A 72,089-nucleotide genomic window follows, 5' to 3' on the forward strand; every position below is an offset into this window, starting at 1 on the left:
GAGGGGAGGAGCATCTGCTCATGCATCACTTGGGGACCCCCCCCTTCGCGTGGCGGGGGCAATAAGTAGTCCACTCGTGTGGCCACTCCCTAATCCAAATAAATGAGGGAGTGGGGTCTCGCTTTTTACCGTCTCTGACTGTAGATATCCTTATTTCTCTACAGTGAAAAGACTACAATAGCCACAAAGCTGTTGACAACTAAGGCAATCCATGACTGCAGTGTTTAACATAGTAGACAACCTATTTCCTGTAGTCTCAAAATTAATTTATTAATAACATGCATTAAATCATATGACATATGTTGACTCACCCACATAATTATACCTGGATTCACATGTATCAACTCTGAAACATGGTTTTATTAGTTTGGGCTAATGGCTATACTAATGTGGCGTCTACCTGAGGACATGACACTTGGTAATATCCTGCAATTCACATCTCCCATTTATAGTGAACAAAAATATAAACGCAACATGCAACAATTTCAACAATTTAACTGAGTTACAGTTCATATAAGGAAATCAGTCGATTGAAATAAATTCATTAGGCCCTAGCCTATAGATATCACATGACTGGCCAGGGGTCGAGCCATGGTTGGGCCTGGGAGGGTATAGGCCCAATCACTTGGCAGCCAGACCCACCCACTGGGAGTCAGGCCCAGACAATCAGAATGAGTTTTCCCCACAAAAGGGCTTTATTACAGACAGAAATACTCCTCAGCACCCAACCCTACGATGATCCCGCAGGTGGTGAAGCCAGATGTGGATTTCCTGGGCTGGCGTGGTTACATGTGGTCTGTGGTTGTGAGGCCAGTTGGTCATACGTTTCTAAAACAACGTTGGAGGCAATTTATGGTAGAGAAATGAACATTTATTTCCTGGCAATAGCTGCAGTCAGCATGCCAATTGCAATCTCCCTCAAAACTTGAGACATCTATGGCATTGTGTGGTGAATGGTAAAAGTCTTACTGCAATGATTGACACCGGCAGTTCCCTGTCATTGATCAGAAAAGGTAATGTACCTGTTAATGACATTGATTATGGTCATCAGACACTGATCCAATGTGTCCATGGTGACCAGTCACAGCAGCCCACAGCTGAACTCACAGTTGAGATTCAGGGTCAGAAATACCTCCTCAAAGTTGGGGTAATGGAGAAGCTACCTTTTGAGATGATTTTGGGGAGGGATGTGCCTGTACTCTCTGATCTGTTGGGAAGTGTGGGGGGTCAGCTATATGGGCAGTCAGTTTGCCAGTCTGATGTTCAGATGGCATGTTCAGTTGTCACTCGTGCCCAGGCCAAAGCTGGTTTACAACCTCTGCCTGACTTGTGTGATAGTCTGTGCGAGGGGGAACCAAAGGGCCCAGAAAGTCACGCCGCCAGCGGCGTCTTGAGAAGTATGTGGGAACCCCTGTACCTGTTGCTGATGTGTCTGGGTTAGAGGTGCAATGGGATGTTCCACAAAATTTTGCTACACTGCAGAAGTCTGACGCAACCTTGAAATGTTTGTTTGACAAGGCCTTAGCTGGGGACAGTCAATCTTCATGTGGGGGGATTTACACAGTAGATAACCACATACTCTACCTTGGGTCAGAGGCAGATAGCAGGAAGTTGGTGGTGCCATCTACCTGTAGACCACTTGTTCTCAACCTTGCACATACAGTTCCATGGGCAGGCCATCTAGGGCAACATAAGACCTATCTTAGGCTAGGCTCCCTGCTTCTTTTGGCCCTCCATGTATACTGATGTACAAAAATACTGCAAATCATGCTCCATGTGCCAGAAAACCAGTGCTGTCCGTAGGTCTGAACGGGCTCCTCTATGTTCACTGCCAGTTATCTCTACCCCATTCAAGAGAATTGCAATGGACATTGTTGGACCCTTGGAGAAGAGTAGTGCAGGTTACAAGTATATATTGGTGATCTGTGACTATGCCACCCGGTTCCCAGAAGCCTTCCCACTCCGTTCCATAACCACTCCAAAAATAATCAGTGCTCTTGTTCAGCTCTTCTCTCGTGTAGGAATCCCAGATGAAATCCTGACGGACCAAGGGACAAACTTCACCTCGCGACTGATGGTTCAACTCCACCGACAGCTGGGCATTAAAGGCTTGAGGACTACTCCCTACCATCCCCAAACGGATGGGCTCGTAGAGAGATTCAATCAAACGCTCAAGAACGTGCTGAGGAAGTTTGTGGCTGACACTGGTAAAGACTGGGATAAGTGGTTACCCTTTCTGCTTTTTGCTTACAGGGAGGTGCCTCAGGCATCGAAAGGGTTCTCGCCATTCGAACTCCTCTATGGATGGCCAGTGCAAGGACCACTGGACCTGCTGAAGAAGTGCTGGGAAGGTTCCCCAGTAGCTACCTCAGGACAGGGGATTGTCCAGTATGTCCTCCAGATGCGAGACAGGTTGCAACGGTACCGAGAGGAAGCTAGAGCAAACCTTCAGCAAGCCCAGAAGGCCCAGAAGAGAGGCTATGACCAGCACGTCGCCACAGAGAGTTTGAGCCAGGACAGAAAGTCCTGCTCCTCCTTCCTCGTTTACCAGCAAGCTCCTTGCGCAATGGCAAGGACCGTACCTAATCGGGAGGAAGATGGGCCCAGTGACCTACGAGGTGCTGCACCCGGACAAGGGTAAGAAGAAGCAAACCTACCTTGTGAACCTTCTCAAGGCCTGGGAGGAGAAAGGGGAACTCTCCAAAGGAAAGTCCTTTCTGGTCCGCAGAGTAGAAGAGGATGAGTCGGATGGGATCACAGAGGCATGGAAAGAACAAGCAGAAGTCATACTGGCTCACCTGGAAGAAGACAAGCAAGATGAGCTGAAGCAGCTGTTTGGCAAGTATCCGGACCTCTTCAGTCAGAGACCAGGAAGAACCAAAGTCCTAGAACACGTCATTCGTTTGAAACCTGGCCAGAACCCTGTCCGCAAGCATCCTTACCGTGTGCCTGAGAGGCTGGTGGTAGCCCTCAAGGAAGAGGTCCACACCATGATGGATGTTGTCGAGCCATCTTCAAGTGAATGGAGCAGCCCTATTGTCATTGTCCCAAAGAAGGATGGCTCTTTGCGCGTCTGCATGGACTTAGGTAAGGTGAATGCCATCTCCCAGTTTGATGCCTATCCCATGCCCCGCATTGACGAATTACTGGAGAGAATAGGTAGAGCTCATTACATCACCACATTGGATCTCTGCAAAGGGTACTGGCAGGTGCCCCTAGATGAACAATCCAAGGCCTACACTGCATTCCGGGTATGCTGGAAAAGGACCCGAGCTAAGGGAATTGGGTTGGCTTTATAGTGCATGTCCCAAATGGATCATAAATGCATATAGGCATATTGAAAGATATTGTAAGTAGTGATGTAATGTATTAAATGTTATGTTGGGATATTGTTTAAAACTGTGTTGCAATGTATATCCTTTAGTATGTTTAGTTCATGGAAAATGTAGGTTTCTATTGTTAATTGATTAATTAATTAGGGTTAATTGTTCTGAGGGGAGGGGCTAGCCCTAAAAAGGAGCCTCTCCTCCAGTGTCTAGTGGAACAGCCACTGCATATTTTAGAGTGGCCTTTTATTGTCCCCAGCACAAGGTGAATCTGCGTAATGATCATGCTGTTTAATCAGCTTCTTGATATCCCACACCTGTCAGGTAGATGGATTGTCTTGGCAAAGGAGAAATGTTCACTAACAGGGATGTAAACACATTTGTGAGGTGCAGCACCCCTGCTAAATCAAAATGAACGAAATACAAAATCAAAAGCCTTTATTACTCCCGTATGAGTGGACAATTAAAAAAAAAAACATTTTTATCTCGGCAAGTCAGTTAAGAACAAATTCTTATTTACAATGACGGCAGTGGGTTAACTGCCTTGTTCAGGGCAGAATGACAGATTTTCACCTTGTCAGCTCGGGATTTGATCTAGCAGCCTTTCAGTACTGGCTCAATGCTGTAACCACTAGGCTTCCTCAGATCAAATTTTCTTGAACACTGGGACACTTTTTGGCTATGAACGCAGCGTGAAACGTCAGTTCTCCCATTCGTTGTTGTGTCATCTCGTCTTAGACAAAATTGAAATTAGCCATAGAGATAGATAGAGGACTCATCTTTATATCTATGCTATTATAGTGTTTGTGACATCATGGGCAGTGCCAGTGAGGCTACAACCCATAGGAATCCCCATCCAATTGTCTACTTTAAAATGGCGGAAGCCGTCAATGGCAATATCCATGCTATAATGGCTTAAATGCATGATGAGTCCTCTATCTAACTCTATGACTAATTTCAATTTTGTCTGTGACCGATTCAGTCAGGAAATACATTTTGCTTGGCCAGAATAATTTATATATATTATATTATAAATTCAGGATAATCAACTTTCCGTCTGTTCTTCGAAAACATTTTCTAAGAGACTCAATCTATTTTACATCGCTCTTATGATATCAAATTGATATCAAAGACAATTTTAGGCTACTTTGGATATTGTCAAATATGATTAATTAAAACAAATGCCTATTAGCCTAATAATTTTCACAATTGTGTGTTTATTGGCTCTAATTAGCATTAGGAATTTGCACAAATATTTCATGAATTCAAGCATTAGCCTATAATTAGTCCTGGTTGTGTAGGTGATTATAGGGAAATGTGCCATTTTTATTGCAATAAGGCTGGTAGCCTAAATGATCATCTTAAATTAAATCAATCACATCAAATATATTTCTAAAGCCTTTTTACATCAGCAGATGTCACAAAGTGCTGTACAGAAACTCGGCCTAAAACACCAAACAACAAGCAATGCAGATGTAGAAGCATGCGGTGAAAACCCTTTGCAAAGTGAGCCGACACTGCAAAAGGCAGTCAAGCCACCGTTTCCTCCTGTATTTTGGTTGCACAACACTTTACGGCAGTGGTCACCAACAGATTTTGAGTCAAGATAACTTTTGCATAAAAACAAACAAACAGAGATCTACAGCTCAGATTTGTTTTAAACGTTGGGCCTACTTTACATTTTTAACATTAATCTAATAAATAGAGTCCGTAGGAATGAGGTTTGTGCAGCAGGCCCAATACATTATCACAGCATATTGGCTATATACCTGGCCTGACAATATTGTTCTTCTGAGACCACATCGTATTTCACAACTCAAGCTTTGATAACATAATAGATCAGTCGATGTAGCACTTGCGAGGCACAGGTGAGCATAAATTGAACAAATTAGCTTTTTTATTTTACTGGACTGGTGGTACCTGCATTTTATGAACATGCTTTCAAGACAACTGGGAAGTCGGGGGAAAAACGAGGTAAAATGATGACGTCAGTGATCTTCAGGTCAGAAAGTCGGAGCTCTAGAAAGATGCCAGAGTTTCCGACCTGGAATTCTGAGTTGGATGAACGTTCAAAATATTTTCCCAGTCGGATCTAGTTTTTTCCCGAGTTCCCAGGTCTGAACGCTCTGAATTCGGAAGTCAGAGATTTAATCTTAGTGGAGGGAGGGAAATAGCAACAGAGGGTCTGTGCCTAGTAAGTGGCAATAAAGGAGATTAGGGACTTTACATTTAAGTCATTACATTTAAGTCATTTAGCAGACGCTCTTATCCAGAGCGACTTACAAATTGGTGAATTCACCTTCTGACATCCAGTGGAACAGCCACTTTACAATAGTGCATCTAAATCATTTAAGGGGGGTGAGAAGGATTACTTATCCTATCCTAGGTATTCCTTGAAGAGGTGGGGTTTCAGGTGTCTCCGGAAGGTGGTGATTGACTCTGCTGTCCTGGCGTTGTGAGGGAGTTTGTTCCACCATTGGGGGGCCAGAGCAGCGAACAGTTTTGACTGGGCTGAGCGGGAACTGTACTTCCTCAGTGGTAGGGAGGCGAGCAGGCCAGAGGTGGATGAACGCAGTGCCCTTGTTTGGGTGTAGGGCCTGATCAGAGCCTGGAGGTACTGCGGTGCCGTTCCCCTCACAGCTCCGTAGGCAAGCACCATGGTCTTGTAGCGGATGCGAGCTTCAACTGGAAGCCAGTGGAGAGAGCGGAGGAGCGGGGTGACGTGAGAGAACTTGGGAAGGTTGAACACCAGACGGGCTGCGGCGTTCTGGATGAGTTGTAGGGGTTTAATGGCACAGGCAGGGAGCCCAGCCAACAGCGAGTTGCAGTAATCCAGACGGGAGATGACAAGTGCCTGGATTAGGACCTGCGCCGCTTCCTGTGTGAGGAAGGTCGTACTCTGCGGATGTTGTAGAGCATGAACCTACAGGAACGGGCCACCGCCTTGATGTTAGTTGAGAACGACAGGGTGTTGTCCAGGATCACGCCAAGGTTCTTAGCGCTCTGGGAGGAGGACACAATGGAGTTGTCAACCGTGATGGCGAGATCATGGAACGGGCAGTCCTTCCCCCGGGAGGAAGAGCAGCTCCGTCTTGCCGAGTTTCAGCTTGAGGTGGTGATCCGTCATCCACACTGATATGTCTGCCAGACATGCAGAGATGATTCGCCACCTGGTCATCAGAAGGGGGAAAGGAGAAGATTAATTGTGTGTCGTCTGCATAGCAATGATAGGAGAGACCATGAGGTTATGACAGAGCCAAGTGACTTGGTGTATAGCGAGAATAGGAGAGGGCCTAGAACAGAGCCCTGGGGGACACCAGTGGTGAGAGCGCGTGGTGAGGAGACAGATTCTCGCCACGCCACCTGGTAGGAGCGACCTGTCAGGTAGGACGCAATCCAAGCGTGGCCGCGCCGGAGATGCCCAACTCGGAGAGGGTGGAGAGGAGGATCTGATGATGCCCAACTCGGAGAGGGTGGAGAGGAGGATCTGATGATGCCCAACTCGGAGAGGGTGGAGAGGAGGATCTGATGGTTCACAGTATCGAAGGCAGCCGATAGGTCTAGAAGGATGAGAGCAGAGGAGAGAGAGTTAGCTTTAGCAGTGCGGAGCGCTCCGTGATACAGAGAAGAGCAGTCTCAGTTGAATGACTAGTCTTGAAACCTGACTGATTTGGATCAAGAAGGTCATTCTGAGAGAGATAGCGGGAGAGCTGGCCAAGGACGGCACGTTCAAGAGTTTTGGAGAGAAAAGAAAGAAGGGATACTGGTCTGTAGTTGTTGACATCGGAGGGATCGAGTGTAGGTTTTTTTCAGAAGGGGTGCAACTCTCGCTCTCTTGAAGACGGAAGGGACGTAGCCAGCGGTCAGGGATGAGTTGATGAGCGAGGTGAGGTAAGGGAGAAGGTCTCCGGAAATGGTCTGGAGAAGAGAGGAGGGGATAGGGTCAAGCGGGCAGGTTGTTGGGCGGCCGGCCGTCACAAGAAGCGAGATTTCATCTGGAGAGAGAGGGGGAGAAAGAGGTCAGAGCACAGGGTAGGGCAGTGTGAGCAGGACCAGCGGTGTCGTTTGACTTAGCAAATGAGGATCGGATGTCGTCGACCTTCTTTTCAAAAAAAATGGTTGACGAAGTCATCTGCAGAGAGGGAGGAGGGGGGGGGAGGAGGATTCAGGAGGGAGGAGAAGGTGGCAAAGAGCTTCCTAGGGTTAGAGGCAGATGTTGGAATTTAGAGTGGTAGAAAGTGGCTTTAGCAGCAGAGACAGAGGAGGAAAATGTAGAGAGGAGGAGTGAAAGGATGCCAGGTCCGCAGGGGAGGCGAGTTTTCTTCCATTTCCGCTCGGGCTGCCCGGAGCCCTGTTCTGTGAGCTCGCAATGAGTTGTCGAGCCACGGAGCGGGAGGGGAGGACCGAGCCGGCCTGGAGGATAGGGGACATAGAGAGTCAAAGGATGCAGAAAGGGAAGAGAGGAGGGTTGAGGAGGCAGAATCAGGAGATAGGTTGGAGAAGGTTTGAGCAGAGGGAAGAGATGATAGGATGGAAGAGGAGAGAGTAGCGGGGGAGAGAGAGCGAAGTTTGGGACGGCGCGATACCATCCGAGTGTGGGAAGTGTTGGATGAGAGCGAGAGGGAAAAGGATACAAGGTAGTGGTCGGAGACTTGGAGGGGAGTTGCAATGAGGTTAGTGGAAGAACAGCATCTAGTAAAGATGAGGTCGAGCGTATTGCCTGCCTTGTGAGTAGGGGGGAAGGTGAGAGGGTGAGGTCAAAAGAGGAGAGGAGTGGAAAGAAGGAGGCAGAGAGGAATGAGTCAAAGGTAGACGTGGGGAGGTTAAAGTCGCCCAGGACTGTGAGAGGTGAGCCGTCCTCAGGAAAGGAGCTTATCAAGGCATCAAGCTCATTGATGAACTCTCCGAGGGAACCTGGAGGGCGATAAATGATAAGGATGTTAAGCTTGAAAGGGCTGGTAACTGTGACAGCATGGAATTCAAAGGAGGCGATAGACAGATGGGTAAGGGGAGAATGAGAATGACCACTTGGGGAGAGATGAGGATCCCGGTGCCACCCACCCCGCTGACCAGAAGCTCTCGGGGTGTGCGAGAACACGTGGGCGGACGAAGAGAGAGCAGTAGGAGTAGCAGTGTTATCTGTGGTGATCCATGTTTCCGTCAGTGCCAAGAAGTCGAGGGACTGGAGGGAGGCATAGGCTGAGATGAACTCTGCCTTGTTGGCCGCAGATCGGCAGTTCCAGAGGCTACCGGAGACCTGAACCCACGTGGGTCGTGCGCGCTGGGACCACCAGATGGACAGGTGGCCGCGGCCACGCGGTGTGGAGCGTTTGTATGGTCTGTGCAGAGAGGAGAGAACAGGGATAGATAGACACATAGTTGACAGGCTACAGAAGAGGCTACGCTAATGCAAAGGAGATTGGAATGACAAGTGGACTACACGTCTCGAATGTTCAGAAAGTTAAGCTTACGTAGCAAGAATCTTATTGACTAAAATGATTGAAATGATACAGTACTGCTGGAGTAGGCTAGCTGGCAGTGGCTGCGTTGTTGACTTTGTAGGCTAGCTGGCAGTGGCTGCGTTGTTGACACTACACTAATCAAGTCGTTCCGTTGAGTGAATAGTTTCTACAGTGCTGCTATTCGGGGCTAGCTGGCTAGCTAGCAGTGTTGATTACGCACGTTACGTTACGTTAAAAGAACGACAATAGCTGGCTAGCTAACCTAGAAAATCGCTCTAGACTACACAATTGTCTATGATACAAAGACGGCTATGTAGCTAGCTAGCTACGATCAAACAAATCAAACCGTTGTACTGTAATGAAGTGAAATGAAAATGTGATACTACCTGTGGAGCGAAGCGGAATGTAGACCGGGTTGTTGAAGTTCTATTCGGTAGACGTTGGCTAGCTGTTGGCTAGCTAGCTAGCAGTATCTCCTACGTTAAGGACGACAAATAGCTGGCTAGCTAACCTCGGTAAATTAAGATAATCACTCTAAGTCTACACACTCTAAACTACACAATTATCTTGGATACGAAGACAGCAAAGACAACTATGTAGCTAGGTAACACTACACTAATCAAGTCGTTCAGTTGAGTGTAATAGTTTCTACAGTGCTGGTAGACGGTGGACATTAGCTAGCTGCTGGGCAGATAGCAGTGTAGACTACGTTAGGACGACGAAATACGATAATTACGCAATTATCTTTGATACATAGATGGCTATGTAGCTAGCTAAGGAGAGATTGCTAAGATTAGACAAATCAAACCGTTGTACTATAATGAAATGTAATGAAAAGTTCTACTACCTGCGGACCGGAAGTGTAGATGCGACCACTCGCTCCAACCCGGAACCGGAAGCTGATGTTTTCACACTCATGTTTTCCTCACTTCATTCAGCGTCATCATTACACTTCTGCTCTGACATCATAGCAAACTATATCAATGGTGGAGTGTGTTTGCTCTTAAAATAAACAAAATCATAGAAAATTGACATGCTCCTTAAAACCATGGCAACAACACATTGAAGTATACTTCTTCATACCTACTGCCACTACAACAGTGGAAGACAGTGACTGGTAGTAAAACTACTACAGACTCCCTCAACACAAATTCAGACTGACCTCCAGGCATTGACTTGAAAATTACCTGACTACGTCAGACTCATTCTGAACAAGTTGTAATCTGCCAGGATACTTGGTTTCCGTCCCTTTACATGTGCTTGCGTAAGCATAAACTCATAGGCACAACGGAACATAGGATTTATGCTAGGATCACTTAAGTGTCCGAGCAAAATATCAGCCTTAGTAAAGTTGAACATTTATTTTGAGGCCTTTAACTCTACAGTTACTCACCAGTTTTCTTCTCAGAAGTCCATAGGTCATCCCTGTAGACTGCCCAAAACTAGTGCCTTACAGCTGTAGACTCATCATATAGTTATCAACTTAGGATAGTACCCTAAGCAACACCCCGCAAATTAGAAAAGCTCTAGATATGACATTAGACAATTCCATGATAGGGTCATTTTGCCAAGACCATGGACGTAGATAGAATACAGTCCAATTATATGATTAAGGGGGCGTAACTATATTTTGTTTTGTTTATATTTTCGTTCATTTTGTTTCATTTTCTTCAGCACGTAGAAAGTGAAGTGATAGAGCCATAAACAACTTCCCCATACAACCATCAGTTAGTGCCACAACGCCGCTCATTTGGGAGGAAATGCAATGATATATTTCATGAGTGTGTAAAAGTTGCAGTCTGGACGACCAGACGACAGGACTGCAACGGCGATCCTTAACCGGACATCCGCTGCCGAGCCATGGAGCGGACGTCATTCGCAGAAATCCTACCCGGGTCGACCGCCAGTTGGGGACCACATCGATGGTCCACAACCAGGACAACCCACGGTCATTTTTATGTTGGTTTGCAACATGCAGGTTAATCTCAAGATTGAATCCAACATGGGGACTGTCATGACGTTGGCCTGTGGGGTAGGTTTATGACAGTCATAAATACCTCTTCCCCTTGTTCCTTTCTCTAACCTACTGATGTTACATTTGAAAACCCCTTGGTTAACATAGAGATTCTGGGAACATCAAATGTGAGGGGGGGGGAAATGAACTATAGTCTGGTAATCCGACCAATTGAACATATGCAGTGGTACTTAATAAATATGATGTCAGTTCGGTTGTCATCTGAGACATTCTCATCGATGATAAGATGACAAACTCTACAGTGGAAAATCTACACAGAGTTATCGGATTAACATGGAATTGTTGTTCAATTTAAATGTTTGAATATGAAATGTTTCTGTGATGGGATGAAATGTGATTTTAGCTTCTAAAATGTGAGATGTTTTCATAAGATATTGCTGTTCACTCAGTGGCCCCGCCCCCGTGAAGAGACAGAGGTTGTAAACTATGAAACACACCCTTTTCTCCCTTCCTATATAAAGCCTTGATGACAATATAACTTTCTGTTCGGTGGACGTGAGGACAACTGTCCGATGTCAGAATGGTTCAGAAAATAACTACAGAACGAAGCCAACATCAGCGTGAGCTTTGGTTGCGAATGGTATGAACTTTGAACTCTTATTCACTACAGAAGTGATACCGCCACCGCCCCACCTGCCCATAAGAAGTTAGTATTTTGCAAGGCTGCATGGTGAGACTAACGATGATTTGAAAAAAGTTGCTTGAAAGGCGTAAGCTCTGTTTAGTTATTTTCTGCAGGCAGAACACGACATCAGTCTCTCATTCACAATTTGACAAGCACTTGATAATGCCTCGAATATCCTGGCGGCATCCCCTTTGTGTGGCCATAATGCACCATAAAAAATGCAAGTATTTTGTGGCCAATGGCCGTTGTGCCCTTCTCCCTGAGTGCTGCGCGCTCAGAAGCAGTGATGCCAACTTAGCAATTTTGTTGCTAGATTTAGCAACTTTTCAGACTACCCTGGCAACTTTTTTTTTTAAACAGCACCTAGCAACAAATTTAGCAACTTTTAAAACGTGACTCAAACGCTAAAATGCACGCATTACCTCTCTTAATGACACAAAGACGATTTTCTCTGTCACACACTCAGTCACAACACACGTGCCTGGCTGCAAAAGTGCATTGGAGTGAAGTCATCAGCAGCAGGCCAGCTGCAATTTCAGCAAATTGCAAATCATTGTTGGCTGACTCCAGCAGCAGTAGTATGGGTTCGACGAGACAAACCCAATGAATATAGTTGGTCACAAATCTTTGATCTTGAACAGAACTTACAACATCTCAATCAGAACTGTACAACCAGAAGTACAGAAAAGAGTGGAAGAGTCTGTAACTGAATTTAAAGGCTGGCTGAAGCCAGTAATTGGGGATGATTGACGGGCATACTGTGCACACTGACAATCACATATGCTTGCAGAAATGTATGACATCAATAAACATTATGCTACAGCAAAGCATATAAATACATCAAAACCGAACAACCCCACAACTCAGTCTACATTACCACAGTTGGTTAAATAAATATAAATATATCCCATTTAGCAGACGCTTTTGTCCAAAGCGACTTACAAGTCGGCTGGGGCCACTACTTTTACATATGGGTGGCCCCATCGGGAATCGAACCCACGACGCTTGGCGTTGCAAGCGCCATGCTCTACCGACTGAGCCACACAGGACCCAGGGGACCCACAGGTTAAGAAAGTGGATAACTGCAAAAGAGCAGAAGCTGCTATGGCACTGGCCACTGCAGAGCATTGTTCCTGCTAGCATGCCACCATTTAGGTATGGCTGCAATGCTGCCTTTTCAGATTCTGTGGCAGCAACTACCAAATGCACCAAGTGCACAGAAATGATTAGGGGGAGTACTGGCTCCTTATTTTCTCAGAAGGGTAACATCAGACGTGGGGGATGAGAAGTTCAGTCTCCTTTTGGATGAGTCCACTGATGTTAGTGTCTAGAAATACCTGGGTGTGATGATTCGGTATTTCAGTGCTAAAAAATAACTGATATGTCCACATTTCTCAGACTGGTTGAATTGGAGGGGGCGATGCCAGATCAATAGTAAAGGAGGTAGTTGAGTTTCTTCAGAAGTGTAACCTTAACAAAAGAGAATCTTCAGGGTATTGGCACTAATAATGTGTTCGTGATGACTGGGGTGCACAACGGGGTGCACAAGATTTTAAAGGAAGATTGTGAATTGCCCAATTTGGTACTCATCCTCTGTGTGTGCCATTCTTTACAACTGGCTGTCGGTGCAGCATCCAAAGAACCCATCCCTAGGAGTGTTGAGTACTTAATCAGGGTCTTAATCAGGGTCTTAATCAGGGAACCCATCCCTAGGTGTGTTGAGTACTTAATCAGGGTCTTAATCAGGGAACCCATCCCTAGGAGTGTTGAGTACTTAATCAGGGTCTTAATCAGGGTCTTAATCAGGGAACCCATCCCAAGGAGTGTTGAGTACTTAATCAGGGTCTTAATCAGGGTCTTAATCAGGGAACCCATCCCTAGGAGTGTTGAGTACTTAATCAGGGTCTTAATCAGGGTCTTAATCAGGGAACCCATCCCAAGGAGTGTTGAGTACTTAATCAGGGTCTTAATCAGGGTCTTAATCAGGAACCCATCCCAAGGAGTGTTGAGTACTTAATCAGGGTCTTAATCAGGGTCTTAATCAGGGAACCCATCCCTAGGAGTGTTGAGTACTTAATCAGGGTCTTAATCAGGGTCTTAATCAGGGAACCCATCCCTAGGAGTGTTGAGTACTTAATCAGGGTCTTAATCAGGGTCTTAATCAGGGAACCCATCCCAAGGAGTGTTGAGTACTTAATCAGGTCTTAATTAGGGTCTTCATCAGGGTCTTAATCAGGGTCTGTCTACAACTGGTTTTTGAATTCCCCAAAGCGGCGTGAGGCGTACAAAGCAGTGTATGCCACCATTAATTGTGGCCAGAAACTCCTGCGGATCACCAAAGTGTGTGCCACACGTTGGCTATTGATTGAGTCTGCAGTAACTCGTATATTAAGCCAGTGGGAAGAACTGAAACTCCACTTTGAGGTGACCAAGGACAGTGAGCATTGATACATGGTGGATGTGCTCCACTCCATGTACATGGACAAGACCAACTATGTCTACCTGACATTCTTGAAATCAATCCAGTCCGACATACAAGTTGCAGTGAAGTCATTTGAGGGAGAGCAAACAGATCCTGTCAAGCTTTTGGACAATCTGGTACACCTTTAACATTAATCTGCAGCAGAGTAGTCAACCCTATGGCAAAAATTGATGTCTTGAAGGATACCATTGATGGACATCTCAGTCCATCACCATACCTTGGGTACCTTTTAGAGAGCACGGTGTACCAACTCAGTCTTGCAGCAGAGGACAAAAAGGTCATTCGGAGTCAGTGCATCAACTACATTGTTGCTTTAAGCAAGGAGCTGCAAGCAAGGCTCCCAGACAACCTTGAAGCCTTGTGAATGGCCTTGTTCAGTGTTAAGGAAATGCTAAAGCACAATAAAGACAAATGATACAATTGTTTCCCAATGGAGAATCATCCATCTGTTTAGGAGGGACAACTGAAAATACAGTCGAGTTTTGGAGTGAAGTGAATGACTACACGGACTCTTCCGGGTCGAATCCATTTGAAGAACTGTGCAAAGTGCACTCGCTGCCCTCTCCTTGCCACACTTAAATTCTTCGATATAGGGGGCGCTCTTTTAATTTTTGGATAAAAAAACGTTCCCGTTTTAAACAATATATTTTGTCACGAAAAGATGCTCGACTATGCATATAATTGACAGCTTTGGAAAGAAAACACTCTGACGTTTCCAAAATGGCAAAGATATTATCTGTGTGTGCCACAGAACTGATGCTACAGGCGAAACCAAGATGAAATTTCAAACAGGAAATGGCCCAGATTTTGAGGGCGCTGTGTTCCAATGTCTCCTTACATGGCTGTGAATGCACCAGGAATGAGCCTACACTTTCTGTCGTTTCCCCAAGGTGTCTGCAGCATTGTGACGTATTTGTAGGCATATCATTGGAAGATTGACCATAAGAGACAACATTTACCAGGTGCCCACTTGGTGTCCTCCGTCGAAATTATTGCGTAATCTCCAGCTGCTTGCATTTTACCATTTGCTTCAGAGGAGAAAGTCAACTGCCACGAATGATTTATCATCGAATAGATATATGAAAAACACCTTGAGGATTGATTCTAAACAACGTTTGCCATGTTTCTGTCGATATTATGGAGTTAATTTGGAAAATAGTTCGGCGTTGAAATGACTGAATTTTCGGGGTTTTTTCTTAGACAAACGTGATGAACAAAACGGAGCGATTTCTCCTACACAAATAATCTTTTTGGAAAAACTGAACATTTGCTATCTAACTGAGAGTCTCCTCATTGAAACAAGTTCTTCAAAGGTAAATGATTTTATTTGAATGCTTTTCTTGTCTTTGCGAAAATGTTGCCTGCTGAATGCTAGGCTTAATGCTATCAATACTCTTACACAAATGCTTGTGTAGCTATGGTTGAAAAGCATATTTTGAAAATCTGAGATGACAGTGTTGTTAACAAAAGGCTGCTTGTGAGTGAATATATTTCTTTCATTTCATTTGCGATTTTCATGAATAGTTAACGTTGTGTTATGCTAATGAGCTTGAGGCTATGATTACGCTCCCGGATACGGGATTGCTCGACGCAAGAAGTTAAATGCGGAGGTTGAACTGATGTTCAGCCAAATGAGTGTGGTCAAGTCAAAGTTAAGAAATAGAATGTCACTGCACACTCAACTCTATACTCCTGGTGCGGTATGGACTGAAGCTGGCTGGTGATACCTGTTACCAGCATAAACTATCAGGTGAAGTTCTGCAGCAGTTTGGCACCACAGCAGCGCACAGCTTTAAGGCCACTCTGTCCTCTACTGCTGGTTCCAGCTCTGTGACAATGCAGTTGGACAGTGAAGATGAAGAGGATTTCCTTGCCAATCTATGATTCATCATATTTACAGTACGTAAGGAGTGGACTTTCCGGAACTGGCGGAGACACAGCTGATGGTGGCAGTGTGCACTGCAGTGTGAGCGAGAACAGTGGCAATATCTGGAGGAAACCATTGAGCAGCTAGCCAGCAAAGCAGCACAACAACCTGGGGAGAGATGGAGAGAGATGCCCAGCACATACATCATTATTGGAGTTAAGTTGCTTGTTCAATAAGATAGCATATATACCTTGATATTAGCTTGTACCTATATGTGTTGATCAGTTAGGTAGCATGTTAACTACCAATACACAGAATGTGTAGGTTTACTAGTTAAAAAGAAAATAAATCAAATGTAATTGTTCAATAATGTGTAATGTGTAATTGTTCAATAATTAAATGTGTTGTGTTTAAAAATAAAAATATCTGATCATATGAACTGTGTTGTGTTTATATTACAAATAAATGTGATAAACAAAAATGTCAAATCATATTTTTTTTTTGCCGAGATGGCCAATCAATTTGAGTAACGTTATTGTCTATTCTACGTAATGACGCAGTTTTACGTTATTACGTAATGACGTCATCACGCAATGACATCACAACTTAATTTAGCAACAAAACTACCTGAAAATGAGTTTGGCAACATTGCTCGGAAGCACCTCTCACATGGCTCTCCATCACGTGATCGGGTCATTCTCCATCACGTGATCGGGTCGTTCTCTCCATAACGTGATCGGGTTTTTCTCACAGGCTACAAGGGAAGACAGACACATTGGGGATGCAAACTGCGCCGTCCTTATTCAATGCCAAGTTGCATATTGAAGATATTGGAAGAACTGTTCACATTTACTTTTCATCAGCCAACAGGATGAGTCGGCCTAACGAACTGCAAAAACACTAGCCTATGTCATTCTACTATCCCCCATAGTACAAAAGTCGACCTAATCTATTCTGTGCAATAAATAAATATTCCAAACATAGTCTGGGACAGTTGTGGGATGCGATAGATCCCAAATTCAAACAAGCACTAGCATCAAAAAAACATTTTTACACAATGTGGCTGACAAAACAGTTCAGAATGTTTAGCTTAAAATGTTGATCAACTACTAGGCTATTTCTTCACATTATAAGCAAATTCTCTTTGATTATAATCACAGCCGTGGATATCCCCCTAAGCAGACACCTCAACGGCCCTGAAAGAACTTCATTGGACTATATAAACTGGAAACCACACATCCTGAGGCTGCATTTATTGTAGCTGGGGATTTTAACAAGGCTAATCTGAAAACAAGGCTCCCTAAATTTTATCATCATATTGAATGTGCTACCCGGGCTAGCAAAATTCTGGATCATTGCTACTCTAACTTCCGCGATGCATACAAAGCCCTCCTCGCCCTCCTTTTTGGCAAATCTGACCATGACTCCATTTTGTTGCTCCCAGCCTATAGACAGAAACTAAAACAGGAAACGACAGTGCTCAGGTCTGTTCAACGCTGGTTCGACCAATCTGATTCCACGCTTCAAGATTGCTTCAATCACATGGACCGGGATATGTTCCGCATAGCATCGGACAATAACAGTGATATATACGCTGATTCGGTGAGCGAGTTTATTAGCAAGTGCATCGGTGATTTTGTACTCATGGTGACTATTAAAATCTTCCCAGAAACCGTGGATTGATGGCAGCATTCGCAAAAAACTGAAAGCGCGAACTGAAAGAGTGTAGCTTTTCCCTCCGCAAGGCAATCAAACAAGCTAAGCATCAGTATAGAGACAAAGTAGAGTCCCAATTCAACGGCTCAGACACGAGAGGTATGTGGCAGGGTCTACAGTCAATCACGAATTACAAAAAGAAAACCAGCCCTGTTGCGGACACCCACGTCTTGCTCCCAGACAGACTAAAACACTTCTTAGCTCGTTTTTGAGGAAAATACAGTGTCACTGACATGGTCCGCTACCAACACCTACAGACTCTCCTTCACCGCAGCCAACGTAAGTAAAACATTTAAACGTGTTAACCCTCGCAGGTTAATCCCTAGCCACGTTCTCAGAGCATGCGCAGACCAGCTAGCTGGTGTGTTTAAGGACATATTCAATCAATCCTTATCCCAGTCTGCTGTTGTAAATATAAGCAATGCGCTTAATATTAGGAAAGTTCAGAAATATAGTAGCTAGCCTATAGAAATGTTGAGCAACATGGGTTCAGGAGCTCTCATTTAGTGTTTGGTTAGATTTTTCATTCCATTTGCGCTGATGTCAGAGTGATTAGAGGGACAACAGAGTGCTGAGTACCAGGCAGTTATCAAGTTCGGTAGCCTACCAATGACCATTAGCAGCATCAGAGCTTGGAGAAGCTTCAATTACCATGACGAAACGGTCGCATGGAATTTTACTGCCTTCGTGACTTGTGACTGCCGGTGTGGCGGTAATATGGTCACTGTAACAGTCCTAAGAACAAATAGGTTGTAGAGAGAAGAGAGATGGAGGAGAGGGGGAGGGGAGAGTGAAGAGATGGAGGAGAGGGGAGAGGAGAGAGAAGAGAGAGAAGAGATGGAGGAGAGCAGAGAGAGAAGAGATGGAGGAGAGAGAAGAGATGGAGGAGAGAGGAGAGAGAGGAGAGAGAAGAGATGGAGGAGAGAGGGAGAGGAGAGAGAAGAGATGGAGGAGAGGGGAGAGAGAAGAGATGGAGGAGAGGGGAGAGAGAAGAGATGGAGGAGAGGGGGAGAGAGAAGAGATGGAGGAGAGGGGAGAGAGAAGAAATGGAGGAGAGGGAGAGACAAGAGATGGAGCAGAAGAGATGGAGGAGAGGGGAGAGAGAAGAGATGTAGGGAGAGAAGAGATGGAGGAGAGAGAAGAGATGGAGGAGAGGAGAGAGGAGAGAGAAGAGATGGAGGAGAGGAGAGATAGAGGAGAGAGAAGAGATGGAGGAGAGAGGAGAGAGAAGAGATGGAGGAGAGGGGGAGAGACAAGAGATGGAGGAGAGAGGAGAGAGAAGAGATGGAGGAGAAAGGAGAGAAGAGATGGAGGAGAGGGAGAGGAGAGACAAGAGATGGAGCAGAGGAGAGAAGAAATGGAGGAGAGGAAAGAGAGAAGAAATGGAGGAGAGGAAAGAGAGAGAGAAGAAATGGAGGAGAGGAAAGAGAGAGAGGAAAGAGAGAGAGAGAAAAGAGAGAGAGAAAGAGAGAAAAGAGAGAGAGAAAGAGAGAAAAGAGAGAGAGAGAGAGAGAGAGAGAGAGAAAAGAGAGAGAGAAAAGAGAGAGAGAGAGAGAAGTACCTCTGACACTATGGTCTACACCAGTCTCCTGGCCATTATCACAGTGATGAAGATAGTCAGGTGGTAGTCCACTGTGATGAGGGCTGAGAAGCCCACACAGCTACTGCTCCTAGATGTGCTGTTGGGGGTACCGGAGTACTGAGTTGGGCTGTTGGGGTTACAGGAGGACTGGAGTTGGGCTGTTGGGGGTACTGGAGGACTGGAGTTGGGCTGTTGGGGGTACTGGAGGACTGGAGTTGGGCTGTTGGGGGTACTGGAGTACTGGAGTTGGGCTGTTGGGGGTACTGGAGTACTGAGTTGGGCTGTTGGGGTTACAGGAGGACTGGAGTTGGGCTGTTGGGGGTACTGGAGGACTGGAGTTGGGCTGTTGGGGGTACTGGAGGACTGGAGTTGGGCTGTTGGGGGTGTATTGGCTTCCTTTCCTCTTTACCATAGCCACTGCACAAGCCTGAAGCGAAGTTGTTTGGTACGCATACAGTCCACACTCAAGGTTTCCAAACATTCAATGACATCCAGGGATATGGTGCAACAAAATTGTTTATTCTTCTTATATCTAACAAAGAAATTATTCTCCAATCAACTTAAAGCATAGAATACTTGAGATGGAAAATACATATTATGACCTGTCTGTATGGTCAAAAAACTATACCGCTCCCGCATCTAGCAAGGACTCCTCTCCCGGAGGCCCAACTTCCTGCCTTTATCCTCACACACTTACCACAATACAATGAACAGGCAAGAGGGGGGCAAAAACTGAGTTACACTAACAACACTAACAACAAATGAATATATCTCAATCAGGTAAATATAAATCATAAAAGGTACGTACCTAATATTTCATCATATACATTCATATTTAATATCTTTACACAAATATACATGGAGCTCCGTATGTTCAGTCTTTTATACAAATATATCCAAATCGGCTCTAACAGGGGTACTAGAGGACTGGATATGGGCTGTTGGGGTACAGGAGGACTGGAGTTGGGCTATTGGGGGTACAGGAGGACTGGAGTTGGGCTGTTGGGGGTACAGGAGGACTGGAGTTGGGCTGTTGAGGGTACTAGAGGACTGGAGTTGGGCTGTTGGGGGTACAGGAGGACTGGAGTTGGGCTGTTGGGGGTACTGGAGGACTGGAGTTGGGCTGTTGGGGGTACTGGAGGACTGGAGTTGGGCTGTTGGGGGTACAGGAGGACTGGAGTTGGGCTGTTGGGGGTACTGGAGGACTGGAGTTGGGCTGTTGGGGGTACTGGAGGACTGGAGTTGGGCTGTTGAGGGTACAGGAGGACTGGAGTTGGGCTGTTGGGGGTACTGGAGGACTGGAGTTGGGCTGTTGGGGGTACTGGAGGACTGGAGTTGGGCTGTTGGGGGTACAGGAGGACTGGAGTTGGGCTGTTGGGGGTACTGGAGGACTGGAGTTGGGCTGTTGGGGGTACTGGAGGACTGGAGTTGGGCTGTTGGGGGTACAGGAGGACTGGAGTTGGGCTGTTGGGGGTACAGGAGGACTGGAGTTGGGCTGTTGGGGGTACAGGAGGATTGGAGTTGGGCTGTTGGGGGTACTGGAGGACTGGAGTTGGGCTGTTGGGGGTACTAGAGGACTGGAGTTGGGCTGTTGGGGGTACAAGAGGACTGGAGTTGGGCTGTTGGGGGTACTGGAGGACTGGAGTTGGGCTGTTGGGGGTACTGGAGGACTGGAGTTGGGCTGTTGGGGGTACAGGAGGACTGGAGTTGGGCTGTTGGGGGTACAGGAGGACTGGAGTTGGGCTGTTGGGGGTACTGGAGGACTGGAGTTGGGCTGTTGGGGGTACTGGGGAACTGGAGTTGGGCTGTTGGGGGTACAGGAGGACTGGAGTTGGGCTGTTGGGGGTACAGGAGGATTGGAGTTGGGCTGTTGGGGGTACTGGAGGACTGGAGTTGGGCTGTTGGGGGTACTAGAGGACTGGAGTTGGGCTGTTGGGGGTACAAGAGGACTGGAGTTGGGCTGTTGGGGGTACAGGAGAAGGGCTGTTGAGGGTAATTGAGGACTTGCAAAGAAAAAGCCAGACTGGCCAATAAGAAGAACATATTTAAGAAGGGCAAAAGAACAGACACTGAACAGAGAAACTCTGCCTCGAATTCCAGCATCCCGGGAGTCGCCTCCACTGTTAACATTGAGACTGGTGTTTGCGGGTACTATTTAATGAAGCTGCCAGTTGAGGACTTGTGAGGTGTCTGTTTCTCAAACTAGACACTAATGTACTCGTCCTCTTACTCAGTTATGCACCGTGGCCTCCCACTCCTCTTTCTACCTGGTTAGAGACAGTTTGCTCTGTTCTGTGAAGGGAGTAGTACACAGCATTGTACGAGATCTTCAGTTTCTTGACAATTTCTCACATAGAACAGCCTTCATTTCTCAGAACAAGAATAGACTGATGAGTTTGAGAACAAAGGTCTTTGTTTCTGGCCATTTCGAGCCTGTAATCGAACCCACAAATGCTGATGCTCCAGGTACTCAACTAGTCTTTAGAAGGCCAGTTTTATTGCTTTAAATGAGGACAACAGTTTTCAGCTGTGCTAACAAAATTGCAAAAGGGATTTCTAATGATCAATTAGCCATTTAAAATGATCAACTTGGATTAGCTAACACAACGTACCATTGGAAGACAGGAGTGATGGTTGCTGATAATGGGCCTCTGTACGCCTAGATATTCCATTTAAAAAATCAACCATTTCCAGCTACAATAGTCATTTACAACATTAACAATGTCTACACTTTATTTCTGATCAATTTTATGTTATTTTAATGGACAAAAAAATGTGCTTTTCTTTAAAAAACAAGGACATTTCTAAGTGACCCCAAACTTTTGAACAGTAGTGTACATCAAGCATCCATGAAGAGTTTTAATGAAGTTACATTACTGATGTTCACTGATTATAAATATGTTTTCAAAGCAATGACGTCATTGAACAAATCACTATTAGAAGGTGTGATCAATTTAAAACAGATTTACAGTCTACGTAGTAATCATTCTTGTTTAAGTAAATTATTTAAGAGACCAATACATGTGTAAAACCTGTATATGAAACAACAAATTATTCTCTACATAAAAAAATTACATTAAGATGAAAAAGTAAAAGGTCAAATAACAAATAAAAACAAAGGGAAAGTCCACCACTAAATGATTGTCACGCCTTGGTCTTAGTATTTTGTGTTTTCGTTAATTAGTTGGTCAGGCCAGGGTGTGACATGGGTTTATGTTGTTGTATTTCATAGTGGGGTTTTGTAGTTATTGGGATTGCGGCTGAGTAGGGGTGTTGCATAGGTTTGGCTGTTTGAGGCGGTTCTCAATCAGAGTCAGGTGATTCTCGTTGTCTCTGATTGGGAACCGTATTTAGGTAGCCTTGGTTTCACTTTGTATTTCGTGGGTGATTGTTCCTGTCTCTGTGTAGTTTCACCAGATAGGCTGTAATTAGGTTTCACGTTCCATTTTGTTGTTTTGTATTTGTATCGTCATTTTTTGTTTCATTAAAAACATGAGTAACCAACACGCTGCATTTCGGTCCGACTTTTTCGACAAACGAAGAACGCCGTTACAATGATGATCCTTCATAATCTGTGATTAAGGCATATCAAGCCCTACTGTAGGACAGATGGAAAAGTAAATGAGAGAAATATAATTATTAGAATTGAAAATAAACAAACAATGTCAGACTAGCTCATTTGTTACCTGTGTATTGTGTTTATCTAGACTAGCTCCTTAGTTACCTGTGTATTGTGTTTATCTAGACAAGCTCCTTAGTTACCTGTGTATTGTGTTTATCTAGACTAGCTCCTTAGTTACCTGTGTATTGTGTTTATCTAGACTAGCTCCTTAGTTACCTGTGTATTGTGTTTATCTAGACTAGCTCCTTAGTTACCTGTGTATTGTGTTTATCTAGACTCGCTCCTTAGTTACCTGTGTATTGTGTTTATCTAGACTAGCTCCTTAGTTACCTGTGTATTGTGTTTATCTAGACTAGCTCCTTAGTTACCTGTGTATTGTGTTTATCTAGACTAGCTCCTTAGTTACCTGTGTATTGTGTTGTCTAGACTAGCTCCTTAGTTACCTGTGTATTGTGTTTATCTAGACTCGCTCCTTAGTTACCTGTGTATTGTGTTTATCTAGACTCGCTCCTTAGTTACCTGTGTATTGTGTTTATCTAGACAAGCTCCTTAGTTACCTCTATATTGTGTTTATCTAGACTCGCTCCTTAGTTACCTGTGTATTGTGTTTATCTAGACTCGCTCCTTAGTTACCTGTGTATTGTGTTTATCTAGACTCGCTCCTTAGTTACCTGTGTATTGTGTTTATCTAGATTAGCTCCTGAGTTACCTGTGTATTGTGTTTATCTAGACAAGCTCCTTAGTTACCTGTGTATTGTGTTTATCTAGACAAGCTCCTTAGTTACCTGTGTATTGTGTTAATAAGGTCAAAAGGCTCAATCTGTTGGTTAACCCATTTGTGTTCACGTTTACTTTTCTTCCATTTGTTTGATTACTACATTTACTAATAATGATTTTCTTACTACATCATGAGTTGTGTAGATGTACTTTGATTAGAATATTGTGTTCCTTTGACATACAATTCAACATGTTAGCTATTTCATTATGGAACATCAGATCTGTATATTGCTAAGAGGTCATATAGTTTATTAATGTATTTGTTAATGACTTTCTGTGATCCAGTTGTGTATTTCCAGATCTGCACATTATTTCAACAACTCTGGGTGACTGGCTCCTTATATTTTGATTCTGTGACATATTCGTGTCATGAGAGTTATTTCTGTTTGTCAAGTCTTTGAATGTCTCATATTCTCCATCAGCCAGGAGTTGTTTCAAAATGGAAACTGGAAAGCTCCTCGGGTGCTGTAATCCTCTGACCCTTTACCGGTCTTCACTTCATCAATCACATCAGGACATATCATTTTGGTCACATAGTCCTGTACAGCTGGCTGCAAACAGAGCTTTGTGAAGTCCTCAGCTTTATTTAGGCACTGGTCTCGGTTATGAAACAAGTCTATGAACTCAGTAAGGTACTTGTTCTTAGACTGTTCCAGACACTTCCTTGGGTCATTGAATGCAATGAAATCATCATGTTTCTTCTGAAATGTTCTTGCTGCTATGCCACAGATGTGCAGCTTCAGTTTAACCTCACATTCCTCAGGAACTTTACGTTTCTTGTTTTGTTGAGATGTTTCATCAATTATTTCAAGCAGCTCTTTGATGAAAGTATCATGGTAATCTGTTTTGTTTTTCACCTTCTGGGTTATAAACTCCTGACACCTTTTTATGATGTTGTCACACAACTCTTGCAATTTCATCCTGAGATGGTCTCTATTCAAGCGCATCACAAAGCCTTTAGTCTTCGGCCACCAATCCCCTGACTCTACAACAAAGGGTGTCTTCCCACAATCAACCAAGCTGTTTCCAACCAACATACTATTGACGTAACCCGACCTCATAGATAAATGGTCATGTAAAATTCTGGAGGCATCCTGAGCAACATGTCTTCTTGGGAGTCCTCTGAATTTAATCTCAGACAGAGTTTTCTTCCACATTCTTTCAAAATCATCTCTGAGGGCCTCATCCGATAGGACAGATTTGTTCTGTTTACACGTTTGAAGCAAAGCCAGCACTTTTCTTTCTAGTGTACTTGCTTGTGAGCACTTGATGTCATCCAGTTCTGTCATTCCCTCTTTGATCTCAACAGCTCCTTGCAGTTTGTTTTTCACTGTGTTTTCTGTCTCTCGTCTCAGTGTTTTGGCACTGGACACAAAGTCCTCCTTGTATTTTTCCACCAGATTGACATGGCCATCTTGCTTTTCAAAGTATTTCACTAGATTGTCTTGGATTTCCTTTTCTCCCTCTGAAAGCTTCTCAGATGCTTCTATCATCAAGTCTTGTAGCACATCTCTTGACCTCTGGGGATGTTGATCTGACATGACAGTATTGGATATTTTAGTTTCAGCACTGACCATCCATTTATACATCTCCTTCTGGAAGGCCCATTCCCAACCATTGTACTCAGAACATAATCTGGAGTATGCATCTGCAACCAGGCTGTTTCTGAAACTAAAGATGAATTTCTCAAATGTCACTGCCTCCCACAAGCTTTGTGTCCACTTTAGGAAATGTGTCAAGTCGTAATTTCTCTGGTGTTTTCTGAAATCTTTAATTAAGGTCTTCTTGAAGCTGTACACAGCCTCACTGTAGCCAGCATTGACTGGAGCCATCGGGGGAGTCCCATGCCAGAGTCCTGGGATGTAGCAGCTGCTTGTGTCTGAATCATACTCCATCACATCAGTGAACTTAGTGATATTCTCCTTCTTCTCCATTCTGGCTGCTGCCTGGGTCATTTCATTCAACTGTTCCAACAACTTCTTTCTGTCTCTCATGTTGTTGTCATGAGCAGACATGTCTGACACATTCTGATGCACAAAATGACATACTGGCTTCTTCCCCACTTCCTTCATCCTGATAAAAGCATGAACAACAATCTGTAGAATGTCTTTCATCTCTGTGTTGTTCTCCATGGCCATGTTGATGATAGTGACATCACTGAGTCCTATTACCAGTGTGGCCAGTTCATTGTCATGTTCATGGCTATCATCTAGTTGAGCCAACTCAGGTGATTTCAACCCCTCTGTGTCAATCACCATGATGAAGTCACATTTCAGTTCCTCCTTGAGTTCTTTGTTGACTTTAATCAGCAGCATGAAGGCCCCTCTGGTGCATCTTCCACTGCTGACAGCAAACTGGACCCCAAACATGGTGTTGAGGAGAGTGGACTTCCCTGTGCTTTGGACCCCCAAAACTGTCACAACCCGGATCTTGCTGTTGGATTGGACAAGAGTATGAAGCTGAGTCAGAACAGCCAATATCCATTTCAGAGGGATATTTGATGCATCTCCATCCAGAAGCTCAACGGGGAAACCATCCAACAGCATCTGAGCACACAATCCAGGGAGATTCTCCATCTGTTTCCGATGTTGGCTACTTTCAGGAAGGGAGCAGGAAGCTTCATATAACTGGCCCAACTCACGCAGGAAGTGTTCAAGTCCCAGGGAACAGTCAGATAACTGCTTATCCAAATCTTTAATGTCATCTTTTTTCTCCTGAGAATTTTGGCAAAGATCTTTGTACCGGCCCCTTAAGACAGACAGATTCTGTCGTGACAGATTGTCCAGATTTATCTGCATCCATTTGAGGAAATAGGAACGCTCAGGTCCTGAACCTGACAATCCAGAAATGAATCTTGTCATGGCATCTGGCATGTCAAATGTATGTTGCTTCTCTCTCAGCTCTTTCTCCTTTTTCTTCAGAGAGCTCCTGTAGTGTTCAATTTCTTGATCCCCTGCATTTCTCAGCCGACATCTCTCTTTCTCCAAATGGGAAAGCTCTTTCCAGATTTGACCTTGTAAAGGTAGCTTTTCATTTTTGAATTTGATTGGGTCTGTGATGTTCCTGGTGATTTCATCTGCCATCTTCCAAGCACTCTGACACTCATCACAGTCTTCATCAACCCAAATCCCCATCTGATGAGCCATGTCAGCCATGTTCTCAATTGTCAGTCGTTTTGGACGTTTTTTGATGATGTCACCCACAGAGGACTGCAGGATTTTGACAAATTCTGCATCATTCTGTTTATTTTTCACAATCACGTTTTTTTCATTGATACCGCAGTTTCTGATAAGTGTTTTCAATATGTCTACCTTGAACATTTTTCTTTGAGAGTTGACAACCAGAAATAACTCTGCCTTAGTTTTTTTGCTTTTCAAGATCTTGAAGAATTCTACCTCTAAGTCATCAGTGAAAATGTAAACTGCCGCTGATGTTTGACACAGAAAGGAGAACTCTGTTTCAAATGACCTGATATCTCCTCTGAGATTGGCAACAGCCACAGGCTCTGTCAAAATGTCTATGTTTCTGTTCCCACATGGAAGGTACCAAATTATTTCAACAAGGCCATCTGAGATTTGTCGAGATGCATCTCCACATTCCATATCACGATGAACAAATGTGTCATGGTACTGTTGAGGGTTACTTAGCAACTTGTTCAAGATCTGAGACTTGGACAAGCTGCTCTCTCCTAACTTAACAAATGACACCATGGGAATATCAGAGAGAACTATTCTCTCTTCCACAAAAGCCTTTGTGGCTGTTTGTGAAGACGATCTAAACTTCTTCACTATGTCCCTCAAGGCCCACAGCATCAAAGTGCTTTGTTTTGTGTCACAGTTGGGCAGCAGAAGAGGAACAGCAAACTGACACATGGACATTTTCTGGACCATCTCCTGCTGCAGGAAACCATCTGAACACAGAAACAGGGCAGTAATCAGGTCCAGTGGATTAATGACATCACTGTTATCAGAGTCAGTGTTCAGGTTGTCTACACCACAATAGGAAAACTCCTGGTCAGTGGTCAGACATTTCACACTCCTTGCATTCACATTTGTCATCATTAATTTCTTCAGGAAGGCCCCTGGAAGTGACTGCATAGTGGTAAGAGGTTCATCTGATGTAGTATCAGCATTTATCTCAAGGACAGTACTCAACATCAGCTTGTTTTCATAATGATCTTCTAGTCCAGCCTTTGACAACAGCTCCCTGAGACAAGGTCCTGTAAATAGAAATGAAAAGTTAACCATGATTACAAATCCTCTTCAACGTGTAGCAGAAAACCACACTAACAGGTGTATACACTGTACTTTGGATTAAGTTAAAGCAAGCAGAGGCAGATCAACTCTGTGACACAACAACTCACAGAAATGGAAGCAGGCATTTAAAGGTGAATTCAGATATTATCAGAAAATCCATCAAGCTCCTAAACTCCAAAGGGAAGTAATGATTGAAGAACCACGTTAATGAATCAAGTTAAGGTGACTGTTTCAATTAGAAACATTCAATTTTGCAAACTGAAATTACTTTGGATTTGTGTGCCAGTGAAAACAAAAGGTTACTTCGTTCCACTGTATTTCAGAGATCTGCATCCCCCCAAAATATACAGCTGGATCCATACAGGGTTTCAAGTTCAATGTCTATATTTTTTATTTTAACTAGGCAAGTCAAATCCTTATTGTCAATGACAGCCTAGGAACAGTGGGTTAACTGCCTTGTTCAGGGGCAGAATGACAGATTTTTACCATGTCAGCTTGGGGATTCAATCTAGGAACCTTTCAGTTATATGTCCAATGCTCTAACCACGAGGCTTCCTGCCTTGGGGGGATGTGACACCATTCTTATATAAGAAATATAATAATTTGGTGTTTTGTTAATGGTGGTGGAAAATGCTGTTTCAGGCAGGGCTCCAGAATTTCCCATCAGCTGAGTTGAGATCTGGTGACAGAGACAGCCATGGCATGTGTTTTACATCACTTTCACACTCAAACCATTCAGTGATCACGTATGCCCTGTGGGTGGGGGCATTGCCATCCTATGGGGGCATAGCCTTGGTAGCCAGAATAATAGAATAAATAATGTGTGCCTAGCATTTTATATGACCTTAAACATGCACGGATGTTAATTGCTTAATTAACTCAGAAACCACATGTACATTTAAGTCATTGATCAGACGTGAAGTGTAAGGGCAACGAAAGGAACTGGTATGAGGAGCTTTAAAGTAACTGTCCAGTGAAAATCTGACTTTAAAAGTTCATATTCTAAAAACTTGGGGGACAACAGGAGGGTTCTGGGTGTTCTGAGCAGCTCCACTCCGGTGTAGAATGTATGTTTTTGAATCTCAATAGTGTTTCCATTATTTTGGCAGTTATCTGTATGTTCCCACATTACATCTTAATGTAAATGAGTTTTTTTAAGCACTTACGTTTTCCCTCCCAAAAATTGTAATTATGTCCCTAATATGGTAATTCATTATAGGTCATATTTAATAGGAAACTTATTTAATAGATAATAATAATAATAGATAATTAATAGATAATTAATAAAATATATTTTAATTAAAGCTGTAATCCACAATAGGTGAAAAACCCTTAAAGGGGTCCATCCTTTTTATTAACAATTCACAATGGAGACTGATGGATTCTGTTAAAATGTAACATGTTTCTAGTTAAACTGCAGTTTGTTTGTATCCTGTGTAGTGTACGACTACTGTGAGTATAGGACCTGAAACTGTTTGTATGCTAAGTGAGAAAAGTTGACATAATCAGATAAGAGGAAATTGCCTCGGATCAGAGAGCAGGGTCAGGCCCAGAACAATGAAGATGGACTGGTTGTGATTCTGATCTAGTTAAACAAAGAGAGGAGCATGGACATTCCACAGGGGAAAGGAGGGAAACTCATTGGGGCCATAAAAGGTATTGCTGGGGAAGTGACACCTACAAGGGAAGAGTATAAAATGTGTTGTGAACTTTATTTTTTGTTGTTGTTTTACTTAATTTATAGATTTTCAGATATAACATCAAAAACAGTCCAAACCTAAACCCTCATTCTCTTCTCACTCCATTCCCTTCCTCCCTCCCTCCCTACCAACCAACCAACCACCCACCCTCCACTCCCTCCCTACCAACCAACCACCCTCCACTCCTTCCCTCCCTCCCTCCCTCACCTCCAAACCACCCACCAAGGCATGTTACGTCCGTCGTCGGAAGGAGACCAAGGTGCAGGGTGGTAGGCGTACATTATACTTTTATTTTCAATGACACCAAAAAGCAACTAAATGCAAACCGAACGTAAAGATATATGCAGCGCAGAAAGCAACTACACACAAACAAGATCCCTGAAGATGGGAAAAAGAAGATGGGAAGATGGAGATGGGAAAAAGGGCTGCCTAAATATGATCCCCAATCAGAGACAACGATAAACAGCAGCCTCTGATTGGGAACCATACTAAGCCAACAAAGAAATAGATAAACTAGAATGCCCACCCAAATCACACCCTGACCTAACCAAATAGAGAAATAAACAGGCTCTCTAAGGTCAGGGCGTGACAAGGCATCCATAAAAGTAAGTTAAATGGGAAAGAAAAACAGAAACAAACGGTAATAGAATCAAAAACAATGGGGAAAAAAGTTCTATAAAATTTCTTATCGGCACAAATGGCCACAAGAACAGATATGCTTACCAAACTATGCAAATTGCACCAAGTAAAAGATAGGCTCTCCATGTATTGTATTAATGGGGACCAGGTAAAGTCAAACTTTTGTCGGGACCCAAGCACAGTGTACCTAACCTTCTCCAGAGGCAGAGATGACATCACCTCCTTAAACCTCTGCAAAAAGGAGGGCGGATTTGCAGACAACCATGCATCATTTGCTTGATGCGTGGTAGCATTCTGGTTTAAAGGAAGTACCCCAAAAATGGCAGTGACCGGGTTTGGGCTAACAGTTGTATTACACATACGTGAGAATGCCTCAAAAAATGGGGTCCCAGAGGCCACTCAAAGATTGGCATGACCAAAACACATGTCCCATAGTCGCTGGACTCTGGTGGCATCACAAACACTTGGGATCAACATTTGGATATATTTTTTAGTATATATTTTTGTAATAGAGATGGTGCAAAACCTTAAACTGAATAAGTCCATGCCTTATGCAAAATGATGATGTATGGATACGCTTAATACTTTGTTACCATACAGTGCCTTGCGAAAGTATTCGGCCCCCTTGAACTTTGCGACCTTTTGTCACATTTCAGGCTTCAAACATAAAGATATAAAACTGTATTTTTTTGTGAAGAATCAACTACAAGTGGGAAACAATCATGAAGTGGAATGACATTTATTGGATATTTCAAACTTTTTAACAAATCAAAAACTGAAAAATTGGGCATGCAAAATTATTCAGCCCCCTTAAGTTAATACTTTGTAGCGCCACCTTTTGCTGCGATTACAGCTGTAAGTCGCTTAGGGTATGTCTCTATCAGTTTTGCACATCGAGAGACTGAAATTTTTTCCCATTCCTCCTTGCAAAACAGCTCGAGCTCAGTGAGGTTGGATGCAGAGCATTTGTGAACAGCAGTTTTCAGTTCTTTCAGCAGATTCTCGATTGGATTCAGGTTTGGACTTTGACTTGGCCATTCTAACACCTGAATATGTTTATTTTTGAAACATTCCATTGTAGATTTTGCTTTATGTTTTGGATCATTGTCTTGTTGGAAGACAAATCTCCGTCCCAGTCTCAGGTCTTTTGCAGACTCCATCAGGTTTTCTTCCAGAATGGTCCTGTATTTGGCTCCATCCATCTTCCCATCAATTTTAACCATCTTCCCTGTCCCTGCTGAAGAAAAGCAGGCCCAAACCATGATGCTGCCACCACCATATTTGACAGTGGAGATGGTGTATTCAGGGTGATGAGCTGTGTTGCTTTTACGCCAAACATAACGTTTTGCATTGTTGCCAAAAAGTTCAATTTTGGTTTCATCTGACCAGAGCACCTTCTTCCACATGTTTGGTGTGTCTCCCAGGTTGCTTGTGGCAAACTTTAAATGACACTTTTTATGGATATCTGTAAGAAATGGCTTTCTTCTTGCCACTCTTCCATAAAGGCCAGATTTGTGCAATATACGACTGATTGTTGTCCTATGGACAGAGTCTCCCACCTCAGCTGTAGATCTCTGCAGTTCATCCAGAGTGATCATGGGCCTCTTGGCTGCATTTCTGATCAGTCTTCTCCTTGTATGAGCTGAAAGTTTAGAGGGACGGCCAGGTCTTGGTAAATTTGCAGTGGTCTGATACTCCTTCCATTTCAATATTATCGCTTGCACAGTGCTCCTTGGGATGTTTAAAGCTTGGGAAATCTTTTTGTATCCAAATCCGGCTTTAAACTTCTTCACAACAGTATCTCGGACCTGCCTGGTTTGTTCCTTGTTCTTCATGATGCTCTCTGCGCTTTTAACGGACCTCTGAGACTATCAAAGTGCAGGTGCATTTATACGGAGACTTGATTACACACAGGTGGATTGTATTTATCATCATTAGTCATTTAGGTCAACATTGGATCATTCAGAGATCCTCACCGAACTTCTGGAGAGAGTTTGCTGCACTGAAAGTAAAGGGGCTGAATAATTTTGCACGCCCAATTTTTCAGTTTTTGATTTGTTAAAAAAGTTTGAAATATCCAATAAATGTCGTTCCACTTCATGATTGTGTCCCACTTGTTGTTGATTCTTCACAAAAAAATACAGTTTTATATCTTTATGTTTGAAGCCTGAAATGTGGAAAAAGGTCGCAAAGTTCAAGGGGGCCGAATACTTTCGCAAGGCACTGTAGATATTTCCACTCAACCCAGTTGAAAGCCTTTTCAGCATCAAGAGAGATGCCAACTTCTGGCTGTAGAGTTGAGTGATCAGTATAAATAACATTAAATAGCCAGCACATATTATAGAAAGATTCCCTACCGGAGATAAATCCGGTTTGGTCAGAGTTCATTATATTAGCCATCACTGTCTCTAAACGGAGCGAGAGGATCTTAGTAAGAATTTTACAATCGAAGCCCAAAAGGCTTATAGGGCGGTATGAGCCACACTCTAGGGGATTCTTGTCTTTGTTAAGCTAAACCAAAATAGTCGACTGGGAAAGTGTTTGTGGCAGTTTCTGACAAGAAAGGATTTCATTGTCAATTGAGCTGAGGATAGGGGATAATTTAGAGGATAAGGCTTTATAGAATTCAATAGGGTTGCCATCAGGCCCAGGGGCTTCACTGCTCTGCATTGACTGGAGTGTTGTGAACTTTCTAAATGTATGCACTCAGCTGACTTTATCCTTGACATTAAACACTTGAAACTTCTCATGAGTGTTTGGTCTCAATTCCTTATTCCAAAGAGGTTGCAAACACTGTAGCCTTTCCTGGGCCAATATCTCTGGAGAGGGAGGTACATGTGCAATCAGGGTAACTATATCGTCTTCTGGCAGAGGGGTCACAACACAATGTTTATCTGTCTTGCTTTTCTGTACCTCCTCCTGTAGCTGGCTAACCTGCTCCTGCATTGCTTGCATTGACTGCAGTTGATTCAACATGAAGCCCTGTAGTATGGCTCAAAGCACTGCCATGCCATCAGGAGTGCTAGTGCTGTGAGGGGGTTTCATGTTTCATTTATTCAGTGATCACTTGTTTCCTGTGGATGGGGCTTTTTCATCCAGTGGGGGTAGAACCTTGGTGGCCAAAATAATGGCCTGCCTAGCATTTTTATACATGACCTTAAGCATGAAGGGATGTTAATTGCCTAATTAACTTAAGAACCACACCTGTGTGGAAGCACATGCTTTCAATATATTTTGTGTACCTCATTTACTCAAGTGATTCCATTATTTTGGCAGTTACCTGTTGCTTCCCGCATTATGTCTTATTGTAATAATGTGGGGGAAAATCTGATTATTATCAATTACTTATCAGCAGCTCTTATATGTTGTCCACCACATGCAAAACATACGTAAACCTTTTTAATAGTTTGTAAATGCTTATTCATATGCTTATTCATTTTTTATAACAAAGTTTTACCAAATCCGATGTCATTGAAAGTGAAGTGTCATGGTACCTTGGGTTGTTTCTCCTGAGGACCTCTCCTTCCTTGGTTTAGATTCTCTGGCATTTGTCACTGGCTCTTTCTCTTCCAATTCCTATAAAAAGTTGAATTCAAAGCTTAACATGTTTAGTATATTACGACATTGAATCTAGAATTCTGGTCTTTTGGCGATGAAGCACAATAGCTTCCATTTAGAATAATGGCACATTAATACCTAGTCTGGCGGGCCTTGTTGGGGCTGAATTCATACGAAGGCTGTAGTTGTGATGCCTATCTTACTGATATTGTCAATGTTACATCAGCAAAGGCAATATGTTTGGAAAAAGGAAAGTGACTATACTTTTAACATGAATTTGTCACGTATCTTTCCATTTTAACACAGGTAATAAATCATATTTTAAGGTCCAGTATACCCCTGTTAAAGCGGCAGCCATAACATTGCCAAACTGTCCACAAGAAACGATTCCATTTTTTCTCAGTGAACCTCTAAAAAAGATAAAGATCTCACCCACTACACTTCAATTAGAGCAAGATCACACAATGTAATAGAACAACAAAAGTGGGTGGCTGCTATCTTGGATATTATGGAAGTACATTTCTTCAGAGTAGCCAACTCAGCACAATCCTAGTCATTACCCACCTTTTGTTCTCCATGTTTTCCCTGATGAGTCTTTTCTCTCAAGCCCTTCTCTGGTTTGGAAAAGGATGGGGCTAAAATCTCTGGATGGGGCTTTCGGTAAATAATACATCCACAAAAACAGTGATTACATTAGAGCCGCACAGTTACAGTATATATTTTATTGTAATTCACTTTACATCATTTTGGTTGAAAATGTACATACAGATGTAGGGTCTTAATTTGATCAATCTTTTGTTGCTGAGAATTTTCCTGCAAGGGAGCTTCCTGATTGAAATAAATTCACTGAAAACCCACACCAATATTTTTAATAGAATTGCTCTTTTCATGTAGCCTACTTTTGGCCAGCTAATAGCCTAATCAACAATCAAGCAACATTACGGCCTAAATGTAAAATCCTGTTGCTGCATGATTATTTTGCTGTGACATTATAGGACAAATTAAGATGCTACATCTGTACACAACATGCTGAAAATCAACCTTATTCAACCTTAAACAGAGACATTTAGCTTTGAGCTTGAAATATCATATTACAGGAACATGATCAGCATGACCACTGAGGACAGAAATCATGTAAATGTGTCTATTACCCTATATGCCTCATCCTTCTTGACAACGCGTTCACCTAACACCTCAGATGGGCCTGGAATTAAGGGAGAGATATAGTACTTTAATAAGGTCAGAATCTCAGATGCAGAAGGGAGATGCAGTAAGATCAGATACAGTAAAAATATTTGTATTAGTATGAAATGTATAATCCAGCTCTGTTATATCACCCACACACCCAGTTAAACACATACTCATGGAGACTACAATTATATAATGAAGATACATGTTTGGTATATTTCCATTACTGTGTCAACTTGAATATTTTTCAGAGTTTTGACATTTAAAATGTACATTTAAGTCATTGATCAGACGTGAAGTGTAAGGGCAATGAAAGGAGCTGGTATGAGGAGCTTTAAAGTAACTGTCCAGTGAAAATCTGACTTTAAAAGTTCATATTCTAAAAACTTGGGGGACAACAGGAGGGTTCTGGGTGTTCTGAGCAGCTCCACTCCGGTGTAGAATGTATGTTTTAGAATCTCAATAGTGTTTCCATTATTTTGGAAGTTACATGTATGTTCCCACATTACATCTTAATGTAATAATGTGGGGAGGAAAACAGCAGATAATTGTTTTATTTAATACTTAGTTTTCCCTCCAAAAATGTTTAATTATGTCCCTCATATTGTAATTAATTACAGGTCGTATTTCATAGAAAACTGGAAACACTGGAAAGTACTTTGAAGCTGTAATCCGCAATAGGTGAAAAACCCTTAAAGACCCTTTTAATAACACATTTTTAGGCAGCTACAAAATAGATATGGAAGAGTAATGTAAAATGCACTGAAGAGTAAGTAGCCAAACATAGTAATAAATCCTTACACTGAAAACGCTGCAACCTTTCCTCGGCCAACTTCCCAGGGGAGCGAGGCACTTGTGTAGTCGGGGTAACTGGATCTTCTTCTGGCAGAGGGGTCACAACACAATGTTTATATTTATTTTATTTTTTATTTCACCTTTATTTAACCAGGTAGGCTAGTTGAGAAGAAGTTCACATTTACGTCTGCAACATGGCCAAGATAAAGCACAGCAGTTCGACACATACAACAGCACAGTGTCACACATGGAATAAACAAGCATACAGTCAATAATACAGTAGAAAAAGTTAGTGCAAATGAGGTTAGATAAGGGATCTAGGGCTATGGTGGTGAGGTAATTACAATATAGCAATTAAACACTGGAATGGTAGATGTGCAAAAGATGAATGTGCAAGTAGAGATACTGGGGTGCAAAGGAGCAAAATAAATAAATAAATACAGTATGGGGGTTAGGTAGTTGGATGGGCAGTTTACAGATGGGCTATGTACAGGTGCAGTGATCTGTGAGCTGCTCTGACAGCTGGTGCTTAAAGATAGTGAGGGAGATTTGAGTCTCCAGCTTCAGTGATTTTTGCAGTTCATTCCAGTCATTGGCAGCAGAGAACTGGAAGGAAAGGCGGGCAAAGGAGGAATTGGCTTTGGGGGTGACCAGTGATATATACCTGCTGGAGTGCGTGCTACGGGTGGGTGCTGCTATGGTGACCAGTGAGCTGAGATAAGGCGGGGCTTTACCTAGCAGAGACTTGTAGATGACCTGGAGCCAGTGGGTTTGGCGACGACTATGAGGAGAGGGCCAGCCAACGAGAGCGTACAGGTCACAGTGGTGGGTAGTATATGGGGCTTTGGTGACAAAACAATGGCACTGTGATGGACTGCATCCAATTTATTGAGTAGAGTGTTGGAGGCTACTTTATAAATGACATCGCCGAAGTCGAGGACCTGTAGGATGGTCAGCTTTACAAGGGTATGTTTGGCAGCATGAGATAAGGATGCTTTGTTGCGAAACAGGAAGACGATTCTAGATTTAATTTTGGATTGGGGATGCTTAATGTGAGTCTGGAAGGAGAGTTTACAGTCTAGCCAGACACCTAGGTATTTATAATTGTCCAAATATTCTAAGTCAGAACCGTTCAGAGTAGTGATGCTGGACGGGCAGGTGCGGGCAGTGATCGGATGAAGATAATTAATTTAGTTTTACTTGCATTTAAGAACGATTGGAGGCCACGGGAGGAGAGTTGTATGGTATTGAAGCTCGTCTGGAGGTTAGTTAACACAGTGTCCAAAGAAGGGCCAGAAGTATACAGAATGGTGTCGTCTGCATAGAGTTGGATAAGAGAATCACAAGCAGCAAGAGCGACATCATTGATGTATACAGAGAAGAAAGTTAGGCCGAGAATTTAACCCTGTAGCACCCCTTAAGAGACTGCCAGAGGTCCAGACAAAAGGCCTTCCAATTTGACACATTGAACTCTATCAGAGAAGTAGTTGGTGAACCAGGCGAGGCAATCATTTCAGAAACCAGGCTGTTGAGTCTGCCAATAAGAATAGTACTTCCGGCGAAGACAGAGATGGCCGCCTCGCTTCCCGTTCCTAGGAAACTATGCAGTTTTTTGTTTTTTTACGTGTTATTTCTTACATTAGTACCCCAGGTCATCTTAGGTTTCATTACATACAGTCGAGAAGAACTACTGAATATAAGATCAGCGTCAACTCACCATCAGTACGACCAAGAATATGACTTTCATGAAGCGGATCCTGTGTTCTGCCTTTCAACCAGGACAACGGAATGGATCCCAGCCAGCGACCCAAAAAAACGACTTTGTAAAAGAGGGAAACGAAGCGGTCTTCTGGTCAGACTACGTAGACGGGCACATCGTGCCCCACTTCCTAGCATTCTTCTCGCCAATGTCCAGTCTCTTGACAACAAGGTTGATGAAATCCGAGCAAGGGTAGCATTCCAGAGGGACATCAGAGACTGTAACGTTCTTTGCTTCACGGAAACATGGCTCACTGGAGAGATACTTTCGGTGGCGGTTAAGCCAGCGGGTTTCTCCACGCATCGCGCCGACAGAAACAAACACCTTTCTGGTAAGAAGAGTGGTGGGGGCGTATGCCTTATGGCTAACGAGACGTGGTGTGATCACAGAAACATACAGGAACTCAAATCCTTCTGTTCACCTGATTTAGAATTCCTCACAATCAAATGTAGACCGCATTATCTACCAAGAGAATTCTCTTCGATTATAATCACAGCCGTATATATTCCCCCACAAGCAGACACATCGATGGCTCTGAACGAACTTTATTTGACTCTTTGCAAACTGGAATCCATACATCCTGAGGCTGCATTCATTGTAGCTGGGGATTTTAACAAGGCTAATCTGAAAACAAGACTCCCTAAAATGTATCAACATATCGATTGCGCCATCAGGGCTGGCAAAACCTTGGATCACTGTTATTCTAACTTCTGCAACGCATATAAGGCCCTGCCCCGCCGTCCTTTCGGGAAAGCTGACCTTGACTCCATTTTGCTGATCCCTGCCTACAGGCAGAAACTGAAACAAGAAGCCCAAACGCTGAGGTCTGTCCAACGCTGGTCCGACCAAGCTGATTCCACACTCCAAGACTGCTTCCATCACGTGGACTGGGACATGTTTCGTATTGCGTCAGGCAACAACATTGACGAATACGCTGATTCGGTGTGCGAGTTCATTAGAACGTGCGTTGAAGATGTCGTTCCCATAGCAACGATTAAAACATTCCCGAACCAGAAACCGTGGATTGATGGCAGCATTCGCGTGAAACTGAAAGCGCGAACCACTGCTTTTAATCAGGGCAAGGTGACTGGTAATATGACCGATTACAAACAGTGCAGCTATTCCCTCCGTAAGGCTATCAAACAAGCTAAGCGTCAGTATAGAGACAAAGTAGAATCTCAATTCAACGGCTCAGAAGCAAGAGGTATGTGGCAGGGTCTACAGTCAATCACGGACTATAAGACGAAATCCAGCACAGTCACGGACCAGGATGTCTTGCTCCCAGGCAGAGTAAATAACTTTTTTGCCCGCTTTGAGGACAATACAGTGCCACTGACACGGCCTACAACGGAAACATGCGGTCTCTCCTTCACTGCAGCCGAGGTGAGTAAAACATTTAAACGTGTTAACCCTCGCAAGGCTGCAGGCCCAGACGGCATCCCCAGCCGCACCCTCAGAGCATGCGCAGACCAGCTGGCTGGTGTGTTTACGGACATATTCAATCAATCCCTATACCAGTCTGCTGTTCCCACATGCGTCAAGAGGGCCACCATTGTTCCTGTTCCCAAGAAAGCTAAGGTAACTGAGCAAAACGACTACCGCCCCGTAGTACTCACTTCCGTCATCATGAAGTGCTTTGAGAGACTAGTCAAGGACCATATCACCTCCACCCTACCTGACACCCTAGACCCACTCCAATTTGCTTACCGCCCAAATAGGTCCACAGACGACGCAATCTCAACCACACTGCACACTGCCCTAACCCATCTGGACAAGAGGAATACCTATGTGAGAATGCTGTTCATCGACTACAGCTTGGCATTTAACACCTTAGTACCCTCCAAGCTCGTCATCAAGCTCGAGACCCTGGGTCTCGACCCCGCCCTGTGCAACTGGGTACTGGACTTCCTGACGGGCCGCCCCCAGGTGGTGAGGGTAGGCAACAACATCTCCACCCCGCTGATCCTCAACACTGGGGCCCCACAAGGGTGCGTTCTGAGCCCTCTCCTGCACTCCCTGTTCACCCACGACTGCGTGGCAACGCACGCCTCCAACTCAATCATCAAGACACAACAGTGGTAGGCTTGATTACCAACAACGACGAGACAGACTACAGGGAGGAGGTGAGGGCCCTCGGAGTGTGGTGTCAGGACAAAAACCTCACATTCAACGTCAACAAAACTAAGGAGATGATTGTGGACTTCATGAAACAGCAGAGGGAACACCCCCCAATCCACATCAATGGAACAGCAGTGGAGAGGGTAGTACGTTTTAAGTTCCTCGGCATACACATCACAGACAAACGGAATTGTTCCACTCACACAGTCAGCATCTTGAAGAAGGCGCAGCAGCGCCTCTTCAACCTCAGGAGGCTGAAGAAATTCGCCTTGTCACCAAAAGCACTCACAAACTTCTACAGATGCACAATCGAGAGCATCCTGGCGGGCTGTATCATCGCCTGGTACGGCAACTGCTCCGCCCACAACCGTAAGGCTCTCCAGAGTGTAGTGAGGTCTGCACAACGTATCACCGGGGGCAAACTACCTGCCCTCCAGGACACCTACACCACCCGATGTTACAGGAAGGCCATAAAGGTCATCAAGGACAACACCCACTCGAGCCACTGCCTGTTCACCCCGCTATCATCCAGAAGGCGAGGTCAGTACAGGTGCATCAAAGCTGGGACCGAGAGACTGAAAAACAGCTTCTATCTCAAGGCCATCAGACTGTTAAACAGCAACCACTAACATTGAGTGGCTGCTGCCAACACACTGACTCAACTCCAGCCACTTCAATAATGGGAATTGATGGGAAGGATGTAAAATATATCACTAGCCACTTTAAACAATGCTACCTAAAATAATGTTTACATACCCTACATTATTCATCTCATATGTATACGTATATACTGTACTCTATCATCTACTGCATCCTTATGTAATACATGTATCACTAGCCACTTTAACTATGCCACCTTGTTTACATACTCATCTCATATGTATATACTGTACTCGATACCATCTACTGTATCTGGCCTATGCTGCTCTGCACCATCACTCATTCATATATTTATGTACATATTCTTTATCCCCTTACACTATGTATAAGAAATTAGTTTTGGAATTGTTAGTTAGATTACTTGTTGGTTATTACTGCATTGTCGGAACTGGAAGCACAAGCATTTCGCTACACTCGCATTAACATCTGCTAACCATGTGTATGTGACAAATAAAATTTGATTTGATTTGATTTGAAGAATGTGGTGACTGACAGAGTCGAATGCCTTGGCCAGGTCTATGAATACGGCTGCACAGTAATGTCTCTTATCAATGGTGGTTATGATATCGTTTGGGCCTTGAGTGTGGCTGAGGTGCACCCATAACCAGCTCTGAAACCAGATTGCATAGCGGAGAAGGTACGGTGGGATTCGAAATGGTCGGTATTCTGTTTGTTAACTTGGCTTCCGAAGACCTTAGAAAGGCAGGGTAGGATAGATATAAGTCTGCAGCAGTTAGGGTCTAGAGTGTCTCCCCTTTGAAGAGGGGCATGACTGCAGCAGCTTTCCAATCTTTGGAAATCTCAGACGATACGAAAGTGAGGTTGAACATGCTAGTAATAGGGGTTGCAACAATTTCGGCAGATAATTTTAAGAAGAGAGGGTCCAGATTGTCTAGCCCGGCTGATTTGTAGCGGTCCAGATTTTGCAGCTCTTTCAGAACATCAGCTACCTGGATTTGGGTGAAGGAGAAATGGGGAGGCTTTATCTGACTTGCTTTTCTGTACCTCCTCCTGTAGCTGGCTAACCTGCTCCTGCATTGCTTGCATTGACTGCAGTTGATTCAACATGAAGCCCTGTAGTATGGCTCAAAGCACTGCCATGCCATCAGGAGTGCTAGTGCTGTGAGGGGGTTTCATGTTTCATTTATTCAGTGATCACTTGTTTCCTGTGGATGGGGCTTTTTCATCCAGTGGGGGTAGAACCTTGGTGGCCAAAATAATGGCCTGCCTAGCATTTTTATACATGACCTTAAGCATGAAGGGATGTTAATTGCCTAATTAACTTAAGAACCACACCTGTGTGGAAGCACATGCTTTCAATATATTTTGTGTACCTCATTTACTCAAGTGATTCCATTATTTTGGCAGTTACCTGTTGCTTCCCGCATTATGTCTTATTGTAATAATGTGGGGGGAAAATCTGATTATTATCAATTACTTATCAGCAGCTCTTATATGTTGTCCACCACATGCAAAACATACGTAAACCTTTTTAATAGTTTGTAAATGCTTATTCATATGCTTATTCATTTTTTATAACAAAGTTTTACCAAATCCGATGTCATTGAAAGTGAAGTGTCATGGTACCTTGGGTTGTTTCTCCTGAGGACCTCTCCTTCCTTGGTTTAGATTCTCTGGCATTTGTCACTGGCTCTTTCTCTTCCAATTCCTATAAAAAGTTGAATTCAAAGCTTAACATGTTTAGTATATTACGACATTGAATCTAGAATTCTGGTCTTTTGGCGATGAAGCACAATAGCTTCCATTTAGAATAATGGCACATTAATACCTAGTCTGGCGGGCCTTGTTGGGGCTGAATTCATACGAAGGCTGTAGTTGTGATGCCTATCTTACTGATATTGTCAATGTTACATCAGCAAAGGCAATATGTTTGGAAAAAGGAAAGTGACTATACTTTTAACATGAATTTGTCACGTATCTTTCCATTTTAACACAGGTAATAAATCATATTTTAAGGTCCAGTATACCCCTGTTAAAGCGGCAGCCATAACATTGCCAAACTGTCCACAAGAAACGATTCCATTTTTTCTCAGTGAACCTCTAAAAAAGATAAAGATCTCACCCACTACACTTCAATTAGAGCAAGATCACACAATGTAATAGAACAACAAAAGTGGGTGGCTGCTATCTTGGATATTATGGAAGTACATTTCTTCAGAGTAGCCAACTCAGCACAATCCTAGTCATTACCCACCTTTTGTTCTCCATGTTTTCCCTGATGAGTCTTTTCTCTCAAGCCCTTCTCTGGTTTGGAAAAGGATGGGGCTAAAATCTCTGGATGGGGCTTTCGGTAAATAATACATCCACAAAAACAGTGATTACATTAGAGCCGCACAGTTACAGTATATATTTTATTGTAATTCACTTTACATCATTTTGGTTGAAAATGTACATACAGATGTAGGGTCTTAATTTGATCAATCTTTTGTTGCTGAGAATTTTCCTGCAAGGGAGCTTCCTGATTGAAATAAATTCACTGAAAACCCACACCAATATTTTTAATAGAATTGCTCTTTTCATGTAGCCTACTTTTGGCCAGCTAATAGCCTAATCAACGATCAAGCAACATTACGGCCTAAATGTAAAATCCTGTTGCTGCATGATTATTTTGCTGTGACATTATAGGACAAATTAAGATGCTACATCTGTACACAACATGCTGAAAATCAACCTTATTCAACCTTAAACAGAGACATTTAGCTTTGAGCTTGAAATATCATATTACAGGAACATGATCAGCATGACCACTGAGGACAGAAATCATGTAAATGTGTCTATTACCCTATATGACACATCCTTCTTGACAACTCGTTCACCTAACACCTCAGATGGGCCTGGAATTAAGGGAGAGATATAGTACTTTAATAAGGTCAGAATCTCAGATGCAGAAGGGAGATGCAGTAAGATCAGATACAGTAAAAATATTTGTATTAGTATGAAATGTATAATCCAGCTCTGTTATATCACCCACACACCCAGTTAAACACATACTCATGGAGACTACAATTATATAATGAAGATACATGTTTGGTATATTTCCATTACTGTGTCAACTTGAATATTTTTCAGAGTTTTGACATTTAAAATGTACATTTAAGTCATTGATCAGACGTGAAGTGTAAGGGCAATGAAAGGAGCTGGTATGAGGAGCTTTAAAGTAACTGTCCAGTGAAAATCTGACTTTAAAAGTTCATATTCTAAAAACTTGGGGGACAACAGGAGGGTTCTGGGTGTTCTGAGCAGCTCCACTCCGGTGTAGAATGTATGTTTTAGAATCTCAATAGTGTTTCCATTATTTTGGAAGTTACATGTATGTTCCCACATTACATCTTAATGTAATAATGTGGGGAGGAAAACAGCAGATAATTGTTTTATTTAATACTTAGTTTTCCCTCCAAAAATGTTTAATTATGTCCCTCATATTGTAATTAATTACAGGTCGTATTTCATAGAAAACTGGAAACACTGGAAAGTACTTTGAAGCTGTAATCCGCAATAGGTGAAAAACCCTTAAAGACCCTTTTAATAACACATTTTTAGGCAGCTACAAAATAGATATGGAAGAGTAATGTAAAATGCACTGAAGAGTAAGTAGCCAAACATAGTAATAAATCCTTACACTGAAAACGCTGCAACCTTTCCTCGGCCAACTTCCCAGGGGAGCGAGGCACTTGTGTAGTCGGGGTAACTGGATCTTCTTCTGGCAGAGGGGTCACAACACAATGTTTATATTTATTTTATTTTTTATTTCACCTTTATTTAACCAGGTAGGCTAGTTGAGAAGAAGTTCACATTTACGTCTGCAACATGGCCAAGATAAAGCACAGCAGTTCGACACATACAACAGCACAGTGTCACACATGGAATAAACAAGCATACAGTCAATAATACAGTAGAAAAAGTTAGTGCAAATGAGGTTAGATAAGGGATCTAGGGCTATGGTGGTGAGGTAATTACAATATAGCAATTAAACACTGGAATGGTAGATGTGCAAAAGATGAATGTGCAAGTAGAGATACTGGGGTGCAAAGGAGCAAAATAAATAAATAAATACAGTATGGGGGTTAGGTAGTTGGATGGGCAGTTTACAGATGGGCTATGTACAGGTGCAGTGATCTGTGAGCTGCTCTGACAGCTGGTGCTTAAAGATAGTGAGGGAGATTTGAGTCTCCAGCTTCAGTGATTTTTGCAGTTCATTCCAGTCATTGGCAGCAGAGAACTGGAAGGAAAGGCGGGCAAAGGAGGAATTGGCTTTGGGGGTGACCAGTGATATATACCTGCTGGAGTGCGTGCTACGGGTGGGTGCTGCTATGGTGACCAGTGAGCTGAGATAAGGCGGGGCTTTACCTAGCAGAGACTTGTAGATGACCTGGAGCCAGTGGGTTTGGCGACGACTATGAGGAGAGGGCCAGCCAACGAGAGCGTACAGGTCACAGTGGTGGGTAGTATATGGGGCTTTGGTGACAAAACAATGGCACTGTGATGGACTGCATCCAATTTATTGAGTAGAGTGTTGGAGGCTACTTTATAAATGACATCGCCGAAGTCGAGGACCTGTAGGATGGTCAGCTTTACAAGGGTATGTTTGGCAGCATGAGATAAGGATGCTTTGTTGCGAAACAGGAAGACGATTCTAGATTTAATTTTGGATTGGGGATGCTTAATGTGAGTCTGGAAGGAGAGTTTACAGTCTAGCCAGACACCTAGGTATTTATAATTGTCCAAATATTCTAAGTCAGAACCGTTCAGAGTAGTGATGCTGGACGGGCAGGTGCGGGCAGTGATCGGATGAAGATAATTAATTTAGTTTTACTTGCATTTAAGAACGATTGGAGGCCACGGGAGGAGAGTTGTATGGTATTGAAGCTCGTCTGGAGGTTAGTTAACACAGTGTCCAAAGAAGGGCCAGAAGTATACAGAATGGTGTCGTCTGCATAGAGTTGGATAAGAGAATCACAAGCAGCAAGAGCGACATCATTGATGTATACAGAGAAGAAAGTTAGGCCGAGAATTTAACCCTGTAGCACCCCTTAAGAGACTGCCAGAGGTCCAGACAAAAGGCCTTCCAATTTGACACATTGAACTCTATCAGAGAAGTAGTTGGTGAACCAGGCGAGGCAATCATTTCAGAAACCAGGCTGTTGAGTCTGCCAATAAGAATAGTACTTCCGGCGAAGACAGAGATGGCCGCCTCGCTTCGCGTTCCTAGGAAACTATGCAGTTTTTTGTTTTTTTACGTGTTATTTCTTACATTAGTACCCCAGGTCATCTTAGGTTTCATTACATACAGTCGAGAAGAACTACTGAATATAAGATCAGCGTCAACTCACCATCAGTACGACCAAGAATATGACTTTCATGAAGCGGATCCTGTGTTCTGCCTTTCAACCAGGACAACGGAATGGATCCCAGCCAGCGACCCAAAAAACGACTTTGTAAAAGAGGGAAACGAAGCGGTCTTCTGGTCAGACTACGTAGACGGGCACATCGTGCCCCACTTCCTAGCATTCTTCTCGCCAATGTCCAGTCTCTTGACAACAAGGTTGATGAAATCCGAGCAAGGGTAGCATTCCAGAGGGACATCAGAGACTGTAACGTTCTTTGCTTCACGGAAACATGGCTCACTGGAGAGATACTTTCGGTGGCGGTTAAGCCAGCGGGTTTCTCCACGCATCGCGCCGACAGAAACAAACACCTTTCTGGTAAGAAGAGTGGTGGGGGCGTATGCCTTATGGCTAACGAGACGTGGTGTGATCACAGAAACATACAGGAACTCAAATCCTTCTGTTCACCTGATTTAGAATTCCTCACAGTCAAATGTAGACCGCATTATCTACCAAGAGAATTCTCTTCGATTATAATCACAGCCGTATATATTCCCCCACAAGCAGACACATCGATGGCTCTGAACGAACTTTATTTGACTCTTTGCAAACTGGAATCCATACATCCTGAGGCTGCATTCATTGTAGCTGGGGATTTTAACAAGGCTAATCTGAAAACAAGACTCCCTAAAATGTATCAACATATCGATTGCGCCATCAGGGCTGGCAAAACCTTGGATCACTGTTATTCTAACTTCTGCAACGCATATAAGGCCCTGCCCCGCCGTCCTTTCGGGAAAGCTGACCTTGACTCCATTTTGCTGATCCCTGCCTACAGGCAGAAACTGAAACAAGAAGCCCAAACGCTGAGGTCTGTCCAACGCTGGTCCGACCAAGCTGATTCCACACTCCAAGACTGCTTCCATCACGTGGACTGGGACATGTTTCGTATTGCGTCAGGCAACAACATTGACGAATACGCTGATTCGGTGTGCGAGTTCATTAGAACGTGCGTTGAAGATGTCGTTCCCATAGCAACGATTAAAACATTCCCGAACCAGAAACCGTGGATTGATGGCAGCATTCGCGTGAAACTGAAAGCGCGAACCACTGCTTTTAATCAGGGCAAGGTGACTGGTAATATGACCGATTACAAACAGTGCAGCTATTCCCTCCGTAAGGCTATCAAACAAGCTAAGCGTCAGTATAGAGACAAAGTAGAATCTCAATTCAACGGCTCAGAAGCAAGAGGTATGTGGCAGGGTCTACAGTCAATCACGGACTATAAGACGAAATCCAGCACAGTCACGGACCAGGATGTCTTGCTCCCAGGCAGAGTAAATAACTTTTTTGCCCGCTTTGAGGACAATACAGTGCCACTGACACGGCCTACAACGGAAACATGCGGTCTCTCCTTCACTGCAGCCGAGGTGAGTAAAACATTTAAACGTGTTAACCCTCGCAAGGCTGCAGGCCCAGACGGCATCCCCAGCCGCACCCTCAGAGCATGCGCAGACCAGCTGGCTGGTGTGTTTACGGACATATTCAATCAATCCCTATACCAGTCTGCTGTTCCCACATGCGTCAAGAGGGCCACCATTGTTCCTGTTCCCAAGAAAGCTAAGGTAACTGAGCAAAACGACTACCGCCCCGTAGTACTCACTTCCGTCATCATGAAGTGCTTTGAAAGACTAGTCAAGGACCATATCACCTCCACCCTACCTGACACCCTAGACCCACTCCAATTTGCTTACCGCCCAAATAGGTCCACAGACGACGCAATCTCAACCACACTGCACACTGCCCTAACCCATCTGGACAAGAGGAATACCTATGTGAGAATGCTGTTCATCGACTACAGCTTGGCATTTAACACCTTAGTACCCTCCAAGCTCGTCATCAAGCTCGAGACCCTGGGTCTCGACCCCGCCCTGTGCAACTGGGTACTGGACTTCCTGACGGGCCGCCCCCAGGTGGTGAGGGTAGGCAACAACATCTCCACCCCGCTGATCCTCAACACTGGGGCCCCACAAGGGTGCGTTCTGAGCCCTCTCCTGCACTCCCTGTTCACCCACGACTGCGTGGCAACGCACGCCTCCAACTCAATCATCAAGACACAACAGTGGTAGGCTTGATTACCAACAACGACGAGACAGACTACAGGGAGGAGGTGAGGGCCCTCGGAGTGTGGTGTCAGGACAAAAACCTCACATTCAACGTCAACAAAACTAAGGAGATGATTGTGGACTTCATGAAACAGCAGAGGGAACACCCCCCAATCCACATCAATGGAACAGCAGTGGAGAGGGTAGTACGTTTTAAGTTCCTCGGCATACACATCACAGACAAACGGAATTGTTCCACTCACACAGTCAGCATCTTGAAGAAGGCGCAGCAGCGCCTCTTCAACCTCAGGAGGCTGAAGAAATTCGCCTTGTCACCAAAAGCACTCACAAACTTCTACAGATGCACAATCGAGAGCATCCTGGCGGGCTGTATCATCGCCTGGTACGGCAACTGCTCCGCCCACAACCGTAAGGCTCTCCAGAGTGTAGTGAGGTCTGCACAACGTATCACCGGGGCAAACTACCTGCCCTCCAGGACACCTACACCACCCGATGTTACAGGAAGGCCATAAAGGTCATCAAGGACAACACCCACTCGAGCCACTGCCTGTTCACCCCGCTATCATCCAGAAGGCGAGGTCAGTACAGGTGCATCAAAGCTGGGACCGAGAGACTGAAAAACAGCTTCTATCTCAAGGCCATCAGACTGTTAAACAGCAACCACTAACATTGAGTGGCTGCTGCCAACACACTGACTCAACTCCAGCCACTTCAATAATGGGAATTGATGGGAAGGATGTAAAATATATCACTAGCCACTTTAAACAATGCTACCTAAAATAATGTTTACATACCCTACATTATTCATCTCATATGTATACGTATATACTGTACTCTATCATCTACTGCATCCTTATGTAATACATGTATCACTAGCCACTTTAACTATGCCACCTTGTTTACATACTCATCTCATATGTATATACTGTACTCGATACCATCTACTGTATCTGGCCTATGCTGCTCTGCACCATCACTCATTCATATATTTATGTACATATTCTTTATCCCCTTACACTATGTATAAGAAATTAGTTTTGGAATTGTTAGTTAGATTACTTGTTGGTTATTACTGCATTGTCGGAACTGGAAGCACAAGCATTTCGCTACACTCGCATTAACATCTGCTAACCATGTGTATGTGACAAATAAAATTTGATTTGATTTGATTTGAAGAATGTGGTGACTGACAGAGTCGAATGCCTTGGCCAGGTCTATGAATACGGCTGCACAGTAATGTCTCTTATCAATGGTGGTTATGATATCGTTTGGGCCTTGAGTGTGGCTGAGGTGCACCCATAACCAGCTCTGAAACCAGATTGCATAGCGGAGAAGGTACGGTGGGATTCGAAATGGTCGGTATTCTGTTTGTTAACTTGGCTTCCGAAGACCTTAGAAAGGCAGGGTAGGATAGATATAAGTCTGCAGCAGTTAGGGTCTAGAGTGTCTCCCCTTTGAAGAGGGGCATGACTGCAGCAGCTTTCCAATCTTTGGAAATCTCAGACGATACGAAAGTGAGGTTGAACATGCTAGTAATAGGGGTTGCAACAATTTCGGCAGATAATTTTAAGAAGAGAGGGTCCAGATTGTCTAGCCCGGCTGATTTGTAGCGGTCCAGATTTTGCAGCTCTTTCAGAACATCAGCTACCTGGATTTGGGTGAAGGAGAAATGGGGGAGGCTTTATCTGACTTGCTTTTCTGTACCTCCTCCTGTAGCTGGCTAACCTGCTCCTGCATTGCTTGCATTGACTGCAGTTGATTCAACATGAAGCCCTGTAGTATGGCTCAAAGCACTGCCATGCCATCAGGAGTGCTAGTGCTGTGAGGGGGTTTCATGTTTCATTTATTCAGTGATCACTTGTTTCCTGTGGATGGGGCTTTTTCATCCAGTGGGGGTAGAACCTTGGTGGCCAAAATAATGGTCTGCCTAGCATTTTTATACATGACCTTAAGCATGAAGGGATGTTAATTGCCTAATTAACTTAAGAACCACACCTGTGTGGAAGCACATGCTTTCAATATATTTTGTGTACCTCATTTACTCAAGTGATTCCATTATTTTGGCAGTTACCTGTTGCTTCCCGCATTATGTCTTATTGTAATAATGTGGGGGAAAATCTGATTATTATCAATTACTTATCAGCAGCTCTTATATGTTGTCCACCACATGCAAAACATACGTAAACCTTTTTAATAGTTTGTAAATGCTTATTCATATGCTTATTCATTTTTTATAACAAAGTTTTACCAAATCCGATGTCATTGAAAGTGAAGTGTCATGGTACCTTGGGTTGTTTCTCCTGAGGACCTCTCCTTCCTTGGTTTAGATTCTCTGGCATTTGTCACTGGCTCTTTCTCTTCCAATTCCTATAAAAAGTTGAATTCAAAGCTTAACATGTTTAGTATATTACGACATTGAATCTAGAATTCTGGTCTTTTGGCGATGAAGCACAATAGCTTCCATTTAGAATAATGGCACATTAATACCTAGTCTGGCGGGCCTTGTTGGGGCTGAATTCATACGAAGGCTGTAGTTGTGATGCCTATCTTACTGATATTGTCAATGTTACATCAGCAAAGGCAATATGTTTGGAAAAAGGAAAGTGACTATACTTTTAACATGAATTTGTCACGTATCTTTCCATTTTAACACAGGTAATAAATCATATTTTAAGGTCCAGTATACCCCTGTTAAAGCGGCAGCCATAACATTGCCAAACTGTCCACAAGAAACGATTCCATTTTTTCTCAGTGAACCTCTAAAAAAGATAAAGATCTCACCCACTACACTTCAATTAGAGCAAGATCACACAATGTAATAGAACAACAAAAGTGGGTGGCTGCTATCTTGGATATTATGGAAGTACATTTCTTCAGAGTAGCCAACTCAGCACAATCCTAGTCATTACCCACCTTTTGTTCTCCATGTTTTCCCTGATGAGTCTTTTCTCTCAAGCCCTTCTCTGGTTTGGAAAAGGATGGGGCTAAAATCTCTGGATGGGGCTTTCGGTAAATAATACATCCACAAAAACAGTGATTACATTAGAGCCGCACAGTTACAGTATATATTTTATTGTAATTCACTTTACATCATTTTGGTTGAAAATGTACATACAGATGTAGGGTCTTAATTTGATCAATCTTTTGTTGCTGAGAATTTTCCTGCAAGGGAGCTTCCTGATTGAAATAAATTCACTGAAAACCCACACCAATATTTTTAATAGAATTGCTCTTTTCATGTAGCCTACTTTTGGCCAGCTAATAGCCTAATCAACGATCAAGCAACATTACGGCCTAAATGTAAAATCCTGTTGCTGCATGATTATTTTGCTGTGACATTATAGGACAAATTAAGATGCTACATCTGTACACAACATGCTGAAAATCAACCTTATTCAACCTTAAACAGAGACATTTAGCTTTGAGCTTGAAATGAAACATATCATATTACAGGAACATGATCAGCATGACCACTGAGGACAGAAATCATGTAAATGTGTCTATTACCCTATATGCCTCATCCTTCTTGACAACGCGTTCACCTAACACCTCAGATGGGCCTGGAATTAAGGGAGAGATATAGTACTTTAATAAGGTCAGAATCTCAGATGCAGAAGGGAGATGCAGTAAGATCAGATACAGTAAAAATATTTGTATTAGTATGAAATGTATAATCCAGCTCTGTTATATCACCCACACACCCAGTTAAACACATACTCATGGAGACTACAATTATATAATGAAGATACATGTTTGGTATATTTCCATTACTGTGCCAACTTGAATATTTTTCAGAGTTTTGACATTTAAAATGTACATTTAAGTCATTGATCAGACGTGAAGTGTAAGGGCAATGAAAGGAACTGGTATGAGGAGCTTTAAAGTAACTGTCCAATGAAAATCTGACTTTAAAAGTTCATATTCTAAAAACTTGGGGGACAACAGGAGGGTTCTGGGTGTTCTGAGCAGCTCCACTCCGGTGTAGAATGTATGTTTTAGAATCTCAATAGTGTTTCCATTATTTTGGCAGTTATCTGTATGTTCCCACATTACATCTTAATGTAATAATGTGGGGGGAAAACAACAGATAATTGTTTTATTTAATACTTAGTTTTCCCTCCAAAACTGTTTAATTATGTCCCTCATATTGTAATTAATTACAGGTCGTATTTCATAGAAAACTGGAAACACTGGAAAGGACTTTAAAGCTGTAATCCGCAATAGGTGAAAAACCCTTAAAGACCCTTTTAATAACACATTTTTAGGCAGCTACAAAATACATATGGAAGAGTAATGTAAAATGCACTGAAGAGTAAGTCGCCAAACATAGTAATAAATCCTTACACTGAAAACGCTGCAACCTTTCCTCGGCCAACTTCCCAGGGGAGGGAGGCACTTGTGTAGTCGGGGTAACTGGATCTTCTTCTGGCAGAGGGGTCACAGCACAATGTTTATATTTATTTTATTTTTTATTTCACCTTTATTTAACCAGGTAGGCTAGTTGAGAACAAGTTCTCATTTACGTCTGCAACATGGCCAAGATAAAGCACAGCAGTTCGACACATACAACAGCACATAGTCACACATGGAATAAGCAAGCATACAGTCAATAATACAGTAGAAAAAAAGAGAAGTCTATTGACAGTGAGTGCAAATGAGGTTAGATAAGGGAGGTAAGGCAATAAATAGTATATGGTGGTGAGGTAATTACAATATAGCAATTCAACACTGGAATGGTGCAGAAGATGAATGTGCAAGTAGCGATACTGGGGTGCAAAGGAGCAAGATAAATAAAAAAATACAGTATGGGGGTGAGGTAGTTGGATGGGCAGTTTACAGATGGGCTATGTACAGGTGCAGTGATCTGTGAGCTGCTCTGACAGCTGGTGTTTAAAGCTAGTGAGGTAGATATGAGTCTCCAGCTTCAGTGATTTTTGCAGTTCATTCCAGTCATTGGCAGCAGAGAACTGGAAGGAAAGGCGGGCAAAGGTAGAATTGGTTTTGGGGGTAACCAGTGAGATATACCTGCTGGAGCGCGTGCTACGGGTGGGTGCTGCTATGGTGACCAGTGAGCTGAGATAAGGCGGGGCTTTACCAAGCAGAGACTTGTAGATGACCTGGAGCCAGTGGGTTTGGCGACGACTATGAAGCGAGGGCCAGCCAACAAGAGTGTACAGGTCACAGTGGTGGGTAGTACAGTGGGGCAAAAAAGTATTTATTCAGCCACCAATTGTGCAAGTTCTCCCACTTAAAAAAATGAGAGAGGCCTGTAATTTTCATCATAGGTACACTTCAACTATGACAGACAAAATGAGAGAAAAATCCAGAAAATCACATTGTAGGATTTTTTATGAATTTATTTGCAAATGTTGGTGGAAAATAAGTATTTGGTCAACAACAAAAGTTTCTCAATACTTTGTTATATACCGTTTGTTGGCAATGACAGAGGTCAAACGTTTTCTGTAAGTCTTCACAAGGTTTTCACACACTGTTGCTGGTATTTTGGCACATTCCTCCATGCAGATCTCCTCTAGAGCAGTGATGTTTTGGGGATGTTGCTGGGCAGCACGGACTTTCAACTCCCTCCAAAGATTTTCTATGGGGTTGAGATCTGAGACTGGAAAGGCCACTCCAGGACCTTGAAATGCTTCTTACGAAGCCACTCCTTCGTTGCCCGGGCGGTGTGTTTGGGATCATTGTCATGCTGAAAGACCCAGCCACGTTTCATCTTCAATACCCTTGCTGATGGAAGGAGGTTTTCACTCAAAATCTCACGATACATGGCCCCATTCATTCTTTCCTTTATACAGATCAGTCGTCCTGGTCCCTTAGCAGAAAAACAGCCCCAAAGCATGATGTTTCCACCCCCATGCTTCACAGTAGGTATGGTATTCTTTGGATGCAACTCAGCATTCTTTGTCCTCCAAATGCGATGAGTTGAGTTTTTACCAAAAAGTTATATTTTGGTTTCATCTGACCATATGACATTCTTCCAATCTTCTTCTGGATCATCCAAATGCTCTCTAGCAAACTTCAGACGGGCCTGGACATGTACTGGCTTAAGCAGGGGGACACGTCTGGCACTGCAGGATTTGAGTCCCTGGCGGTGTAGTGTATTACTGATGGTAGGCTTTGTTACTTTGGTCCCAGCTCTCTGCAGGTCATTCACTAGGTCCCCCCATGTGGTTCTGGGATTTTTGCTCACCGTTCTTGTGATCATTTTGACCCCACGGGGTGAGATCTTGCATGGCGCCCAAGATCGAGGGAGATTATCAGTGGTCTTGTATGTCTTCCATTTCCTAATTGCTCCCACAGTTGATTTCTTCAAACCAAGCTGCTTACCTATTGCAGATTCAGTCTTCCCAGCCTGGTGCAGGTCTACAATTTTGTTTCTGGTGTCCTTTGACAGCTCTTTGGTCTTGGCCCTAGTGGAGTTTGGAGTGTGACTGTTTGAGGTTGTGGACAGGTGTCTTTTATACTGATAACAAGTTCAAACAAGTGCCATTAATACAGGCAACGAGTGGAGGACAGAGGAGCCTCTTAAAGAAGAAGTTACAGGTCTGTGAGAGCCAGAAATCTTGCTTGTTTGTAAGTGACCAAATAATTATTTTCCACCATAATTTGCAAATAAATTCATTATAAATACTACAATGTGATTATCTGGAGAATTTTTTTAATCCTTTTTTCTGTCATAGTTGAAGTGTACCTATGATGAAAATTACAGGCCTCTCTCATATTTTTAAGTGGGAGAACTTGCACAATTGGTGGCTGACTAAATACTTTTTTGCCCCACTGTACATGTTTGGTATATTTCCATACTGTGTCAACTTGAATATTTTTCAGAGTTTTGACATTTAAAATGTACATTTAAGTCATTGATCAGACGTGAAGTGTAAGGGCAATGAAAGGAACTGGTATGAGGAGCTTTAAAGTAACTGTCCAGTGACTTTAAAAGTTCATATTCTAAAAACTTGGGGGACAACAGGAGGGTTCTGGGTGTTCTGAGCAGCTCCACTCCGGTGTAGAATGTATGTTTAAGAATCTCAATAGTGTTTCCTTTATTTTGGAAGTTACATGTATGTTCCCACATTACATCTTAATGTAATAATGTGCAAGAGATAATAGTTTTTTTTTTAAATACTTACATTTTCCCTCCCAAAATGTTTAATTATATCACTAATATGGTAATTATTTATAGGTCATATTTATAGAAAACATTTAATAGAAAAAGTCATGCTGTAATGTAAAGTGCTACTGATTCCTCCAAATTTAACCAACCAAAACATACCATATATCTACCATATCTCATCTCATAATAATTCCCTTTGGAGTAGCTCAAGGGATTTACAGTTTATCTGAATTCACCTTTGATTTGACCTTTATTTAACTTGGCAAGTCAGTTAAGAACAAATTCTTATTTTCAATGACGGCCTAGGAACATTGGGTTAACGGCCTTGTTCAGGGGCAGATCGACAGATGTTTACCTTGTCAGCAACCTTTTGGTTACTGGCCCAATGCTCTAACCACTAGGTTACCTGCCGCCTACGGTCCAAGGACACCTAATAGTTTGGCTGAAACAATGCACCCATGTAAAACATTCGTAAAACCTTTTTAATAGTTTATACATCATTATTAATACTTAAGGGTAAGTTAACAGCATAGATATTGAAAGAGGTTTTCATCTTTGTATCTGTGCCATTATGGCGTGTGTGACAGCATGACCAGCGCCATTGAGGCCATCTTCATTTTAAAGTAGTCACTTTTATTCTTCTTTGGTGTTTGTAAAGGTGTAAAGCTAATATTGGTAATTTAAAGCCACCTGCATTGCTGGAGTCCTGAACCAAATCTTGTGTGTCCTTCATTTGTGGCCACTAGATTATGGTAATAGAGCCATTTAAGGAACATAGCACTGTATTTGAAGAAGAACACCGATCACGCTTGCAGGAGACTGTATTCACGGTAAACACTGCATTTGTCAGCTCAAACAGAAATGATCATAGAGAATGATAGAGGCCTCTAGTGGCCAATGGAAATTACCATAGAGAATGGCCGTATTAGCATGGGCAGCACAATTGAGGACTTCCACAATTTTAATGTACTCAACTGGGTGGGACTTCCAACTTCATTGACTAATCCCTCCTAGTGACCCTGTTGAAGTCATAACATCCATGTCCCTGGAGCTTATGCTAAATTGAGGGGAAACATTTGGGGTCACACTATCCATGTTCAAGAAAATGTGAAGGGAGGCCAAAATGTTGATCAGTAGGAAAGAGGGTCAAAGAAATGAAAGCTTATCAGTGCTGCTTGGGTTTGAGAAGGTTGTGCCTAAAAAAGTAATTGCGGGGAAATGCAGTGCAGCATTTGGTGGATGCCAGGGGCCTAGAGACGCTAGAGGCCCAGAGATATAAAATCAGAAGTTAGTAGGTGTTTGTTTTTTATTTTCTTAGTAGTACAGAATATGCAAACCATGATTGATGTTACACTCCAGCACAGTAGGTGGCAGCATGCACCTTAAACGTTTGTTTAACAAGGACCACCATTATACCATAGAAGAAGAAAAAGAAGAAGAAGAAGAAACAGAAGAAGAAGAAGCAGAAGAAGAGTAGGCAGGTTTCCATTGACCCAGGTTTATTAAACAATAGCAATGTCACAAACAACAACAACATTGTGACGTGTCATGGAAACATTTACATTACATTTACATTTGTCATGGCTCTTAAAGCGACAGCTCTATAGAATAAATGTTCTAAAGATTGACAAAATTTTGTATCCGTTTGAAAGGGGTGGATTTTTTTTCTTTCTTTGTGGCAAAACATTATTACGGAAAGAGTTTTTTGAAAAAATTATGATTGACGAATAATTTTGAAGGTATGGGGTATGTGATGTCATCATGTAACAATAAAGCTCCACTCCAATTTTAATTCTACATGCCTACTGCTTTCTAAATCTGTTCTTCAACTATACAAATAATGTTTCTTTGCAGGACAAGGGTTGTATTGACTTTCAAGAATGCTTGAATTGCTTCACCTTGCTTTTCTGGTTGGCTGGATGCAAGTTACAGGAGTGCAAGTTTCAGATCTAGGCTACAGGAGTGCACGTTTCAGATCTAGGCTACAGGAGTGCACAGATCAAGGCTACAGGAGTGCAAGTTTCAGATCTAGGCTACAGGAGTGCAAGTTTCAGATCTAGGCTACAGGAATGCAAGTTTCAGATCACGGCTACAGGAGTGCAAGTTTCAGATCTAGGCTACAGGAATGCAAGTTTCAGATCTAGGCTACAGGAGTGCAAGTTTCAGATCAAGGCTACAGGAGTGCAAGTTTCAGATCTAGGCTACAGGAGTGCAAGTTTCACCATGGCCATACGTTGTCACTTGAGAATTATTAGAATATGGCAAATATTAGTCAATTCATGCATTCTGTCCATGCAGGCTTTTGCAGGCTCCCTGAGATGTGAAACAGATAGGTGGTATGGCATACAGGCTGTCACCAATTTATAATTGTGAAATTACCCTAAATGGATCATGGAAATACATTTGACTCTAGTTTTTTTTGTAATGTTTTATTTTGTGTGACATCATTACATCCAACTGTTTTTATCGACACAATTCAGTTCAGTGGAAACACACCGTAGCAGTCAATTGTCACATCTATTTTCTATGCTCACTTTCTAACTAGCTACGTTTCCATCCAATTGGCAACAGATTTTCATCCGAATATCCTAAAATCAGCATGAAAACATTACAATTACTTTTGCTGTTATATTCCCATTTAATGAATAAAATATACAAGTTAAATGGGTTCCCATCACATTTTCTACTCTAGTAATGGTTTTGTCACAAAACAAATTGTGCTATATAGCGAATGTGCCCACTATGATATTAGCACGTGCGCTCTAGCCAGCAGCTCGCAGTGGCAAATTAGAGGAAAGTGGGAAGGGGAAAGGGGGATACCTAGTCAGTTGTACAATTGAATGCATTCAACTGAAATGTGTCTTCCGTATTGAATCAGAGAGGTGCGGAGGGCTGCCTTAATCGACGTCCACATCTTTGGCGCCCAGGGAACAATGGGTTGCTCAGGGGCAGAATGACATATTTTTACTTTAAATTAGTTAAATAGTTCAAATGTATGGCAAATTAGTTAATAGTAGTGATGGGGAAACAAAGCTTCATAAAGCATTAAGGCTTTCCAGACTATTGTGTCAAATAGGTTATTTACTCAAAGCTTTGATCAACAGTGTACCTGCTGGTCAAAATCATTTAGAGCAGTCAAATTATTATAGATGGCACCTGCTGGCAGCATAACCTTTTTGATCTTCTGTTCAACCATTCAGGTGTCGACGAAACAAAGCTACGGACGTTTTTGCTTTAAAAATGATACAGGCATTGGCATTTTTAGCTGAACATTTGTCAATAGACCAATAAGAGTGCCAAAGCAGCTAGTTTTCAGTTTTCCCCTCCCCACTCTAACCACTATCAGAAAGTCCTCGCAAAATTCTTGCTTGAGAAATTGCTCTTTGCTGAGAAGCAATTTAAAAAAAAAATAACTGAATTGAAAACAATCACAGTAAGGCACCTAATTGTTACCCAGAAATTATTTGAAATTGAGATAGAAATGGCTGCATTGGACCCTGTAAATCGGGTTGTCTTTTTTGCTTTAAAGAGCTTGGCATTTAGCTGAACAGTAGTCTTTCAGTTCACGTTTGCAATGTAAATCACTTTGGCATTATTTAGACAGGCAGACCAATGTTGATGTTTTTTCACTAATTGCTCTTTTGACCAATAAGATCAGCTCTGAAAAAGAGCTGTGAAACGATCTGATGTGATTGGTCAAAAGACCAATGTGTAAGAAATATCTAAATTGGGCTGCCTGTCTAAACACCGCGTTTGAACCTAAGTTTGCTGTGCTTTACTTGAGTGATTTGTTGTGCCTTCATGTACTAACTATTGAGTGGTTTTGGTCTCCTGCAAAGCGAACGCCGCCATTTTGTGTATTGCATTCTGAGAGCAGTCTTGCCCGAGCCTTCTTGTATGCATTTTCATCTATTATAGTAATACAAGTAGTTATATTTTTGTATCTGTGCGGTGTGTCCATGGTCCAGTACCCCGTTCAGGTCTCTATTGACACTGCCTTATCCAGAACCTGTCTGTTACGCCATTTTTTGTAAACAATATAAATTGCAAACAAACACTTTAGCCTCAAAACAGAGTTAAAACTACAATGTTGATATCATGAATTATCAATCCTTGCACACAAAGCTCTGTCTCCAGGCCCATCCCTCAGTCTTTGACATAAACAGCGATGGGGTGACCCTTTGTTATTGTTTGAACTGCAGATTGCCCCTTTAACAACTTTGACAAATGTCAATAACGTTGGTTTATTAATAATGAAAACGTATGTTGATACAGTAAAGGTTTGAACATACCTTCAATTAAAGACGGTCTCTGGTTGGGTTCTTCATCTGGTACCTGGTATCATAATAGAACAAGAATCAGTAAGAAAATGGAACTAATGTACTTGCACATAGTTTACATGACAAGTTTTCATTCAAAAACATTGACTTTGCAAGCAAAACTATAGAAAATCTGACAATGTGACAACACGATATCAGCATATTTCAAGAGAACGAAACGTACCTGTCTTCCTGCTTGTTTTATCTCATCATAGACTGTATCATGTCCTTTGTGTTCTGTTACTACACACAGACTGCAGATCAGCTCCTGGTCTGTCCTGCAGAACACCTCCAGAGCTCTGTGGTGTTCCTGGCAGAGTCTCTGCTGCAGGTCTTCTTTATACAGGGAGTCTCCTCTATACAGGGTGTTTCCTCTATACAGGGGGTCTCCTCTATACAGGGGGTCTCCTCTATACAGGGGGTCTCCTCTATACAGGGCGTCTCCTCTATACAGGGCGTCTCCTCTATACAGGGCGTCTCCTCTATACAGGGGGTCTCCTCTATACAGGGGGTCTCCTCTATACAGGGGGTCTCCTCTATACAGGGAGTCTCCTCTATACAGGGGGTCTCCTCTATACAGGGGGTCTCCTCTATACAGGGGGTCTCCTCTATACAGGGGGTCTCCTCTATACAGGGGGTCTCCTCTATACAGGGGGTCTCCTCTATACAGGGGGTCTCCTCTATACAGGGGGTCTCCTCTATACAGGGGGTCTCCTCTATACAGGGGGTCTCCTCTATACAGGGGTCTCTGAACAGGTCTCCAGTCACATCCACCAGGGTGTGTCTCTGTAGTTTAGGTACTGTGTAGTGCTTCCTAATGTGGGTCTCACAGTAGGACTGAGTGCAGGTCTGACAGGACTTCACAGCTTTGACCTCACATACATCACAGACCACCTCTCCTGGTCGGATGCTGTTCAGTGGAAGATGAAGAAACAACATAATGACATAAAAGAAAAAGATGTTTACAAAATAATGACATTTGCAGTATTACATGAGTAGTAGCCATATCACAACATAATATTCAGATTGTTTTATTAGTCATCCTCACAACTACTGGATAAGAATGTGGAAGAGCACAGTGTATGATCTCACTCTTCTTGTTGAGTAGAGGTTTCCTCCTTGAAAGAGACAGGAGGATCTATTGATTGGTGAGTCTTCTCTGATACACAACTCTGGGATGGTGACTCTGCTCTCTCCAGATGGACCCTACAAGTACAGTAATACACAACTCTGAGATGGTGGCTCTGCTCTCTCCAGATGGACCCTACAAGTACAGTAATACACAACTCTGAGATGGTGACTCTGCTCTCTCCAGATGGACCCTACAAATACAGTAATACACAACTCTGAGATGGTGGCTCTGCTCTCTCCAGATGGACCCTACAAGTACAGTAATACACAACTCTGAGATGGTGGCTCTGCTCTCTCCAGATGGACCCTACAAGTACAGTAATACACAACTCTGAGATGGTGACTCTGCTCTCTCCAGATGGACCCTACAAGTACAGTAATACACAACTCTGGGATGGTGACTCTGCTCTCTCCAGATGGACCCTACAAGTACAGTAATACACAACTCTGAGATGGTGGCTCTGCTCTCTCCAGATGGACCCTACAAGTACAGTAATACACAACTCTGAGATGGTGGCTCTGCTCTCTCCAGATGGACCCTACAAGTACAGTAATACACAACTCTGAGATGGTGACTCTGCTCTCTCCAGATGGACCCTACAAGTACAGTAATACACAACTCTGAGATGGTGGCTCTGCTCTCTCCAGATGGATCCTATAAGTTACACTAATTCAAAACGTTGAGGGATGGAAGTCAGACATGAATAAAATACATTGTCAAATACTTCAAATATTTGAGCTGCCTGCACTTTATTCAGTTTGTCCCATATAATGGAACCAATGGAATAGCTTTAAAAGAGCTAACGCCATGGTAACTCAACTACACCTTGTATCATTGTTATTAGACCTACCATATGTCTGGTGGAAAAGTCAACAAATTAATTCATATTGAGATCTACATTTATAAAGTTTGAAAATAAATGTCTTACCCCTCTTTTTGAGTAAAGTCTCCTTCCTTGAAAGAATTAGGTATTTCCATAGATTGGTTAGTCTTCATTGATAGGTAACTGGGTGCTGGTGACTCTGCTCTCTCCATATGGACCCTGAAAACAGTAAAATACTGTATATTCAATCAAACTGACAGGAAACATATGTGATGTCTTTGTTATACACATGGGTCATACAACACTGTGTTGTATTGGTTTACCGTTCATAACAGATAGTATATTATATAATAAGTAATCAATTACTAAGTAGGATTATATTACTAATTAAGGAATTACTAAATGTATTTCAGTATAAAGCATTTTAATTTATTCCCAATTATTCTCTGTTATTCTATTACAACAATTGAAAAAAACATTGAACTGCGACTTAAGTGTGAATTGTGAGGTAATCAAGAAAATAAGATACACAACAAATTATAATTAGAACACCTTAGTTCTCCGTCACTCTCCAGTGTTCTAGTGGGCTCACAGCTGGGTGTAGAAAAGTCTGTTTTATGCACATGGACACTGTGAACAGAGTAGATTGAAGCTTTAGCTTCTGAGAACTTCCTGATAGTGATATGGGGAACACAGGGTACTAGTTTGATGGAAATTAAATACTGCAGTGTTTAGGCATACTGAAGGGGTTAAATGGGGGGAAACTGAGTTCCACCATTTTATCACTGGAGACTGCATACAGTTGAAAATGAAACCTACAAAATTAAAATGTAATCTATTACTAAACCTTGCTTATAATTCCAGTAATTACTATATAATCAACTGTCATCCTGATAACTGCAATGGAAACAGACATCATGAGAATTGCTACACATGCTATTGGACACACCCACCTCTTCATATCAGGGTCCATGGTCTCATCAAGATCCTTCTGTCTTTCTTTAGGGATGGCTCCACCCTTAGCCATCTGATGATAACTCATTATAACTCTCAGAGAGGAGGCCTCAGAATCCTGAAGAGGACTGGTCTGGTCCCATATCAATCTGTAAATCAGAAGACTACATTCAAAATATTGACAAAACCTTTTAGACTAAAAAATACTGCTTCACTGCTCTGGGGGTTTATGTTGGTGTTTGTAGCCTAAACCAATCAGTGATAAATGCATTGGTAAAAACTACAATACACTATAATGTTCCTCTTCCTGTTGTATTATCTTATGATTATAAACGACAGATTGAAATGTACAGAATGGTTACCTAGGGGAAAATGATGGAGAGTAATGCTTTTTCAATTTCAGTCAAAGGGAGGTTTAGTATTTTTCAAATCTTTTTTATTTATTTTATTTCACCTTTATTTAACCAGTTAGGCTAGTTGAGAACAAGTTCTCATTTACAACCCCGATCTGGCCAAGATAAAGCAAAGCAGTGCAACACAAACAACAACACAGAGTTAGTTACACATGGAATAAACAAAACATACAGTCAACAATACAATAGAAAAAGTATATATAGAGTGTGTGCAAATGAGGTAAGATAAGTAAGTAAGATAGGTAAGGAAATAAATAGGCCATAGTGGTGAAGTAATTACAATATAGCAATTAAACACTGGAGTGATAGATGTGCAGAAGATGAATGTGCAAGTAAAGATACTGGGGTGCAAAGGAGCAAAATAAATAAATAAATACAGTATGGGGATGAGGTAGTTGAATGGGCTATTTACAGATGGGTTATGTACAGGCGCAGTAATCTGTGAGCTGCTCTGACCGCTGGTGCTTAAAGTTAGTGAGGGAGATATGAGTCTCCAGCTTCAGTGATTTTTGCAGTTTGTTCCAGTCAATGGCAGCAGAGAACTGAAAGGAAAGGCGGCCAAAGGAGGGTTTGGCATTGGGGGTGACCAGTGAAATATACCTGCTGGAGCGTGTGCTACGAGTGGGTGCAGCTATGGTGACCAGTGAGCTGAGATAAGGCGGAGCTTTACCTAGCAAAGACTTCTAGATGACCTGGTGCCAGTGGCTTTGGCGACAAGTTTGAAGTGAGGGCCAGCCAACGAGAGCGTACAGGTCGCAGTGGTGGGTAGTATATGGGGCTTTGGTGACAAAACGGATGGCACTGTGATAGACTGCATCCAATTTGTTGAGAAGAGTATTGGATGCTATTTTGTAAATGACATCGCCGAAGTCAAGGATCGGTAGGATAGTCAGTTATACGAGGGTATGTTTGGCAGCATGAGTGAAGGATGCTTTGTTGTGGAATAGGAAGCCGATTCTAGATTGGAGATGCTTGATGTCAGTCTGGAAGGAGAGTTTACATTCTAAGTCAGAACCGTCCAGAGTAGTGATGCTGGACGGGTGGGCAGGTGAGGGCAGCGATCGGTTGAAAAGCATGCATTTAGTTTTACTTGCATTTAAGAGCAGTTGGAGGCCACGGAAGGAGAGTTGTATGGCATTGAAGCTCGTCTGGAGGTTAGTTAACACAGTGTCCAAAGAAGGGCCAGAAGTATACAGAATGGTGTCGTCTGCATTGAGATGGATCAGAGAATCACCTGCAGCAAGAGCGACATCATTGATGTAATTGAACCCTGTGGCACCCCCATAGAGACTGCCAGAGGTCCGGACAACAGGCCCTCCGATTTGACACACTGAACTCTGTCTGAGTTGTAGTTGGTGAACCAGGCGAGACAGTCATTTGAAACACCAAGGCTGTTGAGTCTGCCGATAAGAATGTGGTGATTGACAGAGTTCGAAAGCATTGGCCAGGTCGATGAAGACGGCTGCACAGTATTGTATTTTATCGATGGCAGTTATGATACGGTTTAGGACCTTGAGCGTGGCTGAGCTGCACCGATGACCAGCTCGGAAACCAGATTGCATAGCGGAGCAGGTACGGTGGGATTCGAAATGGTCGGTGATCTGTATGTTAACGAGGCTTTCGAAGACCTTAGAAAGACAGGGTAGGATAGATATAGGTCTGTAGGAGTTTGGGTCTAGAGTGTCTCCCCCTTTGAAGAGGGGGATGATCGCGGCAGCTTTCCAATCTTTTGGGATCTCAGACAATACGAGAGAGAGAGGTTGAACAGGCTAGTAATAGGGGTTGCAACAATTTCTGCAGATAATTTTAGAAACAGAGATTCCAGATTGTCTAGCCCAGCTGATTTGTAGTGGTCCAGATTTTGCAGCTCTTTCAGAACATCAGCTATCTGGATTTGGGTGAAGGAGAAATGGGGGAGGCTTGGGTGAGTTGCTGTGGGGGGTGCAGGGATGTTGACCGGGGTAGGGGTAGCCAGGTGGAAAGCATTGCCAGCTGTAGAAAAATGCTTATTGAAATTCTCAATTATCGTGGATTTATCAGTGGTGACAGTGTTTCCTAGTGGGAGGAGGTGCTCTTATTCTCCATGGACTTCGCAGTGTCACAGAACTGTTTTTTTTACAGTGTCGCAGAACATTTTTGAGTTTGTTTTTTGAGTTTGTGCCACAGGATGCACATTTCTGTTTAAAAAAGCTAGCCTTTGCTTTCCTAACTGCCTGTGTATTTTGGTTCCCAACTTCTCTGAAAAGTTGTATATTATGGGGGCTATTCGATGCTAATGCAGTACGCCACAGGATGTTTTTGTGCTGGGCAAGGGCAGTCAGGTCTGGAGTGAACCAAGGGCTATATCTGTTCCTGGTTCTACATTTTTTGAATGGGGCATGTTTATTTAAGATGTTGAGGAAAGCACTTTTAAAGAATAAACAGGCATCCTCTACTGACAGGATGAGGTCAATATCCTTCCAGTATACCCGGGCCAGGTCGATTAGAAAGGCCTGCTTGCTGAAGTGTTTTAGGGAGCGTTTGACAGTGATGAGGGTTAGTCGTTTGACCGCAGACCCATTACGGCCGCAGGCAATGAGGCAGTGATTGCTGAGATCTTGGCTGAAGACAGCAGAGGTTCCTTGATAATTTGTGTGAGATTGAAGGCATCAAATTTAGATTGTAGGATGGCCGGGCGTTAAGCAGGTCCCAGTTTAGGTCACCTAACAGCACAAGCTCTGAAGATAGATGGGGGGCAACCAATTGACATATGGTGTCCATGGCATAGCTGGGGGCAGAAGGTGGTCTATAGCAAGCAGCAAAGGTGAGATACTTGTTTCTGGAAAGGTGAATTTTTTAAAGTAGAAGCTCAAATTGTTTGGGCACGGACCTGGATAGTAAGACAGAACTCTGCAGGCTATCTGTCATGACTTCTACCGAAGTCGTTGCCTCTCCTTGTTCAGGCGGTGCTCGGCGTTCGACATCACCGGTCTTCTAGCCATCATTGATCCATTTTTAATTTTCCATTGGTTGTTTCCCCTCATGTCTTTGTCAGAGATTGTTTATTGTCAGTGTAGTGTTTTTTGTATAGGTGCGCGACGGGTCTTCGTACCCATATTTGTTTATATTCATTTTTCTATTTAGTGTTATGGAGCATGTTACTTGGACATTTATTAAAAGACTCCATTTTACACTCCGTTTGACTCTCCTGCGCCTGACTTCCCTGCCACCTATGCTCATGGAGGTGGAGGAACGCGTTCGGGAACAAGCGGAGGATATTGACTGTTTAAGTTCCGTCATGGATCGCATTGTCCAGAATTTTGATCGCTGGGAGAGACAGGGAGTTTCTCCAGCACCACCACCACCACCACCACAACCGGAATCTCCCTTGAACGCTTTTCCCCCTCCGGAACCGAAGATCCATTTATCCCTACCCACGGGATACAACGGAGATACTGCTGGCTGCCAGGGTTTCCTCCTAAAGCTGAACTTGTATCTGGCCACGGTCTCCCCAGTACCATCTGACCGTGAGAAGAGTTACGCCCTCGTCTCATGCCTCACCGGGAAAGCCCTGGAATGGGCCAGCGCTGTGTGTAGAAAGGAGGATGCGGCGTTGGACCATTTTGAGGAGTTCACCCGCCAATTCCGGAGAGTATTTGACCATCCACCCGTCTCTTCGAGTTTCTTTTTGTGAAAAAAAGGATGGCGGTTTACGCCCGTGCATTGATTATCGAGGTCTTAATAAAATCACAGTGAAATATAGTTACCCGCTACCTCTGATCAATACGGTTATTGAGTTAATGCACGGGGCACGTTTAAAAAAAATTGGATCTCAGGAGTGCGTACAATCTGGTGCGTATTAGGAAGGGTGATGAGTGGAAGACGGCATTTAGCACCACCTCAGGTTATTATGAATACCTTGTCATGCCATATGGGTTGATGAATGCTCCATCAGTTTTCCAATCATTTGTAGATGAGATCTTCAGGGACCTGCACGGGCAGGGTGTAGTGGTGTATATCGATGATATTCTGATATACTCTGCTACACACGCCCGAGCATGTGTCCCTGGTGCGCAGGGTGCTTGGTCGCCTGTTGGAGCATGATCTATATGTCAAGGCTGAGAAATGCTTGTTCTTCCAACAATCCATCTCCTTCCTAGGGCATCGGATTTCCACTTCAGGAGTGGAAATGGAGAGCGACCGCATTACAGCCGTGCATAATTGGCCGACTCCAACCACTGTAAAGGAGGTGCAGCGTTTTTTGGGGTTTGCCAATTACTACCGGAGGTTTATCCTGGGTTTTGGTCAGGTGGCTGCTCCCATTACCTCACTGCTAAAGGGGGGCCCGGTGCGCTTGCAGTGGTCGGCTGAGGCTAACAACAGGGCTTTTGGGCACCTGAAGACTCTGTTTACCTCGGTGCCTGTGTTGGCTCATCCGGATCCCTCTTTGCCATTCATAGTGGAGGTGGACGCATCCGAAGCTGGGATAGGAGCAGTGCTCTCTCAGCGTTCGGGTACGCCACTGAAGCTTCGCCCCTGTTTTGTCTTTTGAAGAAGCTCAGCCCGGCGGAGCGAAACTATGATGTGGGGAACCGAGAGCTGTTAGCTGTCATAAAAGCCTTGAAGGTGTGGAGGCATTGGCTTGAGGGGGCTAAACACCCTTTTCTCATCTGGACTGACCACCGCAATCTGGAGTACATCCGGCAGGTGAAGAGACTGAATCCTCGCCAGGCAAGGTGGGCCATGTTTTTCACTCGTTTTGTGTTTACTCTTTCTTACAGACCAGGCTCCCAGAACATCAAGGCAGACGCATTGTCTCGGCTGTATGACACAGAGGAGCGATCCATGGATCCCACTCCCATACTCCCTGCTTCGTGTCTGGTGGCGCCTGTAGTGTGGGAGCTGGACGCGGACATTGAGCGGGCGTCACGTGCAGAGCCCTCTCCCCCTGAGTGTCCAGCTGGTCGTCTGTACGTTCCGTCTACTGTCCGTGACCGATTGATCTATTGGGCTCACACGTCACCCTCCTCTGGTCATCCTGGGATAGGTCGGACGATGCGCTGTCTTGATGGGAGGTACTGGTGGCCCACTTTAGCTAAGGACGTAAGGATTTATGTTTCTTCCTGCTCGGTGTGCGCCCAGTGCAAGGCTGCTAGACACCTTCCCAGAGGTAAGCTACAACCTCTACCCATTCCTCAACGGCCGTGGTCACACCTGTCGGTGGATTTTTTGACTGATCTTCCACCTTCACAGGGTTACACTACGATCCTGGTCGTTGTGGATCGGTTTTCGAAGTCCTGTCGTCTCCTCCCTTTGCCCGGTCTCCCTACGGCCTTACAAACTGCAGAGGCCCTGTTTAGACACGTTTTCCGTCACTATGGGGTGCCTGAGGATAGAGTGTCTGATCGGGGTCCCCAGTTCACATCAAGGGTCTGGAAGGCGTTCATGGAGCGTCTGAGGATCTCGGTTAGTCTTACCTCAGGTTTTCACCCCGAGAGTAATGGGCAGGTGGAGAGAGTTAACCAGGATGTGGGTATGTTTCTGCGGTCTTATTGCCAGGATCGGCCGGGGGAGTGGGCGAAGTTCGTGCCCTGGGCAGAGATGGCTTAGGACTCGCTACGTCACTCCTCCACTAACCTTACTCCTTTTCAATGTGTATTAGGGTATTAGCCAGTTCTGGCTCCTTGGCATCAGAGCCAGACCGAGGCTCCTGCGGTGGACAATTGGTTTCGGCACGCTGAGGAAACCTGGGAGGCAGCCCATGTCCAACTTCAGTGTGCCATAAGGCGCCAGAAAATTGGCGCAGACCGTCGCCACAGTGAGGCCCCAGTGTTCGCACCAGGGGACAGGGTCTGGCTCTCGACCCGAAACCTGCACCTCCGCCTACTCTGCCGGAAGCTGGGTCCGCGGTTTGTGGGGCCGTTTAAAGTCCTGAGGAGAGTGAACGAGGTATGTTATAGGTTACAACTGCCCACTAATTACCGTATTAACCCCTCGTTCCATGTGTCTCTCCTCAGGCCGGTGGTGGCTGGCCCGCTCCAGGAGGCTTACGTGCGTGATGTTCCTCCGCCTCCTCTAGACATCGAGGGGGTCCCGGCGTACTCTGTTCGATCCATTTTGGATTTGAGACGTCGGGCGAGGGGCCTTCAGTACCTCGTGGACTGGGAGGGTTACGGGCCGGAGGAGAGATGCTGGGTTCCGGTGGAGGACGTGTTAGATGCTTTCATGTTATCAGAATTCCAACGTCTCAATCCGGATCGCCCTGCACCTCGCCCTCCGGGTCGTCCCCGAGGCCGGTGTTGACAGGGGGGGTACTGTCACAACTTCTACCGAAGTCGTTGCCTCTCCTTGTTCAGGCGGTGCTCAGCGTTCGACGTCACTGGTCTTCTAGCCATCATTGATCCATTTTTCATTTTCTATTGGTTTTGTCTTGTCTTCCCACACACCTGTTTTCAATCCCATTCATTACCTGTTGTGTATTTAACCCTCTGTTTCCCCTCATGTCTTTGTCAGTGTAGTGTTTTTTGTATAGGTGCGCGACGGGTCTTCGTACCCTTATTTGTTTATATTCATTTTTCTATTTAGTGTTATGGAGCATGTTACTTGGACATTTATTAAAAGACTCCATTTTACACTCCGTTTGACTCTCCTGCGCCTGACTTCCCTGCCACCTATACACATATCTGACACTATCTCTGCAGTAGCTTGCAACTCTGCGCCAATTGGCAGTTATATCTTGTCAGAAAATGTTATAGTTGGGGATGGAAATGTCAGGGTTTTTGGTGGTCAGGATTCAGACATGGCTAGGACATCCGGATTGGCAGAGTGTGCTTAAGCAGTGAATAAAACAAACTTATGGTGGAGGCTTCTAATGTTAACATGCATGAAACCAAGGCTTTTACGGTTACAGAAATCAACAAATGAGACCACCTGGGGAATGGGAGTGGAGATAGGCACTGCAGGACCTGGATTAACCTCTATATCACCAGAGGAACAGAGGAGTAGGAGGATAAGGGTACTGCTAAAGGCTATACGAACTGGTCGTCTAGTACATTCAGAACAGTGAGTAAAAGGAGCAGGTTTCTGGGTATGATAGAATAGATTCAAGGCATAATGTACAGATAAAGGTATGGTAGGATGTGAATACAGTGGAGGTAAACCTAGGCATTGAGTAATGTTGAGAGAAATACTGTCTCTAGAAACATAATTTAAACCAGGTGAAGTCACCGCATGTGTGAGAGGTGGAACAGCAATGGACAAGGCATATTGACATTAGGGAGAGGCATGCATAACCGAGGGATAATAGGGGTCCAGGGAGTAGTTAGGCTGGCTGGAGACATGGCGATTCAGACAGATAACAGGCCGGGGCTAGCAAACTAGCAGAAGGGCATTAGAGGGACGTCGCGATGGAAGAAGTCTGTTGTAGGCTCCTATTGCGGTTACATGGGCAGACCAGTCATGATGGATTAGCAGAGCTCTGTGTAGTAAAGGGGTCCAGTCCAATTGGCAAAAAAGGTATAGTGGCCCAAGAAATTGGCCGATGGATCTCTTCAGCTGACAGAGCAATATGCTCTAGACAGCTAGCGGGCCGCGGCTAGCAGGCTAGCAGATGGGCATTCGGGGGACATCGTGACGGAGGAGCCTGTTGAAAAATCTAGTCCATGTAATTTGTAATTGATGAAAGTTAAATATTTCTCAGTATTTTAGAATGAGAAATCGTTCTATTTAAGAAATAAGAGGTAGGCCTACCTGTATGACAGACAAAATGAGGTTATAGGCTGCTATATACATAGATTTGGTCAATTCCTCCACCCACCATGCACTCTTTAAATAGCCTACCTCAGTGTCAGTGAAGGGCTGTTAAAGGTGCAATATACAGAAATAGCTTTGGCATTTCCTGGTCGCTAAAATTTGAATAGTTTGCCTAATTTCAGTTTATGTGACTTAACAACCAGTCTTTGTGTAAAGAATCATTGTACCATCTAAACTGCTGTGAAATATGTTTTCCACAACCAAAAATATTGTATTTTCAGCTGTTTGAAAATGGTATATAAAACCAGAGGTAAAAGAAGCAAAAACAAAACGTATGATCAGGAATCATAGAAATAGCACAGATTGAACAGATACCGCTTCTTAGACTTGATTTCAATGAGAATGACGTATGACAGATCTGTAACTCACATTATGACACATTGCAGCTTTAAGTTAAAACCAAGACTGGAATTGAAGGCCTATGAGAGGGTATATCATAGGACTTATATTTACTTTGGGATGGAAAACTGCACAGGCCTACCCCTTGAAAGCTTAAGATTTAGAAGAAAATAAAACAGATGTGATTATATAACGTGATCTATAACAGGGCTTTGGTCCGCGATGCTTTAGGCTAGAAACAAGATGTAAAATACCCAGGAAAGTTTGTTTTGTTTCTTTGAGAGAAATAATCTAATTATGTCACTATCAATTGATTAAAATATTTACTTTCTATATAATACAAGATGTTTAAACCCAGACATCTATTAGGGAAACACTTATGACCTTCTCTCGTTGGGTTAAGCCACTGTTAGAAAAGTTTGGCATTGGAGAAATTTGATGAGATGAACACATAGGCATATTTCTCTGTCCATTCTTAACCTGTGATTCTGTAATTTGTGTGGTATTAAAAAAAGATTGTGCTAATATGTAAAATTATGTAAAATTGCATTACATTTTTATAAAATTGAATTTTTTCTCGAACCTGCAAATACGATGCTAGATTTATGCAAAACCTTTTTAAATATATATATATTTTTTTTAAACTAGGCAAGTCAGTTAAGAACAAATTCTTATTTACAATGACGGCCTACCCCGGCCAAACCCAAGTCAATTGTTTACCGGCCTATGGGACTCCTAATCACAGCCGGTTGTGATAAAGCCTGGAATCAAACCAGGGTCTGTAGTGACTCCTCTAGCATTGAGATGCAGTGCCTTAGACAGCTGCGCCACTCGGGAGCCTTTTACTGTAAAGGACATCTTTCCACCCCTACTCTTGTCTACGGTGGTTTGCAAAGTAACAACCTTCTGGCCCGCAGCTCTGTGCTCTACCAAAATGAATCCTTACAGGACAAAGGACAGATCTGAAATTGCATCTCTAAGGCTCTGGTCTGTCCAAGAAGTGAGAATAAACGGTAGACATGTTCTCTGCTATCCACTTTGTTTTAATTATTGTTTTGGGTATGAAGGGGGTTCACTTCTTTTAAGCGTTCCGTGAGGGTTTAGGTAAAATATATTTTGCTGAAGGGAGGGCCATCCATTTTCATTTCAGAGGTCAGATTTTCTCCATGTAACCCTTCTTATAAATAACGTTCACTCCACAAGAATGGGAGTCAGGCGTTTGATATAATTTGTTGAACTTTACTGAAAGGATTATGGGGATACATAGATACATTGTTGTTCACTAAACATGTAGCTAACTAGTGCATAAATAAAACATGGAATGGAATACTGAGTGCCTCAGTATAATGAAAACATGGACTGGACTGGCAGTAATGTTCACTAGTAGGATACACTACAGTAGTTATCAGCATAATGAAAACATGGACTGGACTTTCAGTAATGTTCACTAGTAGGATACACTACAGTAGTTATCAGTATAATGAAAACATGGACTGGACTATCAGTAATGTTCACTAGTAGGATACACTACAGTAGCTTTTTCAGTATAAT

At 43.3% G+C, this 72,089-nt stretch overlaps 1 protein-coding gene across 1 annotated transcript; it reads right to left on the reverse strand.

Moving 5' to 3' along the window:
• Nucleotides 1–19,089: 19,089 nt before the first annotated feature.
• LOC135530635 (interferon-induced very large GTPase 1-like) lies at nt 19,090–60,025 on the reverse strand. The gene is given in 18 exon segments (XM_064958920.1): nt 19,090–19,284; nt 23,816–23,937; nt 23,940–27,713; nt 33,584–33,665; nt 34,212–34,301; nt 34,799–34,851; nt 35,637–35,717; nt 41,755–41,836; nt 42,383–42,472; nt 42,970–43,022; nt 43,808–43,888; nt 49,924–50,005; nt 50,552–50,641; nt 51,146–51,198; nt 51,983–52,063; nt 59,060–59,102; nt 59,271–59,870; nt 59,969–60,025. Coding segments are annotated over 18 exon segments (5,709 nt in total).
• Nucleotides 60,026–72,089: the final 12,064 nt, after the last annotated feature.

The sequence above is a fragment of the Oncorhynchus masou genome, unplaced genomic scaffold, assembly GCF_036934945.1.
Source record: "Oncorhynchus masou masou isolate Uvic2021 unplaced genomic scaffold, UVic_Omas_1.1 unplaced_scaffold_1403, whole genome shotgun sequence".
Classification (NCBI taxonomy): domain Eukaryota; kingdom Metazoa; phylum Chordata; class Actinopteri; order Salmoniformes; family Salmonidae; genus Oncorhynchus; species Oncorhynchus masou.